The sequence below is a fragment of the Danio rerio genome, chromosome 23, assembly GCF_052040795.2.
Source record: "Danio rerio strain M-AB ecotype USA chromosome 23, GRCz13ab, whole genome shotgun sequence".
Taxonomy (NCBI): Eukaryota; Metazoa; Chordata; class Actinopteri; order Cypriniformes; family Danionidae; genus Danio; species Danio rerio.
This window is the reverse complement of record NC_141043.1, coordinates 35,110,200-35,177,571: the sequence shown is the minus strand read 5'-3', so window position 1 is coordinate 35,177,571 and position 67,372 is coordinate 35,110,200. Positions and strand designations below refer to the sequence as shown.

The 67,372-nt window shown below is 34.3% G+C and overlaps 4 protein-coding genes and 2 long non-coding RNA genes across 8 annotated transcripts; 3 read left to right on the top strand and 3 right to left on the bottom strand.

The window, feature by feature from the left end:
* Positions 1–5,181: 5,181 nt before the first annotated feature.
* rprm3 (reprimo, TP53 dependent G2 arrest mediator homolog 3) lies at positions 5,182–6,366 on the top strand. Its single transcript, NM_001002426.2, is given in 1 exon segment — positions 5,182–6,366. A coding segment is annotated over 1 exon segment (312 nt). The 5' UTR covers positions 5,182–5,403; the 3' UTR covers positions 5,716–6,366.
* Positions 6,367–23,669: 17,303 nt separating this feature from the next.
* On the bottom strand, positions 23,670–27,512 carry LOC147838256 (uncharacterized). Its single transcript, XR_015523766.1, has 2 exons — positions 26,468–27,512; positions 23,670–25,887 (listed from the first exon to the last, which is right to left on the bottom strand). It is a non-coding gene; the product is annotated as an uncharacterized LOC147838256 (long non-coding RNA).
* A 248-nt stretch (positions 27,513–27,760) lies between these two features.
* Positions 27,761–32,568, bottom strand: gtsf1 (gametocyte specific factor 1). Of its 2 annotated transcripts, NM_212833.1 has the most exon segments (8): positions 27,761–28,075; positions 28,231–28,301; positions 28,998–29,061; positions 29,258–29,338; positions 29,763–29,889; positions 31,855–31,973; positions 32,103–32,243; positions 32,494–32,568. In NM_212833.1, coding segments are annotated over 7 exon segments (549 nt in total). In that variant the 5' UTR covers positions 32,188–32,243; positions 32,494–32,568; the 3' UTR covers positions 27,761–28,073.
* Positions 32,569–33,746: 1,178 nt separating this feature from the next.
* letmd1 (LETM1 domain containing 1) lies at positions 33,747–47,960 on the top strand. Of its 2 annotated transcripts, none has more exon segments than NM_001130616.1 (9): positions 33,747–33,951; positions 36,839–36,996; positions 37,096–37,211; positions 37,317–37,399; positions 39,797–39,983; positions 41,366–41,467; positions 42,401–42,553; positions 42,632–42,728; positions 45,769–45,865. In NM_001130616.1, coding segments are annotated over 9 exon segments (1,089 nt in total). In that variant the 5' UTR covers positions 33,747–33,832; the 3' UTR covers positions 45,843–45,865.
* An 84-nt stretch (positions 47,961–48,044) lies between these two features.
* Positions 48,045–65,969, bottom strand: cd63 (CD63 molecule). Its single transcript, NM_199543.1, is given in 8 exon segments — positions 48,045–48,488; positions 48,979–49,062; positions 51,898–52,041; positions 52,253–52,348; positions 52,435–52,509; positions 54,721–54,903; positions 63,365–63,449; positions 65,913–65,969. Coding segments are annotated over 7 exon segments (714 nt in total). The 5' UTR covers positions 63,431–63,449; positions 65,913–65,969; the 3' UTR covers positions 48,045–48,422.
* On the top strand, positions 56,030–63,897 carry LOC147838255 (uncharacterized). The gene is made up of 3 exons (XR_015523765.1): positions 56,030–59,504; positions 60,302–62,372; positions 62,497–63,897. It is a non-coding gene; the product is annotated as an uncharacterized LOC147838255 (long non-coding RNA).
* Positions 65,970–67,372: the final 1,403 nt, after the last annotated feature.

The following is a 67,372-nucleotide window of genomic DNA, read 5'->3' as shown; positions in this document are numbered from 1 at the left end:
GCTACAGCAGCAGAAGACCACATCGGGTGTCACTTATGTCAGCTAAAAACAGAAAACTGAGGCTACAATTCGCACAGACTCACAAAAATTGCACAATAGAAGATTGGACAAACGTTGCCTGGTCTGATGACTCTTGATTTCTGCTGCGACATTCGGTTGGTAGGGTGAGAATTCAACAACATAAATGGATCTACCCTGCCTTGTATCAATGATTCAAGATGGTGGTGGTGTAATGGTGTGGGGAATATTTTCTCGGCACACTTTGGGCCCCATAGTACCAATTGAGCATCATGTTAATTTCACAGCCTACATGAGTATTGTTGCTGACCATGTCCATCCCTTTATGACCACAATGAACCCATCTACTGATGGCTACTTCCAGCAGGATAATGCGTTAGGTCATAAAGCATGACTTATCTCAGACTGATTTCTTGAACATGACAATGAGTTCACTGTACTCAAATGGCCTCCAGTCACCAGATGTCAATCCACTAAAGCACCTTAGGGATGTGGTGGAACAGGAGATTTGCATCATGGATGTGCAGCTGACAAATCTGCAGCAACTGTGTGATGCTATCATGTCAATATGGAACAAAATCTCTGAGGAATATTTCCAGTACCCTGTTGAATCTATGTCACGAAGGATTATGGCAGTTCTGAAGGTAAAAGGGGGTTTAGCCTGTAACTATGCAAGGTGTACCCAATAAAGTGGCCAGTGAGTGTATGTGAGTTTATAAAAAACTTATATTTTATTGTAACTTTAACTTAATTTGATTATAATGCAATAATGTGCTCCTTTTGGAAAGCTGCTTTGAAACAATAATTACAGTAAAAAGAGCTATACAATTAAACTAGAATTGAATAAAAGCCATGACATGTATATCAGCTTTCTTGGAAAGACGCTCTGTCAGACATTTAGAGGATCGGAACCAACAGTTGCGTTATTACATTTATATAATGTCACCAGGGTGTTGTGCAGATAATCTGCATTTGCTTGGAGAGTAATATGAAAGGGGATGAATAATGGTGAACCATTATTGTTTTAAAGCAAAGTTGCAAAGTCGAATGTTTCACTTTTTACATTGATGTGGCAGAGGAACATTCTGTTCAATATGCAAATACAGTCTCAGACGCAGTAATTTCATTGGCTGTTATGCTTGTTGACACCTTTAACTTGGCAGGTTGTCACAATCAAATTTCATGGGTTAAGTTTTATGACTTTTGGCCCTGATTGCTTTCCACAGAGTAATTGTAAACCAGTCATTACATATGTGCTCTAGAAAGCTAAAGGGTGAAGATACATATTGCAGCACTGCTAGCATGAGGATATATTTACAGTGTGTGTGTGAGTGTGTGTGTATATTTTTATAAACAGTTCAGATGCAAAACCTAAGTGCCATCTAGAATTTTCTTCTACAATGAGCATTTTTCTCTGCCTAATGTTCAATTATTTCATGTTAAGAACGATAAAAATAACCTATTCTTTGCCATAAAAGTAAAATTTCTGAGCCTGCAAAATAAAATTAAAACGGCACTTTGAGGTTTTTGAATCTGAATTCTTTATATTTGTGTGTGTGTGTGTGTGTGTGTATGTGTATATATGTGTGTGTGTATATATATATATATATATATATATATATATATATATATATATAGGTGAAGTCAGAATTATAAGCCCCCCTGAATTAATTTTCACCATTTCTAAACATAAGTTTTAATAACTCATTTAAAAATTGTCAAAGGGGGGCTAATAATTCTGACTTCAACGGTATATTATTCTGAAAAAAGCATTACAAATATAAACAGAGCTTGCAATGAAGAGATTTTTTTTAATCAAGGATGCAGATGTGTGCACTTTCATTTGTGTTTCTGCTACTTTGTGCTCCAAGTATAAAAGTGTTGTTATTAGGTATGTTGATGTAATATTAAAAACTTAAGATGCATATGATGCTATTATCATAACAAGTTCTGTAAAGTTCTATAAAAAATGTTGCACAGTTGTATGCATTTAAAAACTGTTTAATAGTTAATAAAGCTGACACATCAAGGCAAAAGACTGCACTTGCATTGAACTGGTAATGTCAAAAGTCACATAAACATTTCTTTGTGTATAAACGTGTTATAGATTTCTGCGGATTTTTAGCCCATCATTAATTCTTTTTATCTTCTTGAGTAAATGTGTAAATCTTAATTTATTCAGTTTTTATTCAGTAATTAATTACTTTATTTCATATATTAAGGTTTTAATTATGATACTCTGCTGGATACTCCCAAAATAATTCCGCAGATTTTTGCCAAAATTCTCTGCAGAAATAGCAAAAAACGTCCGCAGATTCCGTCTGGCCCTGAAAATAACTTACAGTAACAGTCCAAAAACTAGTACAGCCAAATATATATGTCATAGAAAAACATTAACCCCTTGATGCACAAGCTGTAAAATAGATACAGAAAAAAAATACACTTAGACGGGTCATTTTAGACCCATGTAGAGCATCAAAGGGTTAAATACAAATTTTAAAAAAAAGAGGAAAAATTTTATTTTGTAATCATTACAAAATAAAATGTAAAAATTAAGTTGAAACTTTGTAGGTTGCAATTTTTTTTTTAGATATTTTGCTTGAATTTAATTGCATTATCTTTCAATTTCTAAATATGTTTGTTGACTAGTATTATTTTAAAATATACATCCGTTTAATAAATCTGTTTTAAATGCACCAAAATACACTGCCTATATTACCCGAGAAATGGTTACAAATATTCATTTTCAAATTGGTCTGTACTCAGTTATGCTGAGTACTGTATATGTGTTTAATTTTTATTGTTAATTTCATTTTATTTATGTATAACTCGGTATTCTCCTATATTACAGATCAATAATAAAGAACCAGAATACTGGAACATGCGGTAATGCTGCCATCTAGCGTTCAATGTTGCCATAAACCAAGCTCCTGAATCAACAATAAATAAATAACTTGTTTTTATTTAAAAAAATAAATAAAATCACAGTATTTTGATGGTAACTGCAGGAACAGTCATAAATGTCTTCAGTTTTCACATTATCTTGACCAAATGGCTATTACATAAATTGTTTAAATTAGATTTGCTATTACATGACTTTCCCAATTACAAGCCGATTTTTTTTATTTGACTTTGGGTGTTACTAAAATTTGTTTGCAAGCGATGTGAAAACGCCACCTTATTTTGCATCGTGAAACATTAGATGTTATGTTATAGACCAGTAGTTCTCATACTTACTTCACCAAGTACCACCTGAGTAAAAAATTGTCTCTCCAAGTACCCCATAATGACCAGTATTGAAATACAGAGTACGTATTCGGCTTAATTAAGCAGCTACAGCTACGCACAGTTCAAAAACGTGGCAGATTAACTCCTATTGTGAATATTTATTATTGTCAGCCACTTTTAACATTATTAATAGTTTATACATTAACTAAAACATTAAAAATAATTAAAACATCAATGTGTGCTTTTAAAAGTTAATTAAAAATGGGACTGTTCCTAAAGTAAACAGAAAGCTGCTGTGCTTAAATGCAAAGTATTAACATAGTAGCCTATTCATCAAAACCTGTAAATGTGCCTTGGACCTCAGAAATATCATCATATTCATATATAAACTTTGATAAATTTTGAAATATATGGTACATGTTATATATAATTTATTTTATATCTTTGAAATCTAGACATTAACTTGCATTTTAAATATATGATTTATATTTATATATTTAAATTAGAAATTAGATCTGCTTACTGCGCATTAGAGTAGGCTTTGTGTGTCAGAAAAGCTATTAAACTATAGCTGTCAACATTAGGATATAATAATACAGGATATGCCCCCAACAACCATTACAAATAGGCTATGGGAAAAAAATTGCTTTAAATGATAGAATACATAACAAACAGTAAAAAATTTGAAATAAAAGGTTTAGCCTATTAAAATCAATTTACTGACATCTGTGTTATCGTATGCGTTAAAAGTGTGTTAATTTTTTTACTTTAATTATTCAGCAATTCCTCCATGTACTACTGGAAGGAAGCCTGCGTACCAGTGGTACACCAGTTTGAGAACCACTGTTATAGACCATTTTGAGGGATGTAAACAAAAACAGCGGTCCCAACATATTTGCTGTTTTACATTTTTTATTTCTAAAGATTCCAATAAGAGCCACAGATTGATAAATAATTTTATGATAGCCATTTTAACATGAAGTTATGATTGAAATAGTTTAATAACAAACAGGAAATGTTCATGGGTCAATGACATGACCATGGGGCGATAAGCGTTTTCAAGGTATACCTCGGTTTGAAAAAGTCAAGGTTTTAAAAGTCAAAATCTTCTGCTATATCGTCCTAAGGTATGTATTTGATTTTTTTATTTACGACAACCTTATCTCAAGCAGAAAATATATCCAAAGATGCCATTTTAAAGTGTAAAGAAGTTTGTGTTTTTGGATCTAATGAAAACAGCAAAAGTTGATAATTTATTTAAATTATTTAGCCGGACATGTTTATGGTTACAAAATATTAAAAACGTTTCTCAATATAAAATAAAGGCTATATTGTGTTCAAAGGGGAACAAAGCTTTTGTTTTTCCCCAGACATAAAAAACATTGTATAGCCGTAATCACAATACCGCGAAACCGTGATATTTTTATCCAAGGTTTATCATACCGTCAGAATCTTTTACCGGCCCATGCCCATCATGACCACACTGAAATGGTCTATAGGCCAAGAACTAGAAGATGCAGTAAACGATTTTACGATACAAACAGTGATTTAGCCTATACTATGAAAAAAAATAACTGCAAGATGATGAGAGTATTTCCCAGAGATGGGTTGCGGAAGGGCATCTGCTGCGTAAAAACTTGCTGGATAAGTTGGCGGTTCATTCCGCTGTGGCGACCCCGGATTAATAAAGGGACTAAGCCGACAAGAAAATGAATGACGAGAGTAAATTCCTCACAACTTTCAACTTAGGCAAAAAATGACATGGTAAATACACATAAAAGCAGGTACACGATTCAAGTTCGGCTACATGTGAACGTACTGTAAGACACCCCTCCTTTGAAACCAGTGGTCAGTGAGTTCAAGAGAAAGTGTGCGCGTGGCCGCGGCTCTCTCAGCACGCGCACGGAGGCGCAATGAAATACCAGAGTGCGCTCTTCCAGACATCACTAAGACCGCAACAGATTTACGTGGATGAGGCACTCGATCATATAACACAAATAAACGAGCCTTCCTTCCACATACCAAAGGAGTAACGTCTGTTTATTAATTTTTTAAATATGAAATTCACAGAAACGCGCAAGTGACCTTGGGAATCGCAGGACTTTTCGGAAGTTTTGAACATCAATACGCGTTAGACACGCCACGGAAAAACTCGACATGAATGTTTCTCACGGACTACTTAACCGGACGATCTCCACAGTGAAGCATCCTCTGGACGCCGGTCGAGGATGCTGCAACTTCTCGGTGATCACCAGCGACGGGTTCGGTTCACCGATCCAGGACGAGCGCGAACAGTTCATCACGCGTCTGGTGCAGATAGCGGTGCTCTGCGTGCTCTCGCTGACTGTCATTTTCGGCATCTTCTTCCTCGGATGCAATCTACTGATAAAGTCAGAGAGCATGATAAACTTGCTGGTGGAGGACAGGAGACCTTCTAAAGACGCGGAAATTATTATGATCGCTGCATGAGTGGAGCAGACTGCGTGATCATCACCAGTGACTTTCCTTACACAAACTCATCTCTTCATGCATGAAAGTCACCAGCTGGTTTGAGTTTCACACCAGTGCTGAATGGATTTTTATAAAAGGTAGCCTATATTTCATCTTGGATCTGAAAAACATTCATGTTGCAGATGTAAAATGTAAAAAGTTTGTCTTACATGTTTGTCTTCATGGAGGAACACCGAGGGCAGAGAAAGATCCAGATTCATTACTCCAGGATGGATCAGTTGGAATTGAGAACAATGTCACTTGTTTTATACACATTGGACGAATTGATTAATGTTTGGCATGTATCGAAATGAATGGATTTTCAATGGGTTAAGGAAATATGATTGTATTAACTTGCATGCAAAATATATATTAAAAACTGATTCAAATGTTATGATTATGCATTCAGCATTTCTGGACTTTTTCAAACAATGTTTGACAGCAATGAGCAAAAAACACTCCAAATTTATAAACACAGCATGTATATAGTATATATTTGCAATTAAGAGAAATTTGATTTGTGCATTTGCTTCATTGATTAATAAGAGATATTTTTGTGTGTTTAATATGATTGTAAACATGCATGCAAAATGGATTAAAAACAAATGCAAAGATTCTGCAGTCGAAATGAATGTGCCTACAGAATCTTTAAATAAAAAACATCTACATGTTCAGTTTTTTCACCTATTAGGCTACCATCTTGACGGAATTTGTTGTCGATGTTCAACTTTACAACCAATTTTAAAAACAAAACAAAGTAGTGTCCAAATTATAGTTATTGTTTTAAAATGCAAATTCAGACAATATAAAGCCTATTCATCATTTTTTGTTGGTTACTAAAATCAGTTTGAAAAAGAAACCACCATCTTACTTTTCAACGAAAAACCATAAATTCATTAGCTGCTGTGTAAAAGTCACAAAAAAAAAACATTTTAGGTAATGAGGACCAAATATCCTCTGTACATCAGCAGGTTAACCAAGCTGTCATCACATTTCAGGTTAAAGTACAGTGTTTTAAAAATGTAATTATTAATTAGTCTAATTATATTGCAGGTCGTTAGAAAATGTTCCATCATAAAGTCAGCAGAGTAAGAATGCAAAGCTCTAAGAGAAAATAATGAAAAAACAAATGATTAGCAGAAAGTTTAGATGATAAACAAGCGAACTATAGTTTTAAATTAAACAGTTTGGTGCAGATCACTCACATAATTTACAAGATTTGGTGGACTACTGAAATATCTGTAAATATAATACAACTATTAGTACCTGTACTTTATGTAAAATATGGTTCAGTTTTGTGCTCTTGAGATGTGATGAACTCTAAAACTTCTTAGCAGTGTAAAATGCATACATTTCACATACTTACATACATACAAGGCATATACAGCATAGGTATATTTAATTTTGTTAGTAAAGTTTGTTTGTTTGTCTTTATTAATCCCAAAAGGAAATTTGTCACAGCAAAGCTCTCCATAATAAAGGTAAATAAAATAAGTTACATTTATATAAAAATAATAATAAAATTTCATTCATACTGCACTCTTAAGTTTCAAACAACGAGTAGACACTTGTCCATATGTAATAACTATTACAATTCAGCATAATTCATCTGGTATGACTTTGGTTACAATCTGATCACTGTTGGCAAAAATGACTTCCTGTATCTTTCTCTGTAACACCGGGGTTAAATTAATCTTGCACTAAAAGAACTTACACATGCTGCACGTGGTTCATCATACTGACAAATTCGTCCATCATTCAATCATGTGCAATCTCTTCTATAGTGGGTAAAACACACCCCACAACAGAACCTGTGTTGTTTTGTTAGGAAACACCCAACGCCTTTCCTTCAAATTCTGTTAGCAGACACTGTGGTTGGTAGCTGGTTCTGTCTAAAAACAGATGGTTGATGTTAACATTTTAAACTGCAGCAACATGGTTTTCCATCAACAAGCACTTAAAATGTCAGAAAAGATGTCAGCTGTTTATTATGACATTGTGCTGACTCACCAACTGCCTTTCCACATAAAACCACTGGCACATTTTAAGACCACATTTTTACACACAAACACCAAGTGAACTGCAAACACTGGATGAAAAGGATAAGTATGACGTTTTAGGCAAAGTGTGATATTACGTAATGCAACCTAAGGCCCTCTGTACTCTAATTATATTAACAAATGTATAATGTGCAAGAAAAACAGTCTTATTTTAACTTGCTTTAACAAAATCCCAGCGCAGTTCTTAAACCCAAACGTGAGAGTAACACAATGGAGATGTTGCATAATTCCCTAAAATCTGTTGGATTACATATTATCCTCAGTATTTGTACACAGACTAAAAGCATGACATCATAAAACACTATTCACCGCTGTGCATGTGACAGCTGAAAACGTGCCAAAGACGTTACTACAATCACTGCCTTAAAACAGATGGTGCAGAAATACATGAAATGCAGGACAAAGAGCCATAATCTAAATTTAAGATTAAGGCTGCATGGTATATCAGTGACCCCAATCCTACAACATAAGACCCCAGCCGGACACATGTAACTGATCACAGCGCTTTTCCTAAAGCTTGTAATGCTTGGCTATATGCTGCTTTCTGATTTCATTTAAAACATGAGCCAAATATATTTAATGCTTGATAAGTAGGAAAGGCTGTCAAGGCCTAGATTAGACATTTTTAAAAGAAAATTATATTTTTATTTATTAAGGGTTTATTAAATTGATCAAAAGTGACAGTAAAGTCATTTAACAAATTGATGTATTTTTATTATTCATCATTATATTCTTGTTCAAAGATTTGTGAAAAACGACATTCCCCCTTAAGCAGACATTTATTTTTACTATGTACAATGATAAGAAATGTTTAAATCAAGCCCTAGTGAAGCTAATACGGAACTGAAATTGCAATTCATCAAAATTCCGCTAGTTCTGGCTCCATAATAAAGCATATTTCTATTGAGCCCACTGTTAAAATGGGCAAATTTACAGCAGAAACAAAAGGTGTTTACAGCCTGGTACAGTCCACACCACCTGTTCCACAGCTAAAATTAATGCAGAGTTTCTTTCTTTCTTTTGACAATAAATAAATAAATAAATAAATAAATAAAAAATTGGTCATTGCGAGCACTGGGCTGTTGGTCCAAAAACTCTCAAACCCGTGACAGCTGCAGTGTCACACTGATTGACCACAGAGATTCTTGTCCATTTGTCTTTAGTGGATGTCAAGCATTTATGGGGACTTGAATGAGCGAGTGAGGATGTAAAGATGCAATATTAAAGGTGCTTCGTATGGAGGGTTTCAGTCATATCAGAATAGCTCACTCTTGCAAAATACATGAATACTGAAAAGTTTTGCTGACAATTATCTGTCAAATTAGGCACATTTAGTTTTAATATTTAAAAAAGTTGAGGTTTTAAAATTTTGGCTAAAAGGTTCCTACGGTTTTCCCAGAAAAAAATGACACTTTGTGGCTGGAAGGGCATTCGCTGCGTAAAAACTTGCTGGATAAGTTGGCGGTTCATTCTGCTGTGGCGACCCCAGTTTAATAAAGGGACAAAGCCGGCAAGAAAATGAATGTTCCTACAATATATATTTACTGCGTTTATGACTATTTTATGTTTCTCAGTTTTTAGGGCAACAGTATCTCTAGCAGAAAATGATTTAAGCAATTTACAGTTTCAAAATATTGTAAATGTTTCTTAAAATTAAATATTTGTTCAATGGGGGGAAAAGAAGTTGTTTTTTAACCGAGATATTTAAAATATCACAGTATTGTGATTACTGCTCTATGTTCTATTTTTTTGTCAAAGGTTATCATATCATCAGAAATTACCCCATGCCGGATTAATAAATCTATAACTGATATATATGCTGGGTTATTTCAACTTAATTTGGACAAAACTAACTGCTGGGTAAGTTTTTTTTTTTTTTTTACAACTAACACACACACACACCCACACACACGTAGTCTCCCATCCAGGTACTGACCGGGCGCAGCCCTGCTTGGCTTCCGTGGGTGACCATGTAAGAGTTGCAGAAAGCTAATTGCCGACCTGCATGCCAGTGGATGTTGATAGAAACCAAAGAAATACATATATGCAAAGAAAACAAACCTAATAAGATTACAAATTAAGTTATGTGTATTAAAATGTAATGAGACAGGGAAAAAGTATTGAACACATGAAGAAAGAAAGGCAGTGAAAGCTCAGGCAGAATCTGAATTCCTTTAGAAGTTATTCAGTAATCCTCTGCCCTTCGTCATTGTAAATTAATATTTGCTGCTTTAGTCTAACATCTACATTTTTAGGATGATTTAGATGAAACCAAAGTGGACTTTTCAGCAAGATAATGATCCAAAACACAGCCAAGGAAACTCAGCTTTCAGAGGAAGAAAAGCAAGCTGTAGAATGGCCCAGCCAATCACCTGACTTGAATCCAATAGAGAATACAAATTAAAGATCAGATTTTATAGACGAGACCCACAGAAACATCAAGAGTTTTACACTGTTGAAGTCTGTAAAGAAAATCTCAATGCATGTGACTTCATTCTTCATATGAGAGTCATCTTTAAGCTGCCATCACTAAAAAAGTCTTTTAGATAAAGTGTTAAATACATTTCAGTATTTCAGTGCTTTCTCCTTATGCAAATTCATTACTTTGTTTTATTTTTATGTTTGTATTGTTTGGCTTTTTACCAAAATCTGGTTCAATTCCATGTCAACATCAGCTTCTTTAGAACTATTTTTCCCAGGAAACAACATGATGCATTCATAACTTAATTTCTCCACTGTATGTTATTTAAATGTAATTTTATAAAATGTCAATATTTGACTCAACTTTGGGTTAATGCAACCCAGCATTTCTTATGTGCCAGATTCTTCATGCACTTTGTTTAAATATTTAAAACACTTCGCAGCTATGAAATAACGAATTCACATTGATTTTCGCAATATGTCCAGTTGGATTCTGCCGTCTATGCATATCTTATTTTTCTCCTTACAAATATCACAAAAACCATGATGACTGAGCTTAAAAAAAATGCCAGCCAGCCACGGGATCTCATGAATTTTCCCCAGCGAGGCACTGAATGATTGATGCCGTGATTGCTTTATATTTCTTCGGCTCTTCTTTAAAGATAGAGGGAGAGCGAGTGCTAGCATGGATGAAAGGAATGGAAGAAAAGGTCACTCCCGGTGGTAGTGACTGTCAGACAGCGGTACGGTCCTGAGAAGTGACGTGGCATTACAAACTGACAGAGCTAGAGAAAGGCTATGGAACAGGGGAAATGTCAGAGCGAAAAGAGTGGAAGAAAAAAAAAACGTGAGGTCTTACGATACATGCTAGCAAAACAGTAAAAGAAGGACAAGACAGAACACAGCTACCTTAATCGGTTACGCAACGAGCAATTGTGTAAGACACAGAAATAATCTCAGACTTTAAAGTGATTTTTCAGAAGACAAATATTCTGAAGTCACTGCTTGCCACCAATCCTCAGAGACTTTCACTGACGAAGCGTAATTATAACTGTGCCCTAAACTACTTTGAGGTGAATCCAGAACCATTATGCCATCTACATGTATGAAATCTCGTCTTTTTAAATAGCATCTGACAGCTTTACTCCCACAAGTAATCAGTATTTTTATTCGTCGTTGACAGCTGTTAAACAAAATCAAGGGTCTGCCGAAAAAGCCACGAGGGACAAGGCCTAAAAAAGCTTCTCTGGAGACAAACTGCATGACTTGGGAGGAAAACTTGCTGCATTTCATTACAGCATCTCATAACATTAGTTTTCCTTACTAACATGCAAACCTCATTCAGAAGCAAGCTCTGGAAGAGGGAAGTTATGATCATCATTGATGTGTTTATACATTTTGTTTGCTTTCATTGTCGGCACTAAGAGTACAAGACTGATAATTCCCCTTTTAGGATTTTTTTACCCCTATACAAGATGATCAGAAAAAATATTTGTATTGAATACTGATGAAGCAATGTAATGTGGTATATACACACACAGACCTTTAATTTCAATCAGCCAACCTCAGCGCTTCCAGTGAACTGCCTTTCCATTATAAAACTGCCACGTTTAAGATCTGATTTCTTTTTAAAAAAAACAATAATATTCACTTATTGATAAATATACGATATGAAGTGGGTCTCTGACCGGAAAATAAGCACTGTTAAATTCCAATTCCCACCACTATGTCTTTAAAATATGGCAGTTTATTTTACCCCAGTATTTTCAATAGAGTTTCTAAGCTTACCTACTAATCATAATGATGGTCTTTTATCTCATTTTATGATTTAAAAACTAAATTAATGCTTAAGTCTATTTAACTGGATGTATTGTAACTACATTACAACATTGATGCTGTAAAAGGAACCTTATGGAATTGAAAATACTCACATTTAGCTTTCACCGGCAGTTTATCATTGGCTGAAAAACACTGTGCATAGAGCGCAGTGGTGTAAAAATAAATCCAAACATGTATATATATTTAGCTGGAATATTTTCAGTTTGTCTGGATTTATTGTGGTTTACAGATATTTTGTAAATAAATAAATATTGCATGATTAGGAAAATGTTAGAAACAATTTTCAGACCTTGCTAGTCAATTTAAAGAAATAGTCCTCCCAAAAAGGTAAACTTCACTATTTACTTTAGTATTTCTTTGATAGTGTTTCAGTTTCTTTTTTTTTACTGTAAAAATTTAGGAATTTCTTTCTTCTGTCGAAGACAAAACCAGATAATCTAAAGAGTTTTGGTTTGGAAGCTATTTTCACAACTTGCTAGTAAAGTTAACGAAACAGTTCAGCCAAAATGAAAACTTCACCATTTACTCTTACTCTAGTATTTCTTAGTGTTTCTTTTGCCTTTTTTATTGTAAAACCTTTATGAATTTCTTTCTTCTGTTGAACAAGATAATCTGGAGAATGTTATTTTGGAAACTATATTCAGAATTTGCTAGTAAAAGAATTAGTTCTACAAAAAAAGTTTAACTTCCTCACCATTTCTTTTATAACAAAACGAGAGAATCTGAAAAATGTTGGGGGAAATGTAGCCATTGATATCAATAGTATGAAAAAAATACACCCTTCCAACACTCTTCAGCAGATCTTCATGTTCTACAGAAGAAAGAAATTGAAACAGGTGGATAAGTAAATGATGACAATTTTTGGGTGAACTGTGCCTTTAATTACAAAGCAAAAATTACAAAAAACTACAACTACAAATAAAAATGTAAAAAAAAAAAAAATGTAAATAAAAAAAAAATGAAAACAGTATTTTCTTGTAACATACTTCATTTAAAAAAACGTTTAGTTCATACACATGAATGCACGCACACATGCAGTCTTAGATAAAAATGACCAAAACATAAATCTGAAACATATATACATTTAGCTGAACTATTTTCAGTTTATCTGGATGTGTGGGGGTTTACTGATTTTTTGTAAATCAATTTTAAAATATAAATAAATATATTATAATAATAAATAATTAAATAAATAAGTAAATAAATAAATAAAGAACATTGCTTATTGATTAGGAAAACATTGATTTAGAAACTATTTTTTAGAACTTGCTAGTAAAGTTAAAGAAATAGTTCTCTAAAAAATTTAACTCACATTTACTCTAAATCTAGGATTTCTTTTATAGTGTTTCTTTTGTATTTGTCTTTAAATATTTTATTGTAAAAACTTTAATGAACTTCTTACTTCTGTCGAACACAAAAGATGATAATCTGAAGAATGCTGGTTCAGAAACTATTTTTAAACCTTGCTAAGTTAACAAAATAGTTCTCGCCAAAAATGAAAACTTCCTCACCATTTACTCTTACTCTATATTTCTTAGTGTTTCTATTCTCTTTTAACTCTGTTGTAAAACTTTTATGAATTCCTTTCTTCTGTCAAATATTTAGATATTTAGAAGAATGTTGGGGGAAAGTAGTCATTGATACCCATAGTATGAAAAAAAAAACACTCTTCCTCGTGTTCAACAGAGGACAGAAATTTAAACAGGTAGGAACAAGAGGATGAATACATGACACATTTCAAACACATTTTTCCATGAGCTTAGTCCCTTTATTTAATATGGGTCACCACAGCAGTATGAACTGCCAACTAATCCAGCATATGTTGTACACAGGGGATGCCCTTCCCGCTGCAACCCAGTACTGAGAAACCCCCATACACTAACATTCACACACTACGGCCAATTTACTTTTATTCAATTCAGCTATAGGGCATGTTTTTGGATTGTGGGAGAAAACGGAGCACCCGGAGGAAACCCAAGAGAACAAGCAAACACAGAAAAATGCCAACTGGCCCTGCCAGGAGTCGTCGAAACATCGACCTTCTTGCTTTGAAGTGACTATGCTAACCACCGAGCCACCTTGCCACCCACACACTTACATAAAGACTCAAAATGTGTATTAATTTTTCAAGGTTATTACATCACTAATGTTGAATAAGTAAAAGAATAATGCACTACAATAAATAATTAACCGTTACACTGAAAACCCTCTCCTAACACTAAAAGCATTCGAGGAAACCAAAATACAGCCTAATGCCATTTAAAGATCTTTAAACTGACTTTAACTCAATGATGGTTCAGTAATGGTATTATTCACACACCCACAGACGCCAAATAACAAATAAGAGGCACCATGATGTCCAAACAGTGGACCCGGTTGTTCTCTCTCATCCTTAATTCAATTGTCCGCTGTGGCTCTCAGTGCCTCTGTTTCTCATGCACAAATGCAAATGCTCTCCATGTCCTACCACGAGCCCGGGACTTTAGCCTCACATTCGGGAGCAACAGCGGCAATACCTTTCCATCACAGTCAGGACAGAGCGACCCATCACTCCAGTGGCGTGTGAGGAACAGGAAGTGACAGACTGCTTTTCCCTCCATCCCTTCCTTTTTGTTCAGTCCAATGAGTCTAAATGTGATTGACAGCAAAAGGCATTTTATGGCAGCCACAGTACAAGCAGAGCACAAGCATTTTTAACAGCACATCAAATATTGCATAACGAGATTGCGATGAGAATTGACATGTCAAGTCACTGGCTGCGTTTTATTACACGTTTTAGTTTCTGATAAAAGCTTGCCAAAGTTGGGTGTCAATAGCAAAGTCATCTGGGGTAGGCAAGTTTTTATCTTTAGATTAATTTTAGGCTGGTGTCATGGTGGTCGTCTCACAGCGAGAAGGTCGTTGGTTTGAGTCTCGGCTGGGTCAGTTGGCATTTTGCATGTTCTCCCCATGTTCGCGTGGGTTTCCTCCGGGTACTCTGGTTTCCCGCACAGTCCAAAGACATGCGCTATAGGTGAACCGATTAAGCTAAATTGGCTATAGTGTATGGGTGTTTCCCAGTACTTGGTTAAAGCTGGAAAGGCATCCACTGTGTAAAACATATGCTGGATAAGTTGGCAGTTCATTCAGCAGGCAGGCAGGGATGGATGGACAGGTGGGGCAACAAACAACTGCTGGATGAACGAACGGACAGATGGATGGAGCAACAGAGATAACTGATTGACGGAAACAAGACAGACAGTAGGATGGAGCTTAGACAACTGATGGATGGATAAAAGGAGACAGATGGACGGATGGATAGAGCAACAAAAAACTGATGGATGGACATACGGATGGATGGATGGATGAAGCAACAATGAATGGATGGATGAATAGATGCACAGATGGACAGATGGAGCAACAGAGATAACAGATGGATGGATGAATGGACAGACGGATGGATGGATGGAGCAACAGAGACAACTAATGGATGAACGGACGGACGGACAACAACGGAGACAATGGATGGATGGAGAAACAGAGACAATTGATGGAAGGATGATTGGACCAACGGATTGACAGAAGGATGGATGGACGGATGGAGCAAGAGACGACTGATGGATGGACAAATGGACGGACGAAGCAACAGAGGCAATGAATAGATGGATGAATGGACAGACGCACGGATTAATGAACTGATGGAGGACCAGAGACAATTGACGAATAGACAGACCAATGGAGGGATGGACGGAGCAATAGAGACAACTGATGGATGGACAAACGGACGGATGAAGCAACAGAGACAATGGATAGATGGATGGACAGGAAGACAAACAGACAGAAACATGGACTGACAGAGCAAACAACATTGACAACTGATAGATGAATTAAGGGGTAGAATTGGGATTGGGTCTTAGGCTTTTTATTTGAATACAAAAATTGCTTTGTGGGACATTTACACCAAGATAAACCAGTAAAACTTATTAGATTAAGATTAAACAAGATATTTCACATATTCTAAAATTGAATGATTCATGTCACTTTAACTTTAACAATACTGTTAGACTATTTTGTATTTTAAAAAACAAATAACTATATTATATTATATTATATTATATTATATTATTATAATGAATATTATTCATTAATGACTCATTCAGGTTAAATTTATTTGTAGTTTGAATGTAAGGAACTAATTGTTGAATGTTTTGCCGCTGTAAAAACTCATGGTATTTAACAGTTGCCCATAGCTCATGCTTTACACGTATTTACCATTTATGCCTTTGAATTGGTTTATTGTTTTTTTAAATTTTGGTTACACTTCATGTAAAGGTTTGTTCACAAGACCACAAGTCATGAAACCTTTATGATCATGACATGAATGTGTATGACAATTTACGCATGCTTTTATTTTATGCATGCATTTTAATGACATTGTTACAACAACTTCACAATCAAATACATCACAACCTGTCATGACAACTTGACATTATCGAGACAACAAAACTTGTCATTAATCTGTCATAAACATGAGTCATGGGGCCCATTATAATTGTGTCATAAATATTTTTCAGATCACTTTTTCAGTAGAACAAACTGTATCAATAAAATTAGTCATAATATGATAAAATTTGATTAAAAAAAATGTTAAGACAAATTTAGCTTGTACACTGTAATTGAGATTAAAACATTTTTTTTAATGATGCTATTTTAAAATTCAGGATATTTATAATGGCTTCCTGACATTCATGCTTGACAAGTTTTGTTGTTTTGGTATTGTCAAGACAGAAAAAAACAGGTCGTGATGTATGTCAAGTTGTCATAAACAATATTATCTTTGCATTAAAAATGTCGTAACAGAGAAAATGACACTTAATAAATGTTGCTCTTAGCAATTCATGACGTGTTGTCATTGTCATGATCATAATGGGTTCATAAAGGTCTTCAAGTCAAGTTTTACTGTTACTTTTTGAATTTTTCATTATAAGCTTAGAAGAATTTACTGAAAAACCAATTTGATTGTTCAAACCAAAATATGGATTGCTTCTGCTAATCAACAATCAATACTGTTTAAAAATATGATGTATAATATTCAAAAGGCAGTTTTTAGTTAATTTTATTTCAGTGCAAAAATTTGCTTTTATAAATTCAAGCTTTTTAATTCAATACTTTTGGCATTGATTTTGTTCACATGCCCTGTTAGTTTACTATGAGTGAAAGATGGAAAAATAAAACCTCACCGCCTACTCAATATTTTCACTAACTTTTAAACTCACATTATTAAATTAGAAAATCATTAACATTAATGACTTTAGTAGCTTTAGTTTTTATGGATGCACCAAAAGGGGCCTCACAAACTTTTGCTTCATGTTTAGTATCTGATTTTTACTCCAATCAATAAACCCATAGCAATATTTCGCAAGTTGTATTCACATAAAATGAAATGGAGTAGGTGATGCAAGAGACATGAAAGTAGTGCCAATTACCTAGAAGAGCTTAAACCTATTCAAACAATCAGAATCAAATATTCTAGAGAGCCATGTGATAAACTATAAAAAACCCCTTCAGAGTCTTAAACTGATGTAATCAAATTGATGCTGGAAGTCCACCCACCCGCTCTGCATGAGTCTGCTTCCCATGGGCTTCTGTCAGAAATGTCTCGCTAAACCTTTTCAAACATGAAGTCTCAACCTGCAGTCGTGCTGAGCAGCCCTTTTCACACAGCGCTAACGCAGATGGTGACCCAGACAGTACAGAGACCTCGACCTGAGCACAGAGTCCTTCAATTATCAGGCCGCATGCAAATAATGCACTTTTAATAAGTGTCCTTCCTCCACTGATTGCACCATCTGGGCTTCAAAAACACTGACAAACAGACAGTGAGAACTATTTATAGCAAATTTTGAATGCTGTAAAAGCATGACCAACATCTAAGTGCATTACTTATCCAGCATTAATTGATGTAATGGGAAAAAAATCTGGTAAAAGGCTAAGGTCTAATAAACAAAAATTAAACAAAAGATGGGGGAAATTGATGTCTAATGCACTTCAAAACAACATCAAACAGAGCTTCAATCTCTGTATCAACAAAGGTTTCTTTTTGATACTCAAAGATAATTATTTTTTTAGATAAAAACTATCAGCATAAATTACTGAGGAAAAACAACCACCAATTGTAAAAAAATAAAAAGGCTTCATTGGAACTAAAATCAATGATCAAAATCTGCAAAGTTCCATTCATATGTGCACTTAAAATACATTCATTCTCCTTCAGCTTAGTCCCTTATTTATCAGGGGTTGCCACAGTGAAATGAACCACCAACTATTCTGGCATATGCGTCACGCAGCAAATACTCTTCCAGCTGCAACCCAATACTGGGAAACACCCCATACTCTCTCTTATTCACACACACATACACCATGGCCAATATAGTTTATCTCATGTTTTTGGACTGGGGGGGGGGGTTGGGGATAGAGCATCCGGAGGAAACCCCACGTGAACATGCAAACAGACAATTTCACTGACCCAACCGGGAATCAAACCAGCAACCTTCTTGCTGTGAGGCAACAGTGCTAAACACTGAGCCAATGTCACTTAATACAGGCATGCCATAAACCAGGGGTATCCAAACTCTGTCCTGGAGGGCCGGTGTCCTGCCTAGTTTTGCTCCAACTTCCTCCAACACACCTGCCTGAGAGTCTAGTATACCTAGAAAGAGCTTGATTAGCTGGTTCAGGTGTGTTTGATTAGGGTTGGAACTAAAATATGCAGGACACCGGCCCTCCAGGACCGAGTTTAGACACCCTTGCCATAAACAAAGCAAATGAAATCCCTTTAAATGGAACCATACATTTCATGGTTTTAACAAAAAAATATCCTAGTAGGGCTGTGATATTGAAGAAAATGCAATAGCTTGCCAACTAATGTGATAGTATATCCGTTATAATTAAATCTTTTAACATGTTACAAACTTTATTATTTCAGGGAAAAGCAAGCATCACTGCAAACTCTGGAAGTGAACAGCCATGATTTTCTGAATAAAACAGACATATTACCGATGCAAACAAACAAAAATAGATCATATCACCACTTTGCTCAACAGTTTTATCCACTTGAAAACAAATCAAGAACAATCAGAAAAACAAAAACCCTTGAAACAGTCAAGGTACTTATTTCCAGACAAGGTTTGATTGCTTGGTCAAACAGTATTTCAGCATCCACACTAAAACAGTTTGGCAACTATACAGCATGTCCGCTTTGCTTGATTGCTGAGATGTTTTGCCATGTAACTACACAGTCTCATGTGTTGAAAATTCTTTCAGAGGGTGTGCTAATGAAAGAGACACAAAAATACTTTATATTAAATAACTCATTTATTACAAACAATTGCAATATTTTAATACTTTAAATACACTACCTGACAAAAGTCTTGTCACCTAACCAAGTTTTAGAAACAAGTGGATCATTTGGTATCAGAAGTGCCTAATATGAAAGGCAAAGGCCTCTAAATCAAGCATATTTTCCAAAATAAAACATGATCATAAGGCAGCGCATTGGTGCAGTAGGTAGTGCTGTCGCCTCACAGCAAGAAGGTTGCTGGTTCGATCCTCTGCTCAGTTGGCGTTTCTGTGTGGAGTTAGCATGTTCTCCCTGCGTTCGCGTGGGTTTCCTCCGGGTGCTCCGGTTTCCCCCACAGTCCAAAGACATGCGGTACAGATGAATTGGGTAGGCTAAATTGTCCGTAGTGTATGAGTGTGAGTGTGAATTTGTGTGTGGATCTCCCGCAGAGATGGGTTGCGGCTGGAAGGGCATCCGCTGCGTAAAAATGTGCTGGATAAGTAGGCGGTTCATTCCGCTGTGGCAACCCCAGATTAATAAAGGGACTGAGCCGACAAGAAAATGAATGAATGAAAACATGATCATGCCTGGATTTTTTATTATTTAATTAGAACAGTAAGGTCTGACTATATATTCTCTACTGTGCTTAGACAAACGTCTTGAAATAATGTTATGTCATGGTGCAGTGGAAAGCGTTCTTGCAGAACTTAGAGTACATCTAGGTTCTTTGGATTAATCTTCAAAGACTCCTCTATCTTACCCCAGACATGCTCAATAATGTTCAAACTGGTGAATAGGCTGGCCAGTCCTGGAGCATCTAGACCAGGGGTCACCAATCTCAGTCCTGGAGGGCCGGTGTCCCTGCAGGATATAGCTCCAACTTGCCTCAACGCACCTACCTGGATGTTTCAAGTATACCAAGTAAGACCTTGATTAGCTTGTTCAGGTGTGTTTGATTAGGGTTGGAGCTAAAATCTCCAGGACACTGGCCCTCCAGGAACAAGTTTGGTGACCACTGATCTAGACCTTTTCTGCCTTCAGAAAATGATATGGAGGCACAAGTATGAGGAGCGCTATCCTGCTGAAGAATTTGCTCTCTCCTGTGGTTTGTAATGTAATGGACAGCAGAATGTATTGACACCTCAGGCTAATGATGTTGCCATTCAACTACACAGTTTCAATTTACTATGATCTTTTATGTGAAGCTGCTTTGACACAATCTACATTGTAAAAGCGCTACACAAATAAAAGGTGAATTGAATGCTGCAGATCTCTCACATGCCCCCATACTGAAAATGTAACCCCAGGCATAAATTTTCACCATTTGTGATGATTGGGATGCACTTCAACATGATTCATCAGAAAAAACGACTAGCTGCCATTTTTCCAAATGATCAACTAGAAGTCAAGTTATTATTTGTTGCTCTTACAACTGGGATCGACGACAAAAGTCTTGTCAGGAAATGTATATAGCAAAATCCTATAACTTGGAATAAAAATGTAAACCTATATGCATTAAATATGAAGAAATCTTTTTTTCTTCCCAAATGAGAACGTGATGCCACCTGATGCACATGCAATAACCATTTGCTTTAAATCCAGATTTGCAATGCTGTGACTCACCTCACAGCTGGATGGTTTGGTTCATGCCCTATTCATGACCCTTTAACAGACTTTTTTTTTTTGAAACATGCACATTTTACAAGTTCCCTAGAGTTAAACAATTGAGAAATACCATTTTTTGAATTCATCCAGCCAATCTTTAAATCTGGCGGGAGCACTTTTAACTTAGCATAGATCATCGAATCGGATTAAAGCATTAGCATCTCCATCAAAAATAAAAATGAATAAATAATCATTTAAAAAGATAAATTTTCCCATTTTAGATTGACACAGATACATTGTTGACCAAGACCAGTGATAACTATTGGCTTCATAGGCCAAAATAGCCCAAAACAATACTCTTAATCTAGCGTAATATACAAGGAACTTTGCTGCTGTTGCGCACACACACTGTGCAGACTGCTGCAGACTCAGCATGGCAGCAAAGTTCCTTAATTATTACTCCGAAATGAGAGTATAATTTCAGCCATATTAGCCTTGAAAATACCAACTTTACTTTTCCTGTCAGGTGTACTATATAATGTAACAACAGTAGAGTCAAATTTTAAACTGGAGAGTCATCTTAAACTCTTTGGTCATTTAGGATGATAACGGTCTAATCTGATTCAATTATCTATACTATGCTAAGCCAAAAGTGCTACTGCCATACTCTAAAGACTGGCTAAATGGATTTTTTTAAAGGGTAAAAACTTTAGAGAAGTTGTAAAATTAGTAAAATCTCCTTTAAAGTACCTATAGGGAGAAATATTGTCAATAATAAATTACAATTAAAGCAGGTGGCCTACGCAAAAAGACAAAAATGTGAAAATACAATCTAATCCACAATGAAATTCAACCAAATTACTACTATTAGTCCAATAAACAGAAACCTAATCTGCTTTTACACTGAAAAAAGTGTTGCATGCAGAACTGTTGCAAACAATTTATTTGTGTTGAATTTAAACAAATTAAATTGAACAAACTTCAACTTAATTTGTTTGTTTAAATTCAACACAAATAAATTGTTTACAACCACTTAACGTAAAAAAATTGAGTAAATCCAAGGAATCATGTTTGAATAGTTTTTTTCAGTGTAGGCACTCCCCATTAAACTACAAACTGAAGAATCATTCTAGACTCTTTGGTGATTTGAGTAAGATGCTAATGATCTAATCTGATTCAATCATCTATGCTAAACTAAGAGTGCTCCCACCATACTCAAAGATTGGCTGAATGAATAAAAATAAATAAAAAAAACTAATAAAAGTCTCAAGTTGTTTTACAATTAGCCCATTTTCCAAAAATTAAATTTCCTTTACAATACCCAAGGAGAAATACTCTCCTAGGGCTTAGTGGCCACATACGTGGACAGCACAATTTAGCTCGTCTTGTGTTTTAAATTTTGTTACAGACACAGTGTCATTCTGCAACTGTTTTTCAACATATTATGAAATGTCCCAAACACTATTTTAAGTGTCCAAAATGGGCAAAAAATATTGTTTTTACTGATAGTCAAAACATGTCCAAAAATATGTGTGTGTTAATGCATTAAAAAACGGTCAGGAAAAACTGCTGTGTTTAAGGCAAAAATAAAGAGTTTTATTACACAAAGGTGACTGTTTTATGGAAATATGAATAACGAGTCCACATATATAAAGATTGCTTTTCTCTATTAGTACATCATATCAAATATGAAATTTGGGTTTTATTCTAATTAGGTTCCAATAAGCCCAAATGGCAAAGAGAAATAAAAAAAATGCATATAAAAAACAGCTTCGGCCTTAAGAGGAAAGCAGATGCACTACGCAAAGTGTCAAAATAAACCCAAATCACTCTCTGATGTAACTGTAAAATGCCGGCAGAACGTAAAGGCACAGGCTGATAGCTTTACTCTCTGGGGAAAATTAATTGAAGGACAGAATACATTTGCACCTCATGAATAGTCTACAGCATCCCAGAGAAAAAAAAAAACAAAACAAGATACAGACTCATACAGCACTATACTTTCTATTCTAAAAGATCTAGGAACAGCCTATTAAGTCAACACCCAGACAAATAAGAACACAATTGTGCATTATTTTTCTTTTCAGCATTGCTGATGGGTTCGAGCGACCCATTTCCAGGCAGCTCCACACATTCAGCAGAGTGTCATTGATGCAGGACTCGGGCTAATGATGAACTGACATGCTCGTGTCAAAGCACAAAAAGCTGTGTTCGAGAGATTACAGTATGACGCTGGGTAATTTCAGCATCTGTTGGAGGGGAGAAAACCAGATGCAAATGAAGGCTCTTTATTGTCAGTCACGTTGCAGCTTGTCTTGTGTGTAATCTAGGATTTGTCTCTGCATTCGGATCTGGTTTAGTTACAGCTTAAGATTAAAGAATTGAGGAGCAGGGCAATATCGTATCCCATATTAATGAGCTAGGAGAGAAAAACTCTGTGGTGAAATAGGCTTTTTCACTTTTATCATTTCCCAAATAGGATTTCACAAAAACATTATTAAAAAATAAATGTATTGCTGAAGAGTTCAATGTTTTTGTTAAATAATTACACTGGATATTAAAGCAAAAATGGTTTTAAACTTTTGGGTCAGGGATCAATTTTATTTAGTAAAGATGGATAAAATTATTTGCATATTTGTGCGTACATATATTTTTCAAATTGTATCTACCATTTATTAGTTCAAGGTTAATTCTTTTTTTTTTTTTTTTTTTTTTTTTTTTTTTTACAAATAAAACAAATAAAATGCTTAACGTGGGTAAATTTCCTGAAATTAAAACATAATTTTTAAAGTAATTGTTGATTCATTCAGCTGTGGTGACTTAAAGCAAAGTGAGGGAGTTTTAAAGGATCATGAGACACTGGAGTAAAGATACTGAAAATTCAATTTGCATCACAGGAATCTAAACAACTTAAAAACATTTAAATAGAAAATCAAGTAGAAAGTTATCAACACATTTTGTGGTTTAAACTATATTTTAAAACAAAGCATTAATAATTCTTAAAAATAAATAAATAATTCCAACCCAAACATTACAAGAAATAATTGAATAAAATGTCACTACTTTAAAAACAAATACTGAATTTAAAAAGTCTTATATGTACTGTAGGTAAGCTTCATATTAAAAATCACAAATACTCCAAAATAAAATCATACATGTGTGATCCTAAAACCACAACATTTCAGAATTATAACTGGGTTTTCTAAATACAGAGATCTGATCCATCGCTCCTGTTAAAAAAAGGATCCAAATCACTCTTAAATCACGCAACTTGACGTATGAGTGAGGTTTCCCCGCACACCGAATTAATTTACAGCCGTGTATTAACATATCTCTGTAACGCGTATAATAATTTCTGCAAGACAGGACGTGCTCAAAGCAACTGGGATTAAAAGATCTGTTGAGCTCTCTGGGATCATCAATCATAATCAAATGTGATCAAGAATGAGTTTTACAAGTTTAAAATGTTTTTAAAACAGTGCATGTTTGTAATGAATTACAGAAGTCTTTACTTGATCCTCAATGCCACGTCAGTACAATTATGGAAGACGACGCTTTGATCTCGGTTTATGGACGTTAAATCAGGTTTATTTTGTACATTATCATAACAGATATCCATACAGCAGTGGATATTGTGTATCTTGTCACATTTGCCATTCAAAAACAGTGCAAAGTTAAGTGCATGCGCTGTGTGCTTAAACTTTGTAATGACATTGTGTGTGACTTATTGTTGCAACTCCACAACAAATAATCATTGGGTAAGTTCTTACTGTACTATTTCTCACAAACGTTTTGTAAGATCTATTTCCTTCATGTCTGTCACTGTGCTGTTTATCTGATGCAGCAAAGACGGAGATTGTGGCACACTCTGACAGGCACGTGGGAACAGAAAGGGCCAGGGAGAACTAGCTTTAAAGGCACAGGCCACAAAACTCCATTGTGTTCAGAGCAGAAAATACTGTGAAAACTCCAGTATCCTGAAAGGTATAATAAATAATCTGATGGGTGTTGAGCTCAAACTTTACAGACACATTCTGTAGACAAAAGACTCGTCTTAAATATAAAAAAGGGGTAAAATAGGTGCCCTTTAACCACTAGGCTACTTGCGTCAATCAGGTTTTATACATTTAAAACAAATTTTTTTTAATAAATCAACAAAAATCACAAAAAAACTCCGCATTCTCAAGACTGAACTGCTCTTCATCCCCTCACATACAGTCAGATTAAAGTTGAAAATTAAACCAGTAATTGTAAACTACTCCTAGGAGCAACAGTGATCTCAAGGAAGCGCAGCACAGCTGTGTTTAACAGGAACACACATTCAGAGACGCCAGAGGAGAGCAACCACTCCGGCCCACACAAACACACACACTGTGCTGCTATCATCTGTGTGAATGTCTGTTGCCAGTGCAGCGCGGGCAGGGAGCTGGTGTGTCCAGCTGTCTGAGCGGGTTAAACGAGGCACGCGAGATGAGGAACAGGGGGCAGACCTGTGGCCCTGCCAGACTAACTCACGCTCCATTCATATTGACACAGATGCAGGGTTACACTAGACCAAGCCAGCCACTGTGACGGAAAAAAGGACAGAACGTTCACACTCTAATTAAACTCGCCTGAAGCAAATAATGTGAGGACAAAATGATTTCATGAGTTTAAAGAAGAAAAAAAAAAATTCTTTCATAAAATATTGGTCATCCTTACTGTAATATATACCGTTGCAAACTGCATTTCAGCACTTGTTTTAATACACTTCAACACACTTCAGAACTTGAAGCTGATTGAGAAGACCCCGTTGACAAACGCATTCTTAATTTAAGTGGATTTAACATTTGTTTTGTCCCACACACAAAGCATTAACTCATTTTAAATAAGTAGTTTGAAAAAGCGCACACTAAAAAAAAAAAAATTCTGATTGTCGTAGATAAGCTGAATAAAACTAAGTCCATTGAACTAGTTAAAATGGCTTAAAACGGCTTGCGTAGCTTACTGAAGTTGATCATATTCCAACTTAACTTCATAAGTTACAACCTAAAACCATATGCGGTCATGACTAATTGTTCATAATTTTTTACAGGGCAGCAAGTCCTCTAGAGTCTACCAGATGACAAACATAAAATATTAAACAGACTAAAGCTCATGAGTGTAAAAGAGACTTTTCCAATTTTAATTATATAGCACTATTAAACACAACCGTGATTGACCAATGTGCTGCACAAAAACACATCATGACAAAAAGAAAAAACTAAATTAAAAGCTAAAATACACCATTTTATTGATAATATGCCAAAATCAAAGAGGCAAGTTTTCAGCCTAATTTAAATATGGATAAAACAAATCTGATCCATAGAGTTTGAAGATTTGGCAAAAAAAAGAAATAAAAAAATAAAAAAAATAAATAAATAAAAAAGTTTGCCAATACAGAAATTTTGTTTTGCTATTTTTTTGAAAACAATAAGTTTGGTCTACTAAAGAAGACCTAAAACAACACATCTGCTTCTAAACAACTGAACACAGCTCTGATGGAAATAGCTCTATGGCTATAGGGAAAAAGTTTCATGTCAAAGCATTTAAATACCCTTTGACTTTAGAAAGCAAACATGCGGTTATGTTATTCAAATCGTGTAAAATAACTGAACCACAGAAACTAATGCATTTTTAAAAAAATAATAATAATAATAATAAATAATAATAATAATAATAAAGTCCACTCCAACTATGCACAGAGTAAGGCTACTATCATTATTTTTCAGAATGGTTTTTTTTCTTCCCCATTTGATGGAATAAAAAAAATGTCAATCATAAACATCTTGCTATCAATTACATGTTGGTGTGGACATTAATAATGGTCTGTCTTGGTCTAAAGGGACAAAAAAATAAAAACCAACAAACATATTGTTTTTTGCATTAACCAGACTTGACAATTCATAAAACCTTTATTTCTCCGATTATTGTAATTCCAAAAATACACATTTATACACGAAAACGTTATTACCCTTAATAATGCAAGTAAAATGTCAGAATTAACGTAAATATTAAAATGGTCAAAGCATGTACATTAACACCCTGGGGGACAGTGGCATTTTTTTTGGGGTGGGGGGAGTGTAGACCTCCCATCCAATCCCTCCAACTTACAATATCAAAACCTGTTCTTAGATTATAGAGAAAAAGCAAAGTGCATTTAACCAATGTACTTTGACAATCCCACTTATTGGATGTGTAAGTGGGATATACATTACTCACAATGTTTCTCAATGTTACAATGGTACATTAGTCTCCATGTTTCATATTGACAAGCTAAAATGGTAAATATTACTTTCTGGTTTTTTCAAAAATATTTACTACAGTATTCAAGTATTAGCATGTATCATTTGTCAAAGTATTGTCCCAGCAAGATCTCGTGAACCTTTACCTCAGAGTACATATTGCTATACACTAAAAATGTGCCAAAGCAGTACACCTTGAACCCATCTCTGCTTTTCTACCTCTTAAGTACTTTCAGTTTCCATGTTCTGCTATCAGAGCTCTGCTTGTTACGCTTCACACACTGGATAACAAGCTGATATACAGAGATATTTACCCATATTTTTTTTTTTATTGCCAACTGCATTTTATTGTACTCTAACAAATTTGAATGTAGTGTGACCTAATATACTAGTTAGTATACTTGAGAAAAATGCCACCTCTATAACATTAACAGAATTATCAAATATGCATGCAAGTGATGATAAATATCAGACACCATTTCCTTGTTACTTTACTGCATGATTGAAGAGATGCAACATTTAGGTTTAAAGAAACTTTTAATGAAACACGTGTAGGATTAAAGGTCACTGAAAGATCGACACTGATGGATTTCTCTATGGAAGACGCAATAATTCTTTGGTTTTTAGATTGTCTACACACTGACCATAGCCACTGAGCATATTGACCTTCAGAAAATATTAAAGGGGAAATACTTCAAAATCTCAACACTTCAAAATTAAAAACTTTAAAAGATAAGCAGGCTTTAGACAAATCTAGGCTAGAAATCGCACAGGGCTTAAAGTATTTTTAAAAAAGTAAGAATATCCAGACGTCCATCCAGCGGCGCTGTATCCTGGGTTAAAAAAAAAAAAAAAAAAAAGAGAGAGAGAAAACAGTTAACACACAGGACTGTTTGAATAAGCCAAGTGTGTTGCTGCCATCTAGAGGAGAGTTTAAAACCACACAGACACAACATAAAAATAAATGACTAGAATTAGGAGTGCTTACAGAGTTTCCATGGAAGAGTCCGCGGTGCCCGCAGTCCATCGGATAAACTGATGGTGGTATCCGGCTCTGGCCTAACAAAGACAAATCTATGTAATGCTTCATTTTACTTAAACTAACTGGCTTTAGAACAGGCTTCATACAGCATGCTAGAATTAGCACCCCTGTTGATTAAACCTGGTTAACATTAAATAAATTTGTAAAAAGCAGGCAGGGATTTTTTTTTTTGCATCGATTTATGAAAAAACCCAGCAAAGCAGTTAGTCAGATGAAAAGCGCAGAAACCTGAAAGGCAAGACTCCTACAAGTAACCAAAGACCTTTAAATGGTTTGCATCAAGATGGTGTATGCTAAATTTGACTTCAAATCACTGTATTACTACATTAGTACCAATATTCAAACCAAGAAGAAAAATATGAAGTGCAATCAATGCAGTCTTGATTTGTGGAGAAAGCTGCAACCACAATCTCTTAAGTTCATGATCCCCAAAACCAAATCCTAAAGACACAGCTCGTTTCAAGCAGACAAGCAAGATGTTTAAAAACTATTTTGCAAAGCTAAATTTGATGCTAGTACAGGAAAATCTGCATCATTTCAGGGAACAACATAGCAGCTTCTTGTTTGTATAACGCGTTTTGTACACTATCATAATGCTTGTAGGTTGTCAACATCCACACAAACCATCCATTCCTCTACAGATCACAGCACCATCAAAACAATCAAAACGTATTGATGCACAGGCAAAAGAGGGATAAAACAGCATGACTCACTTGTTTTGCGGAAGCGGATTGGTTGATTCACCCCAGACAAACATAGCAGCATTATCATCAGTCTCTGCAATCACATCAGCCCAAATAAGGAATAATCCAGAAAGTAGTGATTTATTAAACCAAAAGCAAAATACAGAACTCAGTTACTGTACATATTAAATTAGGAAAAGTAGCATCGCCACAGTGGATGCACTTAGTAGAAACAATGTATGAACAAACATATTCAAAAATGTTTAGCAATCATTTAACAGGTCACAGACCTGTTTCCCAGTCCTCATTGGGTGCAGGGTTTGTCCAGGTGTTAACAGGAACCTGGAACTTCTCCAATACTTCTACATTTCCTGGACAAAACAGAACTAGATAAAAAGACCTGACAAACATCAAGTGTTAACACTGCAACACAATGGTGACTAAAGTAAACAGTACATCGTAATCTAGGTTAACCTACTAAACCCAGTACATATTTATAATGTATAATTTTATGCATTTAATGTCTGCAATGGTGGTAAAAATTAAACTACAATTGACCATCACAGAATGGTCTCATGTAACCATGCTAACTATTCAAAACGTTTTAGGGACATGAAAGGGTTTATTGAAAAAAAATGTAATCAGAAAGCTGATTTTTTAACACAGAGCGCAACAATAGCACAAACGTGCACCTTTGTAGTAAACATTGAAATATAAGAGGATACAGCCTTAGAATTACACCATGCAAGTAAATGCAGAATCAACATGAACTTTTCTAACCCTTTAAACACTAACCATCTTCAGCGTTCAGACACCTCTTGTCTTCGCAGTTTGCTATGTGATGAGACATCTCATGCTTGGGAATCAAGTGTCTGGCATTAAAGGGGCAGGTCTTCAGTTCACTGGCCAGTTTGGGGTGGTTCTAAAACAGATGCAAGAGGACAGATAAACATTAGAATGTAAGGACAGATAAAACTAGAGCTCAACCTTTGGGTGTGTTAACACTTGTTTTATTTTGGTCAAGACCAGGGATCGGCAACCCGTGATTCTGGAGCTGTATTCGGATCTTTAGCTCCTCTGCTGCCTAGATGAAATTACATGCAAATAGCCTATATAGGCTGTATCTAAATATTAAATTTTCTATTAAGCAATGTGATCTTATCTTGGCATTCCATGTAACAGAAGACTGAAAAGAAACTTTATATTGTTATTAAAAGCCAAAATACAGGTCTATTTCCCACACTGACCCATGAGTCGTTAATATTGTTGGTGGTAATAAAATCTAACATTCAATTGGTTATTAATATTAGAATATTATCTGCGTTCATAAACAGTTCATCACTTTGTTAATCATTCTAAACAATTAACATCAGTGCAAAGGTTTTTCTGCAGAGGATAACTTTTAAAGCCCAATATGAATGAGATCTTGTTACGACTCATATACAGCATACATATTTATACCCACCACTAACAACTTTACACGTAAAGAGATTAACACTGTTGCTTTACAGTTACTTAAAAAAAAATTAAAAATTTGAACGAAAAAAAAACGATTGAAAGTCTTACTGATGTCAGTGAAAACGCTTGTCTGGATGACTCAAATAGACTAACATACCACAAACAAATAACGTTTCCAAGAAGTTCTCATTTAAAGGTCAAATATCTATGGGCAGCTCCGGGCAAATTTTATTTTGGAGAAAGAAAAAAAAAAAAAAAAAAAGACTAAAATGGCTCTGCTGGTCAAAAAGGTCGCTGACCCCTGCTCAAGACAATAGTGAAAATGGATCCAAATGTCATTAACGCCAAACCTAAAAACACACACACTTATGGTGTACATCTTTACAGGAGTAACAATACTTAGCTGTACCAAGTTAGAGAATGGGAATCTACACTATGAATACATCATGTTTTCAGAGGCCCAGAAGCACACAATGTACAACAATGCAAATTACCTCAGAAAGAGCAGACCATCTAAGAGTACTAATACCTTTTTAAAACATCTCACAAACACTCAGAATAAAATGTAGATATCTGTATAAACACACTGTGTCTGAGAAGCTTAAAACATGCTCAAGAGGAACTTAGAGCCAAGCACAGATGTAAAGGCCACAGATCAAATTAACAAGCTTAACTGCAAGTGATGGTGCATCAATGAGCTGCCACTAGACAACTTTTCCATATACATGATCCTCTATTAATAGTGCGAGCACTTTATTTAAAGCAAGTCAGTTTGCGTTCATTCATCTCCATCCATCTCTCTTATAAACCTATAGAGATTGAGATCCAAGTTCCAGTGTGCCAAAAAAGCCAGAATGCATTGCACTGCAATGATAGCCATTCTCCATCCATCCATCCATCAATCATATACAACAAACCTGTAGAGATCAATGGGATTCAAGTTCCAGTGTCCCAAAATACACTGTGCTGTAATGACATTCCCATTCTCTACATCCATCCACTGTAAACCTGCTGTACTCAAAGCTAAGCCTAACATGCTGTTTTTCTAAGGTAAGGTTAAGAAAACAAAACAAAACAAAAAAAATCATAATTGGCTTGATCACTCCATCTCCTTTCCACCAATCAGCTGATGTGTGGTGTGCAGTCTGGCGCAATATGGCTGCCGTCACATCATCCAGTTGGATGCTGCACACTGGTGGTGGATGAGGAGATTCCCCACTAATGTGTAAAGCACTTTGAGTGTCCAGAAAAGTGTTATACAAATGTAAGGAATTATTATTATTAATAAAATTAACCCATAATTACCTGTTGTACTCGCCCTCAAACCTATTTAAATTTTCATTTATCTACCAAATACATATTTTGTTGTTTAAACCCAAGATTTATGCGCCTCCGTTTTAACTCCATTATCCTAAATTCTACAATCCACCTTTCTGCACTTGAGAACATGAAAAGGGAAGCGTGAGGCTCTGATCTGGTGGTTTTTGTCATATGGGCACTGCACAATCCTATTAGGGTCGCTGGCATCTTCCGTTTCTTCACCATAACCTGCGGAAACAGGAGGCGCCACATTGGAAACAAAACTTATTGTGCCGACACAAAACTACAACTCAACATGAACTGCATTTTGCACATGTAACTTCAACAGTGCATCGAGTTATGATGATGATTGATTACCGTTGTCTTCATTCCACATCTGCCCTGTACTTTCAGAGTGGACTCCAGACGGACCGACGCTACTGCCAAACCTATAAGTGGCCATACTTCCGTTTCCTGGACCCCCGTGTAGCTTTCCGTGGGTTTAATAAAATCTTCACCCTAAGTAAAGTCCGCCAAACATTATAATCAAAACATTTTCTGGTATAACCTTAGACCAGACAGTACTCTGAAGAAATGCAGCACGTGACGGTCAAACAACGTGAGTCAGCAGGCCGAGCGCAAAAAATGACGGTTGAAGTTGAATAAAACGATGTTTGCTTGACTTTATGTTATAAAACTCACGACTTTCAAAGTAGCAATACGCTCGGGTTTATGTTAAGAACATGACCTTATCATTATAAACACTTACTGCTAGTCTTTTGTATTGTTGAAGCAGTCGCGTGCTGGCCTTCCCATCTGCTGACTGCAATCAATGCAGATCATCAATCAAGTGCTGTGTGCTGCTGTGGAATGTCACGTGTTGCATCATTAAAGATGGCAAATGTTTAAATAAATACTTGTTGTTGCATTATTCATTGTAATCAATTAATTATTCTAAGCTCTTTGTTGTAACTATGTGCTGGTCTATGGGGTTCATAAAGATTAACAAAAGTACATATTATTTTATTCTTTATATGGTTAATATTATTTTTATTTTATTAATTATATTAATATTTGAATAAAAATATATGAATTTTTTTTCTTATCAAACCAATTATATTATTTTAATCAAGCTATTTGCTTGATTTTTCACACACATTAAAGACCAAGAGATTATATTTATTCATTTTATTTATTTAAAATAAATGCTGTTATATTTTAGTCTAATTTATTTATTTATTTGAATAAAACATTTGATCTTTTATTTATTTTAACCAAGCAGAAAAAATGAATGGATTTCTTTAAACCAATTTTATTGATTTTTTATTTTATTTTATAATAATTAATATATTATTTTTATTTAATTAATTATATTAACATTTTGTATTATTTTTTCTTATCAAAGCAATTATATAATTTTAATTTAACTATTTGCATGATTATTCACACACATTAAAGACTAAGAGATTATATTTATTTATTTTATTTATTTAAAATAAATGCTGCTATATTTTAATATTATTTATTTATTTAACTATTTCTTATTTTTTTATTTGAATAAAACTTTGGATCTTTTATTTATTTTTTCTTTATTTATTTTAACCAAGCAGAAGAAAATGGATGGATTTATTTTAATCAATTGTATTGCTTTTTTATTCAATAATTCTAATCATTATTATATTATTTTAAAATGATTGAAATAAAAAATATTCAAAATATTTATTTAATTAATAAAATGTGACACAATATAGCAAATATAAGTTTATAAGTTTATACTAATTTCACAAGGATAAATAAAATTGCATAGAATAATTAGGTTAATTATATTTTACATTTAAATCTGTAAAAGAATAGTCATTAAATGAATAAAGTAATCTGCTTTTAATCTGCAACTCATAACATTTATCAAATATATAAATTTTTGGAGTGTGCTTTTGTCTTTTATGTTCATATCATATAAATATTACGGTATCCAGTCGACCTAAACACAAAATATGCGCGTCGTTTAATTCGTACACGGTAACTTCACCAGCCAATCACACACCCGCACCCGCACTTCATGGTCGTGACGACACGCCCACGCCGAACTGTCAGCTGCTCAGTTCAAGATGGCGCTGTCCTGTCGGGGAATATGCCGCGGGGCTTCAGTGATCTTACTGTATGGAAAACAACCTGTCAGGGTCAAAGCAAGTCTCTGCACTCCTAGATTGGCTTCCTCAAAACCCAGGTATAATTAAAAATACGTTCGGACGATCATGACCGATCATTTGTAGGCGGTTGTTCGCATACCACACTCCCAGAGCTAGGATGTTTTGCATACAGGCTGGATATAAAATGATAGCGAAGATGATGTTTCAACGTAAATAATACAAACGAGACCACATTAATTATTTGATCAATGTCTGTCTTTTTTTAGTCAATGACAGAGGGGAAAATGGTTTCATCAGGAATTACATGAGAGAACGGCAAGATATTTTTATATTTAATTTTATATAACGTAGTTTCTAGATTCATGTTACTAGTACATACTTAAAACTAGTATCTTCCTATGGCAAGCCACTTTGACATTTAATCTATAAACCATACTAGTATCTATTTTCACGTTACTGGTGCTTGTTTTTTAGATATCAGTACATTTTCCATCAAGTACTGTTAGTAGTGCCTATTCTTTAGATGCTAGTGCTTTTTAAAAATATAGTAGTGTTTTCTCATTAGACACTAGTTTTTTTTTTATTAGATACTAGTACTCACTCATTCGTTAGATACTAGTGCCTATTAAATAAATACTTGTGTATTAGATACAAGTACTTACTCATTACAGTCATACGGTCATGGAAAACCTGGAAAAGTCATGGAATTTTGACATGGCATTTTCCAGGCCTGGAAAAGTTTTGGAAAATCAGAAAAACCCACAAAGTTTCGGAAAAGACATGGAAAACGCATATCTGTATACTTGAATATAGGTTTGTTGTCTTTACTACTTTTCTGTCCTTGCCCAATCACATACTCCCACATTATTAGTGCAGTGTAAGCATTATCTAAATCATTTTCACATAGATATAAATATAAGCTGAAACTAAATAGATTGTTGCATGTTTTATGGGTTGCTGTAATAAATTTTAACATGTATTGTTTTTTTATCATGCATATGTAGGCATTGCATGAAACATTAAGTCATAAATATTTACTTGAAAGTCATGGAAAAATCATAGAAAAGTCATGGATTTTTAGTAGTAAAATGTGTATGAACCCTGCCATTAGATACTACACTGCAAAAAAAAGCTTTTTTTACTTAGACCTGTAGTCTTGTTTCTTGTCCGAATATCTAAGAATCCTTATATCAAGAAACATTTTTAGGCAAGCAAAACTTATTGTCTTGTTTTCAGTAATAATATGCCAATTTTAAGTGTGTTTTTCCTAAAACAAGCTAAATAATCTGCCAATAGGGTAAACAAAATAACCTTGTTTTTCCTTTTGACGTAAGATTGTTTTGCTTACTTCACTGGCTGATTACAATTATTAACTAATCTACCAAGCTCTGGTAACAAGTAAGTAGTAGTATTGTTTTAAAAGGGCCTCTGTAAAAAAAAAAACGCACTACCACCTAATAACCTCTTAAAACCAACAAATGAAGTTGTTAAATTAATGTACTATCTTTATATGTTAACAAGAAAAAGATGCTTTTATCTATAAAATATGTATTAGCTTTCATTGTCAATAGCTTCGTGAGCAGTGCGCTGACATTTAGTGCCCTTGCGCTTTGGGTGTCCTGAGTTCAAGTCCCAGCTTGTAGACCTTTTCCAATCCCTTTCCCTGTTTAAACTTTGCTGATCTGTCTCAATATATTATCCTATACTTATAAAGATATAAATGATCTTTATAATAATAATAATAATAATAATAACAATAATTACTAGTAAAAAAAAGCTTGTTAGCTTGTCTCATGAAGTGCGAGAGAGAGGGTGGAACAAAGAGTAGCTCCTCCCCTATATAAAAAAAAAAAAAAAGCGAATCCGCATGGTAAGTGTTGACGTGTTGGTGACGTATGTAATACTGTTTCCAGGTCCAAGCCGCCATTCATTTGAGTTGAGAAATCATTTGTTTATGATCACTTTTTATTCAAATCACACATTAAAGTTAATTTTATATAAAGTCATAGTGTACACAACAATCTCTGGGCTTGCTGCATCACAAATACCAAAATTTTAACAATTTATAAAAAAATGAATTATTTTCTGGCTATTGGATATTAGGCATGGACATATATATAGCGATCGTGATTTTCGAAAGTATTAAATCGCTTTGTAAACGTTTACTATTACCATTTCACAAGTCTCCCCATTCAGTTGAATAGAGCGCTTGGACCAGGAAGCTGCTTCGCGTGACGTCACACTTAACAAGCGGATAGCATTTCGTTTTTATCACAGGTCTGCCAGTGATAAATGAGAAGTGTCTTGAAGGGGGCGGGGCATGTCAGATACTAGAGAGCATTTGATTGGTCAAGAACTGATGCCTCTACTAAGAGAAATGCTTGTTTTGTTATAAATGTATTTTCCTTGTAAATTCCATATCCACAAATGCAAATTTACTAATACCAAACCATATTTTCCTGTTTTTTTTTTTGCAAGAATTTAGTCATTATATATATTTAATTTCCTAATCTAAAAATAAGAAAGCAAACAGAACTATTTTATTTTGTAATGACTTTAATTTATTTACTGTTATTGATTCTTAAATGTCTTACTCTCAAGTTTATATCATGTTCTTTTTTTCTCTCTCTTTCTCTCTCGTATCTCTTTTTTATTGACAATGTAATTCATATTCTGTATTGTAAACAAATATTGCTACAAACATGTCAACTGATTTTTTGCACACACACAAAAAAAAAAATCATCCATTTAGGCAGAAGTGACAAACTACAAGCTTTACATGTTTATATCAGTTTTATATCTTCTAAATGCTCATTTTGTTTTCACTATTTTGGAGCACACTAGCTTATAGATATCCTTAAAACTAGCAGACTGAAACTAACATATAGTACATGCCCTTCACTGCTCTGCCATCTTGCAGCACCTTTCATTGGTTGATTTCTGTTTTTCTGTCTGTCTTTGCAGCAGTCTGTGGTTTGTCAGACACTACTCGCCTTCACAAGCAAGACACGGGATTGGTCGAAGCATTGTGTCGAGTCTAAAGTGGGCCAATGAGAAGTACGAGAGATTCCTGCAGCGGCGCTTCCCTCGCTTTTTTGTCCTCTATCAGACTTTCATGAGAGGTCAGAATGAGTGAAATGTTAACTTTAATGTTTTTTTCTGAACTACGAACTATCTCAATCGAATGTGCTATGATGTAGGTTTTCTGCTTTTTTGTAAAGGCTTCAGACTCCTGTTTGAAGATGGCAAAGAAGTGCAGAAAATCGTGTTCCGCATGATTAGTGACAAAACAAGCCACGCCAATTTGCCTTACCGGGATATGGAGAAAATCAGACAGGTGAGTTTGAGAAGTCAAGGAGACATTTGTGAGAAGTCTTGTGGTTATATGTCGTATTAATATTATAATATTATATTTATTATTTCTGAAATATGTTACTTTCAGGTCCGCAGGGATTTGATCAAAGCCATTCCCTTGGTCATCCTGTCAATACCTCCATTTGCCAACTATCTGGTCTTTATGCTTATGTGAGTATTTATTATCTTGCTCTGCTGATTATTAGTACTTTTGCATCCTTTAAAATAAATACTGAATATAAGTATTTAAAGTTTCCCTTATTATCTGCCATTCTTCTATTCATTGATTCAATAATCCATCTTAACATTACATTGCTATTATTGTTATTGTTAAAAAAAAATGTATGTATATGTATAAAGTGCTCAGCATATTTATACACACCCCTCACAAATCTATCTTATAAATTCATATTTTTTAATCTGTTTATTAAACTTTTACAGACATAAGAAAGTTATTTTACAGAGAAATTTAAGCAAATATTATTCCCATCCCTACCCTTAACAAGATGCAATTACATTTATCCAAGAGAAAAAAAGAAGGAAAGAAATAAAAAAAATTTTTTAAATTAAATAAAATAAGTAAAAAAATAAAAACCTGTACAGAATACACATGTACCTTGATAACCCATTATTACAAACAATCCTCAGGTATTTATACAATGTACTTAATTACATTTGCTTTGCAATCGAAAGACCCTAAGATTTAGATTTGGAGTTTGTAGAGACACTGGCATGCTCAGAAAAGAAAATTCTAAATGGGTCTCATGTTTCAGAAAAAGCCCTAGTATTGTCGTTTTTTGTAAACCTGATTTTTTCCAAATGGATAAAGCTCATTGCATCTCGCAACCAGTTGTCAAAACTCTGGGGAAATCTTTGTTTTCATAATAAAATAATACACCGTTTTGCTGACAGTGTCAAAAATGCAAATGCGTTTGCGGTACAACTCAATAACCCTGGTATATTTGGAGAAAGTCCAAAAAGTGCAATAAGAGGACACGGTTCGATGTGCATCTTTGTCACAGAAGAGAAATACTTGAAAATTGGTACTAGCCAAAAAGAAGTGATTGATGGACAAAGCCAAAACATATGTATTAAGAATTTATATCTTTAATAGGAAGCTATACAATATTATATTTGTGCATATACATTAGATTAGTCAGTACTGAAGCAAATCTGGAGCTAATCTAACTAAATAACCTACGATAACGGTCCAAAAACTAGAACACCAACTTTATATGTTATAGAAAAATATGAAATACAAATTTTTAAAAAAAAGGAAAAATCAAGAGAAGCAAAAAAAAAAAAAAAACAGAAAGATTTTGTTGAAATTTTGTAGCTTGTAATTTATTTTGCAATATTTTGCTTGAATTTAATAGTATTATCTTTACATTTCTAAAAATGTTTGGTGACTAAAATATTATTTAATAAATATATCTGTTTAATAAATCTGTTTTGTTTAAATGCACCAACATAAACTGCCTATATTAACTGAGAAATGGATACAAATATTAATAAAAAAAAAGTTAGTTTATTTTTATATAATGATAGAATAGTATTGCTGTTACATTATATTATTATTATGAGCTTCAGAATTGTACATTAGAATTGTTGCATTTGAAATATTGTTGTTTTAACAAACATTAAAAAAATTTTAATGGCAATATTTCAAACACTTTATTACTAACCTTTTAGTTAATAAAACAAATATTAAATTCTAGTAATATTTATAAATTATAGATTATATTTATAGAATAAAAAAACTACAATAAATGTTGATATTTTAGTATTATTTTTAATACCTGTTTAATGGTACAATAGCATTAATGAAGTAGTAAATTTGATTTAATTTTATAGTTACAAAATATTATTAATATAAGTTAATTAAGTATTCAGATATTTTTACAGTACAGTAGTGTTCTCGCAATAGTGATATTAACATAAATTACATAATAAAATATAGACCTTTTGGATAATAAATGTTTAGTAATTTAAATGCTTTGTATTACAATGCTTACAGCATAATAAGATATGACAATATTATTATTGCAACATTTATATATTTCTTTATAGGTTGTTGTTTTTTTAAGTATTTTTTATGAATAGTCATTTAATTAATCGTAACCCAGTCATTTACTTCAGTGTTTCTCAACCAAGTTCCTGGAATTCTGCACATTTTCCATGTCTCCATAACCAAACACATCTGAATCAGATCATCAGCTCATTAGCAGAGACTGAAAGGCCTGTAATGGGCATGACAGACAAAGGAGAAATCCAAAACATGCCTCCAGGATCGTGGTTGAGACACACTGATTTACTTAATCGCCACTAGTTCCAAACCGGAGTTCTTTTCTTACAAAAGAAGATATTTTGAAGAATGTTAAAAACTGGTAGCCATTGAAATGCTATGCATGTCATTGGTTACCAGTTTCCAGCATTGTTCAAAATATATTTTGTACAAAAAAAAAACAACAACATAAGGGTTTTGAGCCACTTGAGAGTGAGAAAATGGTCGTTTCATTTTTGGATCAACTATCACTTTAATAATGAAAGCATTCTCTATCCTTCTAGGTACCTTTATCCTCGGCAGCTTCTCATCCGGCACTTCTGGACCCCTCAGCAGCTGGTGGATTTTCAGGTAGCCTATCATAACCAGAGGGCACGTCATCACTGGGCTGTGGTCAAAGGGCTGGAAAGCACATCAAATTCTGTCCAAGACACCCGACTGAAAAGACACCTGCTGGAGCTCTGCAGTAAGGTAATCTGAGCTGAATCTCATCTTACATTACCTGCTTTATTTACATGCTGACTTTTTAATAAGCACAAATAGTCACAGTTTATATCATTAGGTACAGTTCTCACTATTTATAATCCATCAAGTATGACGTTTGCCTCAAAAAACTCCTAATTTGCTGCTTATTAATAGTTATTTAGGTAGTTGTTGGGTTTAGGAATTAGATTTAGCAGTGTTTCTCAACCACGTTCCTAGAGGACCATCAAAACTACATGTTTTGGATGTCTCCTTTGTCTGTTGCACCCATTACAGCAGGGGTGCTCAAGCCTGTTCCTGGAGATCTACCTTCCTGCAGATTTCAGTTGCTACCCATATCAAACACACCTGCCTGTAATTATCAAGTGGTGTTCAGGTCCTAATTAATTGGTTCAGGTGTGTTTGATACGGGTAGCAACTGAAATCTGCAGGAGGGTAAATCTCCAGGAACAGGATTGAGCACCCCTGCATTACAGGGTCTCTGCTAATGAACTGATGATCTGAATTAGGTGTGTATTGTTAGGGCCATGAAAAATGCGCAGACTGGTGGTCCTTCAGGAACGTGGTTGAGAAACACTGTGATAGAGGATTAAGGATGTCACGGTTCCCACGGGTCATGAAATTTCGGGAATATCATGGATATTTAAAAGACCCAGACATTGAGAGTGAGGGAATTTTCATATTTTCAAGTCATGAAATGTCACTCAGACTTTTTTCACTTTAAATTTAATTAAATTTTTAATTTAATTTCTTTAAAATGTAATTTTTATATACTATATTATTTCATAGCATTGTTGTTTTCAGCTATTTTCAGCTTCATTTTTATTCCTTTCATGCTTATCAACTGGTAATCACTTAAGTCAAATGGAATCATGAGACTGTACCTGTTAATTAAGGCTAACATGTCAGGATAATATTCATTTTAAAAGCTTTTGCTTCAAAATGGTCACTTCAAAGACCGGACGTTTAAAAGTAGATGACAGAAAAACGAAATGCACGTTTTATAGCTATTATCAGTTTATGGAGGGGGAACACAACACAGCCTCACATACTCTAAGTGTTTCAGATTGTTTTCAAAAACTCAGGTAGATCATCAATTGTTTTCTCATAGTGGCTATTAAAGTCATGAAAAAATGACTTTCCAGTTAAAACCATTTTAATATTATGCAAAGCAAAACAGCAGCCTGTTTTTGTGTTCAATGTGGGTTATGTAAATTTAGCTTTTAGTAAAGGAATTTGATATTTGGCTCAGAGTGGGAACCCTGGAATAAGAACTGATGAGCAACCAGTAGCTTAATAATAGGCAACTAGTTGATAGTGAGAATTGGTACATGAATGTGTTACAGGACAAATGTATTGCATGTGTGCAGGTGCGAAGCGGAGTCCATCCTGTAGTGTCTGATGTCCATGCTGTGAGAACATTGTTCTCTGGACCACCCTTGGGTATCAAGAAAATGTATGCAAATCAGATGGTGAGCTCCAAAAAAATCGGCTTGTTGCACGATGTATTGCACTTTAGGGCTGCACAATATATTGATGATCGCAATGTACGCATTTGTAATATTCATATCGCAGGATCTACAATGTGGAGTCAGGATTATAGTTAAGAATTATAGGATTATAGTTTGAATTATTCGCTCTTCTGTTTTTTTTCCAAGAGATGTTTAACAGAGCAAGGAAATTTTCACAGTATTTCCTGTAATATTTTATCTTCTGGAGAAAGTCCTGTTTGTTTTTATTTCAGCTAGAAAAAAGCAGTTTTTAATTTTTTCTAAACAATTTAAGGTTAAAATTAATAAATTATTTCCTAATAGAGCCATTTAAATTATATGCTAAAATATACTCAATATGCATCGCAGTAAAATTTCATTTTTTATTTTCCTATCCTTAAAAAAAACTGACATATCTGGAATCCTCTATTGGAGTTTTTTTAGAATGTATATCGAAAGACTATAGGGTATATGCCGAAGTATGCTAGTAGGACTTTTAATTTGCCCGTAACCTGGGTTAAGCGTTTCCAGTGAACTGTATTCTGTAAACAGCTTTTTGTCTCGTTTTACGCTTGAGCAAATAAATGAATGCCCAAGTCTTTAACTGAATGTATTTTAATTATATTACAACATCGACGCTGTAAAAGGAATCGTATAAAATGGAAAAAAGCCTCACAATAACAGGAAGTTTATCAGTATGGGAACAACACTAGCTCGGCACCCTATATACTGGATTTACTAGCCGATGAATGATTGTGTAATAGATGGCTGTATTGTTGTATATGATGACATGAGACACCAATACCACTGTTTTGTCAAATCTTTAAATTCCAAATAAAATAAAAATTCCCAATATTGTGCAGCCCCATTTTTAAAAATGTGTCATACTTAATCTTACTTGACCTCCTCTTGCAGAGACATCTCTGTCCTTTGCTCTTCTTGACTCCTCGTCTCCCGGCCTTCTGGATCAGCGGACGTTTGAACAGTCACGCCTTGGAACTCATGCAGCTCGATCGTGCCATTATTCGATTGGGCTTGCACCAGTTAAACGACTCGGAGCTCAGAGAGGTCAGAGGTCACCCAAGTGTGCAAGTTACCTTCTGCCAGTACCTTAATTAAGCAATTTAATTAATCTTTTCCCCCCAGGCTTGTTTTGTGAGGGGGCTGAATCCAGAGCGTCTGAGTCCCGGACAGTTACGAGAGTGGCTCACACAGTGGTTGCAGTTCTCAGCACACCTCAGAGGTACAGAACAAAACTATGGGCTAGACTTACTAATAGCTTGTGCAAACTCTACTGTCAGAGTTCAGTTAAGTCTTACACGGACTCTGTTTACATGGATATCAGTATTCTAATAGTTTGCCTTAATCTGAATAAGACAACAATATGATTACGGTGATTTCATGAGTTGCTTTTTGAATGTTTCTTTTATGATCTGTTTTACTTGTTATAACACAATTTGATTAACGTCAGTGTGTCGCCACGCTATCTAATGTTTCCTTCGGAGTTCGTGTAATTTCGGGTGTTTCGTTTTTAATTTTTCAACTTCAACTGTAGTTCGGCAGTTTCACCTTTTTATTCAGGAACATTTAATGCATGCACCCCCATGACAAACTGAGATATTTGGATGAGAGTATAAAGTAAGGACTGGTGGAAGAGTGGTGTTTTAATTTAATTTGATACCACACGCTGATATTAGGAAAAAAACTTTAGAATTTTGCAATGCGTAGTCATATTAAAATCGGAGTACTGCTGTCCATGTAAACATACTCAGTGAGTACACCAATACTCTGATTTAAATAGGATTAAGACAATACTCTGATTAAGAGTTTACCATGTAAAAGAGCGATATTTGATTACCTTAATCCAGCTAAAGTCATAATCGAACGAAATAGAATTAAGATATGTGGAGTAGAGAATGGTGGCGGCGTGGGACAATTTTTTTATCTGTATAAACACACACACACACACAGCACCAAGCAAGTGACACACAGACAGCATCGAATTCTCTCTCTTTCTCACACACACACACACACACACACACACACAAACACACACACACACACACACATACAGCAACAAAGAAGCTCAACACAGCATCACGCTCTCTCATTCACACCCATACATACGCTTGCTTGCTCGGTGGGGGGGGGGGGGGTTAATGTTGCTGGCCCTTCATAATGTCTCTGGGGGTCCCCTGAATGTATGAACCCTTAGAATCTTCCTGACTTCCCCCCCCTAACGGCGCCCCTGCCGCCTACTCCCGTTCAAGTTACACCAGTCACTCTTGCGCTTTATTCGGAAATTTATTCCCGCGCTGCAAGACATCGGGTCCTGCAGACCTCTAATGTGGAGTATTTCTATTGTAGTCACATTATTGAAATGCAGCACAGACATGTAAACACCGCAATCAAACTATTACTGTCATGTTGTAGTTTTCGCTGTTTTTCGACAGGACGCATTTAAGGCAGTTTTCAGGCATTTGAGGTTGTTGCTAGATCAGATACAGTTGCAGTTGGAAATTAACAATAATTATTTATTCAATTTCCCATTAATTGTATTTTTTTGTTGTCTACCCCAACCCTAAACCTAACCCTCACAGTACTGTTAAACTATTTATCACTATTATACAGTGTCTCAAAAATAATCCTATATTGATAAGCGTTTCCTGTCTAGACTTGACTGGCATTTGATGACAAACAAATAAGAATGGCTTCAAGCAGGAAAGCACACTTTTGGTGCAAGTAAGCAACGATGAACTGATCTCCCATCCAGTACCTCAGAGTTTTCGTGGGGGCATGAATGAAAAGTTACAGAATGAAACCCAATTGTATTTGTCTGCTGTGGTAGCCTGACAATTTGTATCCACCGTCGTCTGTTTGCATGTATAGTGGGAAACGTTAACGGCTGTTAAATTTGTTGCCAAAAAAAAAAGGCCAAAATTACATATGGTGCCATCATGACCAACATGAACTGTTGTTGCATAAAATGCCAGTAATAAACTTGCGTTAAATGGTGACGTCATGACGCTAATCGAACTATGTAGCATTACTCTAACATGTAAAATGCATACATGAAAGAAACATTCAAAGGCATTAAAAGACTTAAAACTCATATAAATACTTTGTACAATCAGAATTTTCAGGAAATCACTCGAACAGTAAATTGACTCGGGTTTCCTTCCAATTAAAGACGTTACTAAATTTAGTAAAAAGTACTAAATTTTCATGCAGTGCACCAGTAAACTCCGGTTAAATAAGGCAAGTAAATTCGATTAATGATGTCCATGTAAACTAGGTCACTTAAGTCCACTTTTTAGACTGCAAATTTATGGGAGAGTCAATTTCACATCATCTGTTTTTTCATAGTATTGCGCTCTTAACTAAATTTGTCATTTAGAAAATAAATGTAGCCCTTTAGCTGTGTTGATTACAAGCCATTATTACCACACTTCCACATTTTCAGATTTGATATTATTCCATGGCAGCATTAATCACTTTATAAAATGATTGCTTGTTCGATAAATTATTACGTTTTTGCAAAACAAAACTACATACAACAGCAACATGGTGTGGGTTTTAGATTTCTTTACAAACTCAGGATTGACTTGGTAGTTTAGAATTGACAAAAACCAAAGAAGTGCTGTCAGGCTTTGTTGGTACTGTGATGCTGACAATCAACTCCCTCTGTTAACTCGGGCTTCAATTCAGAGTCCACAAAATGCAATTATAGTTACTGAAGCTTTTTAAAAACTTTCCTACAGTTTACATGGGAGGATTAAAATTTATTTCGATAAATAGGGAAAATTTCTGAATTTCTGTGACCCACAATGCTAGCAAACATGTAACGAGACAAAATAATAATTATAAATATCATATTGGCGACCACCTCACTCTCTTTTATTTTAATTATAATTTTTGTATGTGTTTTGGTGTTTACTAACATCACTTTCATTTATTATTTATTATGCATATAAATTTATATGACATCATTTATTTCTTTTATGTTGTTCAGTTTTATTGTTAATGCTCTGTATTTGATATTCATCTTTGTTATCTGCAAATAAGAAAGTCAATAAAAGTTCAACTCACACAATGCAATTATGAAAGCATTTAAATGAAACCTGAATGTGCTGGAAAGTTGTTTTACTGTACTCTAACTTAATATTTATAACATTTCAAAAGTTCCAAAGAAGAAGCCGTTGTTTTTCTTTTGAAACTACTGATGTGACTGTTAAAGTGTTGCAAATTCACTGCGGCTTTCTGTTTCCTTCCTGTCTGATCAGAGTCAGAGACTTCGCTCTATCTGCACTGCATGGTTCTGCTCACGGTAAACTACCCTAAACAGCAACGGCACTGACCTCCAGAGGAAGCACACCACTTCTCTTTCCAACACCCGGCGCTGAAACATCCACATCCAAAGGCAAAGCACCACGGGAACAAACACAAACTTATATGCAAATCTGACATACATTTTTTGTTGTGTTTCTTTCATAATCAGAGGCATTTTGTACGTTTCTGTGATATTTTTCATGAAACTGTCATGCTTTAAAAATGTTCTTGTGGCAATGAATCTAATTTTGTTTACATGAGTGAAGAAAATATTGGGAGCTCATTAGTATACTGGAACTTGTGGAGTAATTTCATTAGTTCCATAGAGATTGGGTGTGTGAATAGAGAAGTATATTAGAGGTAGTTTATTAAAGTCAAAATTACATCATTTATTCTCCCTCATGTGGTTTTAAACCTTTATGAGTTTCTATTTTAAAGAATGCTGTTTGCTCATCAACTTCAATAGCAATTTTTTTTCCTACTATTAAAGTCGATGGGTACCAGCATTCTTCAAAATATCTTCTTTTGTGTTCACAGAAGAAGGAAGCTCAAATAGGTTTTAAAGGAGTGAAAGGTGAATAAATGATGACTGTACCTTTAATACAGTTACACACTGTGAGTAACTACATTCTACAAGATACAACCCAGCAAGCATTTTTTTGTTTTTAAAACATGTCTAATAGACATCTAAACGTAGTCATCTTAGCTAAAACAAGGCTAAATTTGGGCTGTCAGTGAAAAATCTAATAGACATCTAAAGATAGGTCATCAAATAAACAGAAATAAATGACTGCACATATAAAGCCTGTCTAATCTGTCTATTTGACAACTAGTCTAGTTTTGGGCTATTCTTAGATGTCTATTAAATTTTCACCCAAGTTTAGCCTTGTTTTAGCCAAGCTGTCTACATTTAGATGTCTATTAGACGTCTATTAAACATAAAATTGTTTGCTAAGAAAGCACACTAATTCCACATGGATGTATTTGGCATGTGTTTTGCAAAGTTCACTGCTCTTATCATGAGAGATTTACATTCAGAATATTAATTAATAGTGCTGGGCAAAGATTAATCGCATCCAAAATAAACTTATATAAATTACTGTCAAATAAATTTGTTTTCACATCTTATAAGTGTGTATCATATATATTTATGTGATAGAAACAAAACTTTACAAAACAATTGTGTTGCACAGTTATTTAAATTTCTATATAAATTGTATCATATACACACATCATTTATATACAAATATAAACATTTTCTATGCACGCCACACTTAAATGGTCAAAATAAACTTTTATTTTTATTTTGGATGCAATTAATCACAATTATTTATTTTTTTTTGCTTGGAACTAATAATACTAACAATAACTGTTAGATGTAAACAATACTAACTATTTTCATCTGTTTAAAATATGCATTCACATTCAGTACCGTCTATCTCAGGGGTGCCCAAACTCGGTTCTTGAAGGCTGGTGTCCTGCAGACCTTAGCTCCAACTTACCTCAACGCCCCTGCACAGATGTTCCTAGAAAGAGCTTGGTTAACTAGCCCAGGTGTGTCTGATTGGGGTTGGAATTAAACTTTGCAGGACACCGGCTCTCCTCGGTCTGGGCACCCCTAATTTAGCTCCTTCATCTTTGGTGTGGTAGTTACAAAAAGATTGTGGTGTTTAAATTTATTTAGCTAAAAGCAATCCAGTTATGTTTTAAATAGGATGGTATAAATGAAAAGTGGTTTACAGAGCCTTTAAAAAGATTCTGGGGAAAATGTGTATTCTATAATGCAGAATATATCTATGTATTTTAATTAAGTTTGTTGATATTTATTTTTGAGTTCTCAAAACTGCACAATAAATATTGCACCTTGTTACTCTTCTATTCTATGAAAAGTTGTTTGCTGTGTGTGCTGGGCTTTTGGTCAAACCATTCAATTCATGCATAGTAGTTTGCAATGTCATCTGTTTGTTCAGCCTACCAACCGGTGCCTTTTTCTTAAGAACACTGATACCAACAAGGTGCAATAAGTGCTGATCTCTTTTATGTTGCCAAATGTGTTCGCATTTTATGTCAAAAGAAAATGTTATTTGGTTCAGAGTCAAAAAGGCATGAAAGTGATGTGAACTTCAATTAAAGAATTCAAACATGGTCTCTTTTTGCTTCCTTGAGGCTCACATTGACTCACCAACAACAGTAGTAGGTGTTTTAAGTGAAATAAAATCAACTTACAAACTAGATTAGAACATTTTATTTTTCCTTTTAAAAATTAATGCTCTATACACGTATAAAATTTGGCATATCAGTATTTGATTTGTAGTCCTGTAACCCAAAGGAATGTCAACATGGTGGTAAATATCCAGTTTAAAACAATGCCAAAAGCAACAATACCAAAGCCGAGTAAATCAGTGACTTAACAGTAGACTAATCTACCGGATTAGTCGCAGAAAGTTAAGATGTGGTAGTATTTAATTCTGAGTGAAAATAAGTATAGTCAACTTATACAGCAAGGGGGGAAATAACTGGCATTTATATAATAGGTTTAAAAACACCTGAACAGTCTCTAGGAGCTTTAACTGATGCGATCTGAACGAAGCGCAGTGATTGGATGTGATCACATGACCTCATAGCCGCTGCGGATGGCTCGTGACAAAATGCAGGCCAACACAATGCCTGTAATCTAAAAAATAAATAAAAACAATGTATTGGTTAGAATAAGACAAACATGAAGCTTGTATTACATTTACAGGGTTTCCACTTTAAGCCAAATGTCAAATTACCTGACTTTCACCTCATTTTACTGATTAAAAATCTGAATTTCCTTTATCTATCCAGGTTAATCAAAAAGTAGACTTACCATTACAATAAGCATAACAAAACATGGCAAATAAAATTATATTCATTCTTAAAAATCAAATTAAAATAATTCAAATAAACTAAATTGTTTACTCAAAAAAAAATTTATATATATATATATATATATATATATATATATATATATATATATATATATATATATATAGATAGATAGATATATAGATATATATATATATAAAACTCCCTGACTTTCACTGTCTGGAAAAAACATTTCCATTATTATTCCATGTTCATGCAGAAATTCCTTGTCCCATGGGAACCCTGCATTAACAAGGCAATCTTGCTGGTCTTACCTGCACAAATCCAATGACCAGAGCTCCCACAGCAATCCACAAAATATTTTCCTTTATGCGTGTCTCCAAAATAGGTTGACAACCCTGTATCAAACACAAACAAAGACAAAAACTTTATTCTGTCCAATGAGTTATTTAGAGAAAAAAAGAGAGATTTTTTTCAGCTATAAGAACACCTAGAGTCTAATTTTTATATAATGTAATACAGATATCATTTTAGTAAAAAATATCACAGTAAAAAAGAGATATCTCTTAAAGTAAACTCTTAAAAGAAGGAAAATCCATTTTAAATCAGTTTCTCAATGAATTCTTTGAGACATTGAACTATGACCCCTAGTTGCATTGATTGGACTTAACCCTACAAATGTTTCATCTTCACAGTCAAACACACTCTTTCCTCAGTCAAACACAATCTTTCTGTTTAATAATTGCTAAAAAGCTTAAAAGACTGAACTGGAAAAATTCTTCTCTGCCCAGTTAAGTACATTGGATGCAGTCTATTCAAATAGAAAAAAATAGGGATACAGTATGCGGTTATACTGAAAACGTTGACGCTATTTGGCAACCCTTCCTGCTTCCTCTCACATTTTAAAAACAAAAAATGAAATGAATACAAATAAACTATTAAGAAAAGCTATAGCTGACTTATTTTCCCTCGCTAGGTTATAAATGGAGAAAACACAGAAAATATGCATGTTTATATGTTTTTTCTTTTTTTTTCTTCATTTTTTAATTAAATTTTTTTAAATAATTTTTTTTTATTTTATACTGTTGTATCTTTTGCATATTTGTATTTATATATTTTTCTGTATTGCTGTACGGCCTAATATGTGTTAGTTACCTATAATTATATTTTATTTATATTGATTTTATTATATATTTTTTATTTGTGTTTTGCCCTAAACATTGTTTTTGATGCAAGAATATATAACTGTTTGATTCTGAGAGGAAGAAAATGTGAACTCCCTGGGCTCCCCTGAAAACAAGATTTGTGAAATTTTGGGGGTCTCAAAAAATATTGACAATGTGTTATTTTGACGTGCGGTTTCAGTATTGTGTAATGTGATCATGGATTATTATGTGTAGAAGTGCAAAATTATCATTCATTCATGACTGTAATTTACACCTCACTTAAAAAAAGGTTAACTACACATGCTATTCTTGTCATGAGCATCAAGGTGTGGGGGGCTAAGGAGAAAAGTCCAGTCATGTCAAAGACTGACAGCCAGATGCTTCCATGTGGACATAGAGACACTCCTTAGGCCCAATCCCAATTCTACTCTTAGCCTTTCCCCTTACCCCTACCCCTCGTTTTGCACGTCCACGACAAGAAGTAGGGGTGTCCCAATTCTCTTTAGCATGAAGGCGTAGGGCTAAGAGGAAGGGGTGAATAGCCCTTTGAACAAAGATTTTTCAGGACCACATTCGAAACCAAGGGGAAAGAAAATTTCCCAGCATACACCAGCCACAACGACAGAATCACTGCTCCCGGAAGTAAGCAGATCCACAAATTAGTATTTTTTGTCATTATTACGAACTTTTACAACAAACAAGCACTTGTTTTAATATATTCATAATCGTGTTCGTGTTTTACCGTCATGCTTTAAAACAAAAAAAAAACTACTAAAATAAATATTGCTAAATTTCACAATCTATAATCCCTAATAATAACTCCTGTACAGCAGTCCCACAACATTCTGTCACTCGATGACGCTCGAATACCCTGTCAGAAAAGTTTAGTGTCTGGAAATGGGTTTTTTACAGTGTCTGCTATAATGTTAATGCTGTATGTGTGTGTTTACATAGATGAATATGGCCACTGTGTAAATGCACAGTACAGTTACAATCTTGTTGCCACATTAGATCGTTATGATAACATAATATATGCCTTCGGTGATTTCCTGAAGATAAACACCAAAAAATAGCACATCTGAAATAACTACAGCAGTCGCCATCGTCTGATCTCATATGAAGCAAGAGATCGCGACGACATATGATGACGTGTGCAGGTGTTGTAGTGCTGTCCCAATTCTTGGGTAAATTTTGAAGCCCTTCTCCTTCACACTCGGTTTTAAGGGCCATGGGGAAGTGGTAGGGGTACAAAAATAGAATTAGGTTTGTATTCATTGTCCGAAACAAATGATGCAACGTTGTGTTTCGTTTTATTTGCTTTATACAATAGGCCAATACAATGCTCTTTTTTTAAACACTGTGACATTGCTTTAAACATATTGGATAATTATTAAGCTGAAAGCAGCTAAACTTGACAAAATGGAACCCTTTTGAATGGTGTTTTTTATTTTCGAATTCGCAATTATGTTTTATCAGAGTGAAAAGTGACATGCCATGATTTTCTACGCCTCCATGTAAAATAAAAATGCATTTAATGTCCATCATCTTGAACTTATAGCACTGCAGGTAAAATAAGACAACAATGTTCTGTTGTTTAGGTTGCTATTTGTGCATATAAAAATAAATCCCTCACAAGATTTTTTCAAGTGTTAAAGTAAGTTACTGATGGGAACACTGATGGGAAGCTCCTCTTAGCGAGAAAGTAAACCGAAACTATCGTGGTGCTTTGTTCTACTTTGTAATTTATAAATATTTGTTTTATCTTTTTTGTTTATACATTGCTGTTTAAGGACAGGTATCCTGTGTGTTTTATAGCCTACATCATTGTGGCAAGGGACTCTCAAGATCAAAGCTACTGTAGCCATTACCCCCCCCCCCCCCCTCCCCCTCCCCCCCATTAGAAAAAAAGGTGGGCTCCCCCAAAGGCCATGGTATATTTCGAACACTGTGTGAACTAATTTAGTTTTCTGCAGATAGGTTAAAACAGTTGATGTCTTGTGATTCACTGCATTTAATATTGTCACTCTCTTACTAATATGCATCAATAAGACAGAAAAACAATCTTACCTCTTTGTAGATTACGGTGGGTTTCATCATAGCTCCAATACCACAGTTCTTAGTGACGTTTTTACAGCAGGAATCTGGGACCGAAATGTGATCAGCACTGAAGTTCACCCAATCACTAGAGGAGTTTCCTCCACAGCACTTGAGCTAATGGAAAAACAAATTCATGTTATTTACTATTCAGAAAGCAAGTAAAGCAGATGACATCATAAGAGGAAGCAGGATGTCTTTATAGCGTCAGCAGGTGGCACTGTGCAAACAAGGCAGGACAGACTCATGTTAGAGTCCAGAGAACAATCACATGCCCTGTTTGGTCAAACAGTACATCTGAAAATGTGAGAGCTTTTGCTTCACCGACCTGCTTCTGTATAGAATCGAGGGTTGTGCGGTATTCCTCTGTCTTGTTGTATCCTGCGATCATGGTATTAAAGCTCTGATCAAGCAGTTCATTCACCTGCAGAGAAACAGATTTTCATGAGTCAAACGGATTTTGGGAAAACTGGGAAATTGTAAAGAAGTGACAACGAGAGCGTTCCTCACTTTTCCACGGAAGATATATCCAGCAATGCCGGCTCCAATTTCAGTAATGACGATGAGGGAGAGAATGATTGCAAACTGAGGGAACACAAAGATTGGGAGGGTGGCTGATAAGATAGGGAATGACAAGACAAAAAAAAAAAAAAAAGAAAATCTACAAAATGCTTTTTTATTTTTTGAAAGCTGCGAAGTGCTGTTCTACTGTGTGTCAAAGTAAGCAATGGCACATTATTATATTATATTATGATACATTATTATATTATTATTATGTTAGTTCATCGCAACTGTTTGTCTTCTGCTTTGTTCAAAAATGGAGAAATGCAGATCAAATGAAGTGTTCTGTAGAAGGAATCTGGTTTGACCTGTTGGTCATGTTTGACAATGTGTTAACACGGCTCCACGTTAGTCTGTATATAAACACACACATTAGCAAAAACATTTAGCCTGGTGTAAATGAACTAAGTTTAGTTAGTGTGCTGTATCCTAGAACTTAATTCAAACACAACCTCATATATATGTATAGTATTCAGGTGGTAAATAAAGTTTTATGCTATGTTGAATTTAAAAAAAATCTGTTTGTGTTTTTTCAATTTGTGGATTTGTAGTACTTACCGCTTTAAAATGTAGTATTTATTTATTATTAGAATAACTTAAGAAACTATTCAAGTTATTTGATCAATGGGGTAAGTGGTATCTCTCTCTCATATATACATTTATACACCAGTTCTGGTTGATTCTCAAATCTGATTGGGTGATAATAACAGCACTTGTACAGCCCATTCACCAAGCCCAGATTAAGAATTCAGAGGCCTCTGGGCGCATTGTCTTGTAGGGCCCCCTACCTGGCCGCACCACTATAAGGGCCTACTCACACTATGCCATCCGTACCGTGCCCAGGCCCGTTTCCCGGATCGTTTGAGAAGTGTGAGTGCGCTGAATCGCGCTCAAGCACGGTTCACTTGGCCGGCCCTGGCCCGGTTGGGAGAGGTGTGCCTGAGCGCGGTACACTTGGGCTTTTTCCGAAACCGAAAGCGAGACGTGACTTTTAAGGGACTGTTTGATAAGGATTTATTAATCATTCTTACTGTTCAGTGAACGCAAACTGCCGTAGTTTATTAAAGACGCAAACTCCTCACAGCACGCCAGCTGCGCGCCTTCAGCAGACCTCCTCAGTCCTGCAGCACGAGAGCTTAATGTTTGTTTATGAGTGCCAAAAGTGGCGGATCTGTTCGGCGAAATATCTGACTTCGTGTCCCCGCATCCCTAAGGACTGTTTGGCGAAATATTTGACGGCATATCAAACGACTGAAACGATATAACTAGAGAAATCTCCACTGTGCTGCTGAGTGAGAAGCGTATGGCAAGCCGTTTTAGCATTTAAACCTTGTTCTGACTATCCATAAATATATTTAGAGATATCTCTAATTATATTTTTACTAGTCATAATTATAATTCGACTAGTCAGAATGACAATTAGAGATATCTGCAATTACAATTGTACTAGTACGAAATCAGATTGGAGATATCTGCAAATATATTATGACTAGTCATATTCCTCCATTGACTTCCATTGAAAAATATTTGCAGATATCTCTAAATGAGTTTTGACTCCAATTCAAGATATCTACAACTGTATTTCGACTTTTAGTAAATTAATTAGAGATATCTTCAAATATATTTGTAAATATCTCTAAATATGATGAATTAAAGACATCTCCAAATGTATTATGACTAGTAAAAACTCAGAGATATCTCTAATTACAATTGTGACTAGTCAAAACTTCATTATTGACTGTTGAATTCCAATAAATGCTGTTATTTTAAACACTCCATTCAATAAATAATTATTCACAGTAAAATGTGTCCCGTTTCCACAAAAATATGAAGCAGAATAGCATTTCAAACATGTTTTTTTTATATATAAGAAGAGTCATTATTGGTATAGAAAACGGTTTATGATGCTGAAAATTAAATCTATGAACCTATATAAAAGTGGCCAACAATACTTCAGATATACACATCTGAAAAAAGCCTATTGAATTGTCAATAAAACGCCTTCATAGTCTTTTAAATGAGCATTTGTGTACAAAGAGATTACATCTAACTAGGTGTTAAAATATTGAAGGATTGAGCAAACAAATAAGCAGTAACCCCAGTATGAATTTTTTGACCTTACAAACATCTGAAGAAACCTCATTAGACCACTTCCCTTATTTTAACTCAACTATGATCAGTTCACGCCCTCATTCTATTCACTAGAACAAAAATATTTTCATAAGCCATCCTCACCGTAACGACCATGCACTGATTTTCCTTCCAGGCACCACAGCAGCCGAAGAAAGAGATGAAGAAGATGATGACGCCCACCACTATCAGCACCATAGGAGAACCAGAGGCTCCTTGGAGGATCGCCGTGTTGTGCAAAGAAACGTGAACCAGTATCCCCAGAACTATGAGGGCCAGGCCACACAGCTAGAAATGAGAAAGAGAAAAAATAGTTGAAGTCAATAGATTTCTCAATACAATAGTGTTTTAGTTATTCATCATTCCAAAGTCTGATATCTAAACTGATATTGAACCGAAATCATCTTACATTTTATTCAGACACAGTCGTTTATTTAGAAATAGAAAAAGGATACAATAATTGGTATTTTCAAATGATCTCAAAGTGAAATACAAGTCCCAGATCTATTTTGAGCCTACATATGATAAAGACAATTTCTAAAGACATTCGCTATACACAACATAGACTGCATTGCAAAAAATACCTGTTAATTAACAATTTTCATGTTTTGTGTTTCCCACTCTGCCTTTTAAGAAAGTGACTTTTATTGACATTTTAGTAGTTTGAAATAATATAATGTATAAGAAATAATATGTAGAGGGAAATAATAAATTACATAATAAAGTACTTCCAGTTTATTACAAGGTTTTTGTACAATAATATAAAACACCAAGCCAGACAATGTATCACTTTAAACTATTAAATATGTTCTAAAAAGTCAGTTTTTCGTACTTTTTAAGGTTAAGAGTTATTGGAAGAAAAAACAAACTCTCATAATGAAATTCAAAAGCATAAATAAATGGGGAAAAATAAAAACATGAATGACAAAATACGGAAAACTGCTAGATTATGGATATTTTTACAGTGTACTTCGAATACTTGGTTTAGAAACGTCTAGCCAAATATAATGAAAGCTAAATGCAATTGTCTTCATAACAGATGACTAACTTGTGAATATTATTATGGAAACAAGGATTTGTACTTTGCTCAGGTTCTATGGTTATCTGTTTGTTTGACTGCATGCTGCAAATTCAAGTTAGCAATGCTATGCTTTTACTGATTTAGCATGACTAATAAACACATGACTACAGAATAGTCTCACAGAAGGATTTCTTTAAAACACTCAATTGGATGAGTTATGAGCAGTGGTGTAAAGCAACAAATTACAAATACTCCAACTGCTGTAATTGAGTCGTTTGTCTCAGGAATTGTAATTTACTAAGTAGTTTTAAAAATGTGTACATGTTTAGTGCAGTATTGATCCTTTTACTCCACTACTTTCCTCAGCCTGCATTCACTACTTTATTTTTTCTTGTCTATGGGATTAGAAAAATCAGTCCTGTGATTTCCATCCAATCAAATCACACAAAGAAGGTAAATCACATCATAATGAACTACCTCAAGGCATAAGTGCTTTATAATTGCAACAAATTGTTTGGAAGCATTAAATGTGTCTAAGAAGATGCCCAAAAACTTTACACGCAATAACCCAGAGACTGTTTAGATGCATGTCACTGATGGAAAGATGGCAGATGTTTACTGTATGATGAAAAAAATGGCCTTAAACACCCAGCAGGCACAAGACATCAACATGAGGTCAGATTGACGTTGTACCCTAATGTCATGGGGACGTTGCATTTTGTTTGGAAATCGTGTTGACATCAGTGTTTAACGTCCAACCTAAAACCAACCAAATATTAACGTCTAATGATGTTACAGCTTGACGTTGTGCGGATGTTACAACTATGACGTCTATCAGACATTAGATTTTGGTCGCCATACCTAATGAATAAATGTCAATATTTGACATCAATATGACGTTGGTTTAAGATGTTCGATTTTGGTCACTTTCTAACAACCTAAAATCAACCAAATATCAACGTCATTTGACGTTGTTATTGGATATCAAAATAATGTTGTCATTAGACGCTGGATAGACATTGAATTTTGGTCACCTGACTTCATGACCTAAATCTAACCCAATATTAACGTCCGATGATGTTGTGTGCCTGCTGGGCAATAACTAGATGCAGTATAGAATGTTACATTTACACACACATGCACAAATTACATGTAAATGCATCAGCTTTTTACAGCATAATACTCACTACTCTTGATACACTACAACAGATACTTTAAGTCTACTTGCACTACATTTTTAGGCAAGTAATGGTACTTTTACTTGAGTATGATCTCTCAGTACCCTTTCCACCACTGGTTATGAGCAGACCCACACGGAACTTGCGTACTGAAAAATCCACAGATTTCTGCCAGATTTTTAGCCCATCATTGAATTTATTTATTTACTTTGTAAATGTAAGTTTATGTTTATTCAGTTTAAATTAATTTCAGTAATATTATTGACTAATATGAAAATGTTCATTTGATTTATTTGCAATACAGTTTGTAAAGTAATATTTTCTGTCTTTTTAAGTAGATAATTTATATAAGAGACTAGCTTTGTTTAACAAAGAACTGGATCTAATTGGACTTGCATTGTAAACATTAAATAAAAGTTAAAAAGGTTTTTTTATTTAATATATTAGGTTTTTAGTTATGATACTCCCAAAAATAATTCCACATTTAAATCTGCAAATTTTGTATAAATTTCTGCGCAGGAATATCAAAAAATGTCTGCAGATTCTGTCTGGCCCTAGTTGTGAGGTGAGTTTAAAGTAAAACCATGTTATTATATGTACATATTTGACGTGCATTTACTACACAGAGCTATAGTTCATTGAGAAGCCACACGAACAGCTGTCATAATCACCGAATAATCATCTCAATTTCATTATCAAACGATTAAATCAAATTAGAATTTAAAAATGACTTTTGCCTAGCTTTTCGTTGTACTACGACTCTTGTGCATCTGAATGCACGTGCTGGAGGTTTACAAGAGCCGGCTTCACTGATAAAATGTGCAAAAAAGTCCCCTCGATTAATCGCCCAGTTCTATGTTACTATTTGCTAGCAAGGCAACAGCGCCAAATCCTGGCATACTAAGATACATAAGAGCTGTATGCCAAAAAAGTTGAGAAATCAATTTGGCATTGATTGTGAGATTTTCAAAATGCGTCACTATTTTAATCCACAGTTTTTCCCCATTTTTGCAAGTGTAAACATGGATCGTTTTGAAAACTGTCAACTAAATGTAAAACATATTACGCAAGTTAAAAACTTTTCCAGTTTTGGTTACATTGTCGTGTAAACGTAACCTTAAAATACCCTTTTTTGGTCATACAGTAAGCGAAAGACATTTTTACATGTTTTTACCTTATAAAGACAATACAAAAGATCAGCTGGTTTGACTACAAGCTGACATACAAGTGATCAAGCTGCTGAATCGCAGCTTTAAAATGCTTCAGTGTCCCTGTATCTGCGGTTACACCCAGTAAACAGCGGTGAGTTTGGTGAACTGATGACCTTCACGGCCAATCACAGTCATTTCTGTTGAGTGCGTGAACAAAAAGGCAAATGAGCTGTGTTTAAGCACGTGCTCAACAGCGCTCAAATGTTAGCGGGAAATTGATGTTTTAAAAATTTCAGTATGGATTGGTACCGAATTCCAGTGTCGTGACAACACTATTACACTTATTTGTGTTTGCACAAAATAAAAACACACATTGCAGAAAACATACAGGATACACTTAAAACAAATAAAACTCAGTGTAATGGTCTATAGATTTGTTTTTGTTTCAGTCAATTGTCAGTGGCGTAAGACGCACAGTTCATAATGCTATGTACAGTTTATCAACAAATTAGTTCACATCTTTATCAAACAGATAATGCACTGTGTAAATGTTTCAAGTGAACCGGGACTGAGCGGCACAGCTGAGCAAAGCATAAAGGATGTTTAGAAGTATGTACGTGTCAGCTGTACAAATCGAGGGAACATGATTAACATTTATGACTACATCAGTTTGACCAACATACAAAGCAACACCAGTGTAAATATTTGATGGTAATAAGTGGCAGCAGGCACCTGTATGAAATGGACAAAAAGGAAACAGTTCAATGTTTCATTTGCTCAGTGAATAAAGATATGCACTGAAATGACCGGGAGTGTCTGTTATTACTTCAACATACACACGGCATCCTAAATAAGGAGTGGTGCTTAATCATCTATCATCAGTCCATATTCCAGCTGGCCTTCGGCATTACTTCACAGAGTGTGACACGGATGAACGCTGATAATCATATGGAGAAGTCACATGGCGTCATAAATAGGAAGATCAATCACATGACTGAGGCTAAACTTCTCAATTTGTAATGTCTGAGAAATAGTCAACTAATAAATTCCCAGCACAATGCCACATACCTGTAGAGGTTTTTCATTGGATTTCTGTTTATTTTCTTTTTCAAAGAAAAGTTTTGAAGTTAATTGGCAGGAAATATTTCTAGCGTGAGTCTTAAAATAGATTAACAGATCTTAGTTAAAAAAATTTTTTTACATAAATACTTTAATAATCTGAATATACATCAGATGCCTTTTTTGTACACAGTTGGAACTCTCCATGTATTAAAATAGAAGTGTTCCCTGGGAAAGTACTTTCATTTCATGACTGTACTGTATTTAGACACATCTGAACAGTGACACTGGTGTTTTTTCTCACACAACCTTTGGGAAACTTCTGGATAAAATACCCTAAAATGATTATGTGGGACCCTTTTGATTATGTGAGAATATAATTTCACAATATTTAATGTTTATTCTGATCTACCAAAAATTAAAGTTGCTCTAACTTTGAACAAATTCAACATGATTGTTTTAAAAATAGTTTCAATTAAAGTAAACAGACGGGTTCAACCAAAACATACAGCTCAAGACTATTTTTTTTTTTTCCAAATATTTCCCAAGTGCTGTTCAAAGGAGAAAACACATTTTTTTAACGCAATACTTTTAATGGCTAATTACTATATATATATATATATATATATATATATATATATATATATATATATATATATATATATTTTTTTTTTTTTTTTTTTTTTTTTTTTTTGCATTTGAATTTGCATTTGCCATGATGATCGTATACACATTTCTAGTTATTTTGTAAGACAGTAGTATTAGTTTAGTTAAAAAGCATACTTAGGTTTTTTAAGTCAACTAGGCGCGTTAGTTTAATTAGGCAATCCATTAGACAACGGTTGTTTGTTCTTTAGCCAAATAAAAAAACAATCCTAAGTAGGCCAATAATATTGACTTTTTTTTTTTAAATAAATAAAAATAAATAAATAAGCCTTTTTTAATAGAAATATATAACAGAAAATACTATGGAACACACACACACACACACACACACACACACACACACACACACACACACACACATATATATATATATATTTACCAAATGATGTTTAACAGAGCAAGGAAATTTTAACAGTATTTCTGATAATATTTTTTTCTTTTGGAGAAAGTCTTATCTGTTTTATTTTGGCTAGAATAAAGGCAGTTTTAAATTAAAAAAAAAACATTGTAAGGTTACTATTATTAGCCCCTTTGAGCTTAATTTTTTTCGATAGTCTACAGAACAAACCTTCATTATACAATAACTTGATTAATTACCCTAATCTGCCTAGTTAACCTTATTAACCTAGTTAAGCCTTTAAATGTCACTTTAAGCTGTAGAGAAGTGTCTGGAAAAATATCTAGTAGAATATTATTTACTGCCATCATGGCAAAGGTAAAATAAGTCAGTTATTAGAAATGAGTTATTAAAACTATTATGATTAGAAATTTGTTAAATAAATCTTCCTTCCATTAAACAGAAAATGAGGAAAAAAATAAACAGGGGGGGGGGATAATTCTGACTTCAACTGATATATACACACACACACACACACACACACACACACATACATATATATGTGTGTGTGTGTGTGTGTGTGTGTGTGTGTGTGTGTGTGTGTGTGTGTGTGTGTGTATGGGAAATTCTACCAGAAATGTACATTTTCACTTAAAAAAAAAATGTGACAGGACCTGACTTAAGCTTGTCGTCCTCAAAAAATCATACAAAAACAAGCATAAAATCATATTATTCAATGATAGAATGCATCCTTGATCACTGTCAGCTTCTTCTCCGTCAAATGATGTCACTTTCGAGTTATAGCTTTAAAGGAATTGCACGTATTACATGTTAAATTTAATGCAAAAATGACAGAACTGACAGAAACTAGGACAATTGTAAATTTATTTGTAGTATTTTTTTGTAAAATGTATTTATAATTTTGTGTTTTTAATCAATTGATGTGAATGTTAACAATTTAAACTTACTATTTCTGAAGGTTTTTTCTAAATAACTATTTAAATACAAAATTTGTAGCATTACAAAACTATTAAAGCTGTAGGTTCAATTGGGCTGAGGACAAGGACAATGACAGGGTTTGTACATTTGTAGTGTTTTTAATAAAGAATAACAAATCTGAGAACTAAATGAATGACACAGTCCTTTACAGAACAACTCACAGAAATCAAACATAAGTTCATTTTAGAAATTTTTGAAATAAAATACTTTTTATTCACAGTATATATGTTTTTATTTCAGCGACAGATTATGTAAGTTTCTGGTAGAATGTCCCATATATACATACTGTATACAAAAAATTAAAAACATCAAAGCTCACTAAGCATTTTTTCTCTAAAGGTTTATCAGTCATTGTAAATAATTTAATTTTGCTTCTGCAACCTGACTGCTACGTTATGATTGTGAAGGTGCAAAAGTGAACTTGTATACTGCATTTGTGAAAACAAGTTGTCATCTCTTGAAAATCAACTGCTATTAGCAGCTATGTTGTGAATCTGAAGGCATGTTACCCAAGTAAGAGTGTTGCACATGTGACAGAATGTGTTTTGATATCAGAAAACACACAAACTACTGCTCAGGTTACATTTCAAACAGAGTGTGTAGTTTGCACACCTACACCAGGAAACATTTATATACTAAGCCATGCCAATATCAAAGAGCAAAAGATGAATGCGTGGAGAGTGTTATTTGTGATCAAAAAAACAAACTTGCTAGGATGTGCATGTGTTATGTTTCCATGACCTAAACGGAAACCTACGTACATTATCAGCTAACTGCTGAAGGACAACCATAAACACTTTAATCCCCAGAGTCTACTAACAACAAAACCACCTTTCTGCTTTACACACATTTTCATTTGAAACCTATAAATCACTCTGTTGAGCCTTTTTCAAGTTGGCACATTTATAGGGATAGTTGCAACCCAGGCTCATTCTGAAAACGTACCTCTATATATATTTCTGGAGAGCTCCAAATATGTCCCAGGAGGTAAGTTTTTTGTAGTTTTTGTTTTCGCGAATCCACCGGAGGTCGCTGTGTACGCTTTTTCAGATCTCAAATTTCTTTTGCGAGTGCCATTTGTGCCTGTTCTTCTAACATAAATCCACCAGAGGCCGCTGTTGATTGAAATACTGGACTGACAGATTGACCGACTGACTCGCCTTTCTCTTTCCCTAAACCCAACCAATAGAATTTTTAAAAGCACCAATTGACCAATTGAAAAGGAGCAGCATCATACCGCCCCGTAGCATTCATTTTAAAGATGAAATGCAGCCATACGTATGTCTGGCTACATAATTCGCCATCTCAAAAAAATGTATATAAGGCTACCTTTTCAGAATGAGCCTGTGTTGGATAGCTAATCCAAAATTTACTTGCCCTAAAGTGGTTTCTGAGTTTCCTTATTTTCTGTTAAACGCAAGATCTTTTGAAGAATGCTTGTAATCGGTAGTCACTGACTTCAATAATAAGTAACAAATGCCATGGAAGTACTGTAATTGGCTTGCAGTTACCTACATTCTTCAAAGTATCTTCTTTTGTGTTTAATCGATTTTTAAAAAAATCAAACTGAGGCAGAGTACATCATTTTCATTTTAAGACGAAGTGTCCCTTTAATTAAAACAAGCTTTAAACAGGAAAGCCATAAAATGTGCGAACTACCTAATTCTTAAGTAAACGACAGTGATGTTAATGAGCAACAGGTATTTTCCAGCCAAAAAATCAAGGCTGATCCACATGTTAGCTGAACACGACGACAATGTGTTCCAGTCATCTGACAAAGTCAGGAAGCATGTTTTCCTGGATGTTGTGAAATTTCTGGCGTTACACTCTGAGTCATCATAAGATAAAGTCTATGTGGGTCTGCTAAACTCCTTCACTGGAAAAAGTGTGTGTCATAGTTATTAGCAACTCTCGAACTCTAAGAAACCACAAGATTTATTTACGTTGTAGAGAAGAATGTCAATTTCATTTCTCCTTTTTACGTCAAAGCTACTGATGAGAGCTAAACTAGCTCAATGTGATTGTGAAAAGGAGTATAAATGTTTCACAACAGTTTCCAAACAGTGTAGTAAATGCAGGGTTACACAAAATTCATTCATGTTGTCCCAACACAAGTTGATTAAGTTAACTTAACACATTTAAGTGGCTTAAACACAAAAAAGTTTAAGTTAAAAAAAGCAAATAGGTAGTTTGAAAAAGCAGCCAAAATATTTTTTGAGTTTATAACATGCAATAAGCCACTGTCGATTCACAGAAATGGGTCATGCTGTTATGGCACAATGTCTGGCTAATGCGAAATGTGGCCTGATATAATACAGACGTTATGTGTGTTACTCACCCAGAAGATGAAATTAAAGAAAAAGAGCAGGTATTTGACACATTTCGCTCCTCCTTCTACAGCCATGGTGGTTCTCGGTTAAATCCTGTAAACAAAATGAAGGTTAAAATCACATAAATGAAAGCACACGACCGCACCCACCAGCCTTAATAGCAGCAAGGTTAAAAATACAGGAACAATATATAGGTCAGTTTACTGACACAAGTTAAATGAGGCTAATAATTAACTGAGTATCGTTGAGAGTCAAATATCCCTTTTAAACAATTGAAAGAAAGCAAATATTTAAGGTAAAGAAGAACAATAATCCTGATTATTTCTCAAAAATCTAATCATAATAAAATCATGGATGTATATAAGGAAAAATAAAATAAGGAACTAAGCTGCCTCTTAGAATAAAGCTGTAAAGTAAACAAACTAGTTACTGTTTCCTTTTTTAATGCCCTATGCCTACAAGTATGTATTTACTCCATTTACTCCGCCCATAATAATAGAAAACAGTTTGCTTGGCTTTAGGCTAATTGTTTTGTGTTTGCAGGGCTCACACTGGTATAACTGGTGGCAAGTACTTTTCTCAGTTCTTTTCTGAATAAATTTGTCAGTTATGAGACGAAGACTGAGAGAATGAGCTTAGGGTGCAAGTCCTCTCATTAGAGGTGTTGCATCATGAGACTTTACTTTTACTTTGTTCACTTTGAGCTTAACATTGCATTTGTCACCATTTTGGTTGCAGTCTAAAGTCCTGGCTTGGTCTTTACACATGAATATGTTGGTGATTTTAATGGATTAATTGTGTGGTATATATATATATATATATATATATATATATATATATATATATATATATATATATATATATATATATATATATATATATCATTATTCATACAATAAATATTTGAGATTAAATGTGAAAAAGATTACTCATAGAAAATTAGTTTCAATAATTTTTTTTTTTTTTTTTTGCAGTGACACATGACAAACTTTTTGTTAACTTTACTATAAGTCATACTAGTTGATCATAAAAGCAATATTCTACATTGTTATAGACCATTTTGTGGGATGAAAACAATAACAATGGTCCAAATGTATTTCCTGTTTCACATTTTTCATTGCAATAGCTTAAAAGAATCCAAAAATGTCCACATAATGATAAATAATGTTATGATGGCTATTTTAATGTCAAGTTATGACTGAATTGCCTCTTGTTACAGTTAGGAAACAGTTTAACAACATGCAGGAAAATGTAATGGTCTATAATGGAGTGAACATTTTGTTTAGTTTTTATTATACACTTAATGTCTATAAAAAAGCTAACAAAATACTATGGTGTATTACTACTATATTAGCTATAGTCATCATCATCATCATATTTAAATACTTGGCCATATAGTCTTAGCTTAGTCTTTAAAAATAGTATTCAAAACATAATTCATGTATCGTGTTTTAGAAAAAAAAGTCATGATTCATTTAAAATAATGATGTGGAATTTCAACCTCTTTTCTGTTACTAAGTCGAAATTAGAAATTTATCTTTTGCAAGAGACTACATTTAATCAAATTATTTTCCTCCAAGTTTTTAAAAGGTGCACATGCTATGTTTAACCATAAAATACGTTTATTATATATATGTTGTTGTTGTTTTTTTTTGCTAAATGACTGGTGTCTCGTTGTTTGTCAGTTCGTTTATAATAAACTCTTACAATTATATATATATATATAATTATATATAATTTTTGTCATCTGGAAGCTAAACAAAACTTATATGCAAAACTAATGCAAGTAAAACATGGTGTAATATTCCTTATTCCCTTTAATAACCCCAAAAAAGTTACCCAGGTAAAAGTAAATGTTGACGTGTGTTCAGTAACAAGGAACTAAGTAAAACCGTGAGAAAGGTTAAACTCCTGTCTTTACATCATCTGACTTCAGTCACGAGATTAATAGTCATAGTCATTGTTATAAAATGTAGCGTGAATTATTTGCCAGACATACAAAATCGACAGTCTTTAAACTACGTCAGTAAATCGACTGTAACTTAGCTTAAATAAATATATTTCAAATATAATGGCGACACTCAACGGTTTTCTTTCTTTGTTCCTTATTCGACCTAACGTAATGTTGTATTACACAACCGCCTTTACTTTCTAAACTCGTCAATTTACCAACTTTTCAAGATGTTTACACGATGGTATGTTGAATCTAACAGAATTAAGGTTTGTCGTGCGTCTGAAGTTGTGAAGACTGTTAGTTTCGCTCTCTCAGAAAAGGCAAGTCTGTTGAAATTCAGTCTACGACATAAGACGACTGGCAGAGGAAACAATGTGGCTATTCACTGGGTTAACAAAATTACACCCAGCGTGTAATTTCGAGGATTTCCAGTCAAAACTAATTACTTAAGATAACAGTAAGAAACCAAGTACCTTTGAACGACGAGAAAATCTGGCGTCGTCTTCAATTTCGAAACTACTTGAAAATCTGTTAATTTTTTAAAGCAGAAGTGTCGCGCGCCTGTCAATAACACATTTGTGTGAAAAATAAAAACCACTTACCTCGAGTAAAATGTTCAGCAAAGCGAAACTTGTAGAGCGAAAACTTGGATGCTGTCGATCCCAGCAACAGTACACGGATGTGACTAGTCGATGAGTGTGTACTTAGTAAATGTAACCCGTCCTAATAGCACCCCACCCCTTACTGCGGATTATGCTGAGCCTACTAGTACACACACAAAAAACACATCTGTTTAAAGAAGCCTTCATGTCTTATATATGCCTTAAACCCTTTAGATGGCTACTAATGTTTAACAGGTTGTCGACAACAAGGCAAACGTCACGTTTTAAAGGTGTACTCAGTATTTCTATATTTTTTAATAATAATATGGTTTACAAAAATATATGGCAAGCCGTTTTAACATTTAATCAGTAGCCAGTACTAGTATCTATTCTCATGTTACTAGTGCTCGTTTTTTAGATACTAGTATCTTTTCCATTAGGCACAAGTAAGTATTTATTAGATGTATGTATTATAGATACTAGTGCCTATGCAGCTTTTTAAAAATATATTAGTGCCTACTCATTAGACATTAATTTTGTTTAGTACATACTACTAGTACTTATATATTAGATACTATCTATTTCAGTGGTTCTCAAACTTTTTTCACCAAGTACCACCTTAGAAAAAAATTGTCTCTCCAAGTACCACCTTACGACGCTATTTTTTAACCAGTATTAAAAAATAGCGTCGTAAGCCTAATTAAGCAGCTACAGGTGTGCACAGTTTTAAAACGATGCAGATTACTTCCTATTAGTAAGAATATGTATTATTGTCAGTCACTTTAAACATTTGAAATAGTCTGAACATTAACTGTGCTTGCAGATAAAAAAAAAAAGTTTTAGTTAAAATGTGCTTTCAAAAGTTCATAAAAAAATGGCGCTGTTCTTAAAAAGTAAAAAGAAAACTGCTGTACTTAAATCTAAAGTATTCATAGTAGCCTATTCATCAAAAGCTGGAAATGCTGCTTGGACCTTATAAATATAGGCTATATGTCATATTCCTACACTTTCAGACAAATCTTGAAATAAATGTTAAATGTACATGACAGGGACAGCCTAATGAAAATCAATTCCAGCACCTATTTTTTTTTCAAGACTGACATGCTATGTATTGAAGACCTGAAATGTATTCTCAGCAACCCATAAAACATTGCATAGGAATAGATACAAATAAAAACCATTAATAATAATATTTATTAATCATATATTAATAGTATAATAAACCCGCACTAAGTGCTTGTGAAATCTTTTTTGTACTCAAGTAAAAATACTATTACACTGCTAAAATAACAAAAATTTAAGTAAATAATACTAATATTAGGTAAAAGTACAAATTACTCTTTTAAAAAGTACTAGTTGGTTACTTTTGAAAAAAAATCTGATTTTCCTTATGAAATCACTTTTTTTTAAGTGTAAACCTAATTTAATGGTTTGATTGCTTACATCCCAAAGCTACATGT

Excerpts from the sequence above, each read along its gene's own strand:
- gtsf1 (XM_087305447.1), bottom strand. The coding sequence starts at position 32,187 with ATGGCCACTTATAGGTTTGGCAGTAGCGTCGGTCCGTCTGGAGTCCAC. Across the intron at positions 29,890-31,854 it reads ATGTTCTCAAGTGCAGAAAG|AACCACCCCAAACTGGCCAG; the intron begins GTGGATTGTAGA and ends CATCTGTTTTAG. Across the intron at positions 28,302-28,997 it reads AATCCGCTTCCGCAAAACAA|GCCAGAGCCGGATACCACCA; the intron begins GTGAGTCATGCT and ends TGTCTTTGTTAG.
- letmd1 (XM_087306048.1), top strand. The coding sequence starts at position 33,833 with ATGGCGCTGTCCTGTCGGGGAATATGCCGCGGGGCTTCAGTGATCTTA. Across the intron at positions 33,952-36,838 it reads TTGGCTTCCTCAAAACCCAG|CAGTCTGTGGTTTGTCAGAC; the intron begins GTATAATTAAAA and ends CTGTCTTTGCAG. Across the intron at positions 42,554-42,631 it reads ACGACTCGGAGCTCAGAGAG|GCTTGTTTTGTGAGGGGGCT; the intron begins GTCAGAGGTCAC and ends TTTTCCCCCCAG.